Here is a 72089-nt window from a genome sequence, read left to right as displayed (position 1 = left end):
GGATTATGGAAATTTCAGAAGCCGGAATTCCTCGGTTTGCTTCCAAACATCATTCACTCTTAGCAAGGTCAAGTCTATAAAACACAGGCGTACACATAAACACGCACATGCAGACAAAAGGGTAGTCAGTGTAACGCTGGTGAACCGTGTCAGTATAAATCTGATAGTCCCAACATAATACAAAAACGGCCACAAAAATGTCAACAGTCTACTTAACCCCCTGGAACGGATGTGAGGGGGAACGGCGGAGAGAGCAAGCGAAAAGAAAATGTACCAATGGATAAACAGAGACGGAAAGAATAACTACAAGGTGGCCAGAGATAACGGAGAGCTGCAGTCAAGCAAAATGACAGAGAAAAAAAGAAAATGATGGAACAGTTTTAGGTCAATGCAATGACTAGAAAGGCCACTGCTGCACGTTCACTTCCTGTTTGCGTGTCACGGTTAACTCTAAAGCATCTTCTTACGTGGGGTCAGAGTAGACTTGAAGTTTTGTTTCCATTCAGAAAAGTTTGTCATTGGAAGCACTGACAAAGTTGGACCTGGTGATTTGGTTAGGGTTGTAGTTTAGTTACACTAATGCAAACATTTTGGTACTGTTTTGAAATGATGATGATATGATGGTATCATAACATCTGATATGGATAAGAAGAGGTGTTCCTGTCCACCAGGTTTGATTTCTCTACTCCTGTTTGTGGAAATGGTAAATGGACTGGTTCTTATATATTGCTTTTCTGCCTGAGCATGCCAAGTGCTTTACACAAACTTGCCGTATTCACCCACTGATACGAGCACTTTTTTTCAATGTTTAAGTGTTTTCTATCAAACATTCAGACACATTCAGCTCCAATGCAACTTGGTGTCACTATCTTGCCCTAAGGGTTTTTGGACTGGAGGAGCCATGGAACCTTCTGGTTAGATGACCTGCTCTAATGATGGAGTGGCTGTAGCTCAGGAGGTAGGGCTACAGCCGCTCCTTCGGCAGGAGGAGTTGGTGGCCAAAGAAACAAACATACATAAATAGACAGAAATTTCATGTATGATTGTAAAATGCTGATTGAGCACATTTGCAAGATACTACATTTAAGACATTTAAAAATCTCACACCAGTATTTTGACCTTACAGTCTTTTCGTGGAAGCTTTTACAAGATAACATCAAACTGGTTGACTATTAAACTTAAGTCCCTGTCCACATATGAGGCGTGTAACTTCCTGTGCATGGATCTTGTGCACGTACCCATCTTAATGAATTTACCAAAGGCTCATATGTAAATATATCACTTTACTCCCACACCAGTTGGTTCAATGTCTCAAATTTGAGATTCAGTTCAGTTCAGCTTTATTTAAATAGGACATTTCATAACAACAGTTGCCTTAAGGTAAAGACCCACAATATTAGAAAAAAAAAACCCCATATGAGCAAGCACCTGATGACAGTAGGAAGGAAAAACTCCCTTTTAGCAAGAAGAAATGTGTTTCACCCACATATTCTGCACTGCAAAAAGTTATTTTACATTAATCTTCACTGATGGAACATAGGGCTTAACCACGTTTTTCATAAGAAAAAAATTAAAAATAATTTTTTTCCTGAACACATCGTCCAACTTTGATGAGTCGGATAGTGTGCCGAAATCTCCCAGGAGGAGAGGAAGGAATTCATCTAGAAAAAAAGGTGCTTCAGCAGTTGGTTCGGGCTGCCACCTTGATGAAGGCCGATTACATGTTTCCTTCCTAGAAATAGAGGTCTTCAGTGTTAATCAAAATGTAGAATGTAGATGCAGACAGGCCATGTTCAGACATACCTAATGCAGCTGTTTATGTGTAATATTTAGGTAGGTTAAACTATGGAGGTTCACTTGCACAATCCAACAGTGTGCTAGAGTAGCAATTCAAGATTGCATTCTTGGTATTGTGAACAGGGAGGTTTCCACTGTTTTGCTCATCAGTCTCAAAACAGAGAATTAAAGCATTGTAAAGTTTTGTTTCATAGTATTACCTACTTTACGTTTTTTGGGGCATCAGTTAAGCTTTTAAACACACTGGTCCATTACTCAAACCATTAGTGGCATCTCCATACCAATGGACTTTCCATCAGCCAGCTAATCTTTCCTCGTTGCTTCCACGTGGACCTTTTGGCCTGAAACTTAACCCTCCCAATAACTTCTCACTCTGCCCCTCAAGCCCAACTAAACCCCCATTCTTGTCTGTCCAAGCCTGTAAACCGAGCTTTACTTTCACCCCCTCGTTTTGCCCTTCTGACATTATACTCACCTTATTCCCTCTGTCCAACCCCAAATATCTCACCCTTTCCCTCCTCCCCACTAGCAGCTGTAACCCTAAACTTACCTTTAAACATTGTTACCCTTGCTTTTTCTACACGCACACACCTCAGCTGGTCTGACCTCGCCTCCTCTCCATTTTAACTCTCTCATAACTTCACACAGAGCTGAACTTGTGCCCTGTACGTAGCCTCTCTCGCACACACTCACAGATGTGTACAAAGACATGAGCGAGGACACATAAATGCTTCCGATCTTGCCTTTTCTTTTGTGCTAAGTAAATCGATCTGCCCTCATAAAAATGTCTCATCGAAGAGCTGTTACACAACAGACAAGAACATGGGCAAAGGCAGCGTCTGAAATCAATCACTCTTTCACTGTTTGGGAAAACGTCTGCGGTGAGTGAGTCACTTGGTAAAATCACAAAGAAATATCACACTCTGATCAGGACATCCTTCAAAACTTTAAGACACGCACCAAACCTTGTATATTTAGACTTTTTAATAACTTTGCTCAACACTGCTTCCTTAATCTATGTCAGAAAAGAATAGCATACCAACAGACAATCTCTGTAATGATGGATTGGAAGAGTGTTGATGCTGACAAAACCCAAGAATCAATGGGAGGAAGTGGACAGCCATCCCTGATACTTAATCCCCAATCAAAGTTCCTCTAGAAGCACGTTTTCGGACTCTGCAGCTATCTGTGTAACAGATTTCTGAAGTAGTTTGGCCATTTCGCTCTAAGTCCTCTCAATGAATTATTCTCAGTGGTCAAAACAACAAGTATCTGAAGAAACAAACCACTGATTTTATACAGTTTTATACAGTTTTCAGTTGCATTATTTTTAAAAAGTCTGGTAACTTTCCCTCAGAATAAGTTTAAAGGTTTTAAACGCATTTTCCTCCAATATGTGAATGCTAGGATTATCCTATAGATTTCAATCTAGGAATCTTTAAGTGCAATCTCCATACTCAAAACCAGTCAGAGTGGCAGCGATTTTGTTTTAAATGTCAGGACCATATTGCTTTTCACTACTGTGTATGAGCCCAAGTGTTACAATTAATTTGTAAGGTTGTTGAATAGTTGATATCTAAAACTGATTTACTGTGTTCTGATTGAAGTACACAAGTAAGAACAAAAATAAAATGCTGATGTTAAATAATTAAATACTATTCATGTTTGGAGGGTTAAGGAATAGTTAATATTTTAAAATCTTATGGCTAACAATAGAGCTATTGCTAAGCAAATGAAAACGCATTGACACATGGAAGATGTAGGACATGGGGTTTAATTGTTCTCAATAAGCATTTATGTTGAAGGCCCCTTGTGGGCAGAAATAAATGTCATCATATTGGCAGGAAGAAGATCACCAAAAACAGACAAAACTTCAGCAAAGAGTGTGAGATCAGCCCACCCACAAAGTTGGTCATTAATGTGCTGCTTACTGGTCTGGATTACTCACTATCAAAAGTCTAAAAATACAGTAAAAAAAAAAAAACACTGAACATGCAGCCAGCATGAGTGATTCCTTTCTGAAGAATTAGTGTTTGGGAAACTTTGGGCCACTAGCCTCAGTGCACACAGTTTTTGGAATTATAGCTTCAGGCTACACATAAGCAATGCTGATGAAAGGCTGCAAGCCTAATATTGATAACTGAAATTTTTGGGGGGGATCAAAGCAATGCAACACATTAAAAAAAGACAAGCTCAGTAGATGCAGAAACACTACATCATGAAACATCTTAAAATTGCTTTATGAAGCGTGCAGGAAGACTTTGTGATAGCCAACACGAGGAGGTTGGTTTGAACTTTCTACGATATAACCATAATTTTCTTTTGACTTGATTATTTGTTCATTCACTTCTTTATTTTTGTATATATGTTACTTATCTACTGTTAAGAATATATGAAAATCTTAAAAACTTTCAAGCACAAGGGAAAGATTCCCAGCACCCCTTAAACAATCTCAATAAATTTATCCCATTTAACCCAGTCATGGACTAATAAATCTGACTCGTTACTGAATATTTGACTTAAAATGAACTACAAAGTGTGTGAGAAGAGCACCGTGGCTCAATCGTGTTTTTAATAGTTTTATGAAACACATCTTTCCTTCTGATTTACTGGGAATATTTTTAATAGAAATGATTTGACTGTTTGTCTGTGTCTCACCTCGTCTGGATGTCTTAATTTTCTAAACAATTTATGCAGGACAAGCCGCTGCATCTCTTCATATGTCATGAAAAACTGGGTCACACCTTGCTCTGCCTCTGCTCTTGTTTTCCATCTGCCTTCCTTCCAAATATTCTTCGAGACAAGAATTTTTTGGCTAGCCCGCTTACTTCAGATCACTTTCATTTCAACTTTTATCCCCCCCACCCCACCTCTTCCTCTGTGGTCACCGGGAGGTCATACACTCGCGAAACATCCGTTGGGTTTCTCTCCCAATTCACAACCGTCCGCTCTCCAATATATTCTCACATTCTCTCCAGTTATCACATTCTCAGATGTTAGTCAAGAGGGCGAAAGGTCTTATGGATTCGAAGAATACCGAAGTTTTATGTGCACAAACACACACACACAGCCGGCCTCTGGACACCGCTTGTTCTTCAGGTTGACCCTTGCCTGTCTCTTCAGGACTCTCACCATGTAACCTCATCCTTACTGTCACAGCACATGCACACATGCGAGCAAACACACAGGAGGCAAAAACACAGATTTCTTCTAAACTAAAACACTAAAATTGAGCAGTATGTCCTACACACATACATGCACATACAGAGTGTGTGCTGACCTAGGAGTAACTTGGTGAAGTCAGCCAATAAAACACAGAGGAATCGTCGGCACGTAACTTGACATTCTAGTGGTTTATTTGGATAACCTCTTGCTGGGCTGAACCAACACACACACATACACCCACACTCTCACACTGCAGCACAGTATTTTACATTTACGACTCTCTCGATCCTGCTAGACCCCACCGCCTTGCTAGGCCCCCAACGATGCCCTCTCATCCACCCCGCCACACACACACACACACACACACACACACACACACACACACACACACACACACACACGTATATTCAGTCTACAAACCCTCTGTTTTTCCAGTAATTATCTCCAAACTAAGCAGTTACCCAAACACTGTAACTACAGGCCAGAGTTATTGTGAAAGCTGTACTTTTTGCTTTGTTTTGTTTTTAGCCACGTTGCGGAGCAGTTTTTAGAGATGGCAGGTTATGAAACATCTTGAAAACTACTAGATGGGCAACCATGAAGTTCTGTACCAACAGTGGAGATTCCACGACTTTGGAGCTAAATGGAATTCCTCTGCCGTCCAAGACAAGTTCACGAGGGACATTTGAACTACCTGGCAACCAGTCAGTACAGTGATGTATAAAACAGTCTTTGGGTGTTAAAAAAATCTTTCAAAAATATCTTCAATATGAACTTAATGATTATCTATAAGAATATAAAAACAAGTTAGAATGCAGAAATGCCTTCTTTTGAGTTTGAGATCATTTACTTGACCTTTGTTGTGGTCTGACCAATCAAAATGTGAAATCCCTTGTTTGGAAATTCATTTCTCCAGCCTGGCAGCTTTATCTTTAATATTCTTTGTCCAGTATATCCTCTATGCCTCCTCTGTTTGTCCATTTATTCTAATATGGTCATTTATTGGCTCCAGAACACTTGGTGGAGTCCAGAACCAGTGACTTGTGCTGCTGTTGGTGGTTGCATCCATATATTCTGTGCTTTAAGATCTAGGATTGGAAGGTATGATGAGCGTAACAAGCAGCTCTTTCTTTGCTGCAAAGCATCACCAAAATAAAAAAGTTAGAAATTATTATTCTAACAGGCCAAGATTGACCAAAACAGTCCTTTTAACGGCTTTCTTGGTGTGAGTTGTCCCCGGCTACAAATGTGTTTTTGCAATTTTTGCATTACTGCATTGAACCAGTTCCTGTGTTTAGTTTCTACTTTAAATTTGAATGTTTATGAGTGATTTACATTTGGATTGTTCATCAACACTTCTCTGTCTTTTTCTTCTAGATAAATCACCATATGCATTTTTCCTAACTGTTACTCCTGATGATAAATACATAAGTGTTACCGCCAGCCAAGAAACTACAGAAAAAGCCCTAATTCTCTCTCTCTGTCTTTCTTTTTTAATACCATGCACGTCTGCATGTGTGTGCATGTGTGTGCGAGAGAGAACTCTTGTTCCCCCTGCTGTGTGTATCAGGTCTATATTTATGAGTCTCTGGGCTCCCACTGAAAACCAAATCTTCTTTAACTTTTAGCCCACTGTGACCCTTAGCTCAGTCTGGGTGTATGTATGGATAGGTTGTAGTGTGTGTACGTGTGAACACTGCGGCAATAGTGTCATCATTACCTCAGCCTGACCTCCGTGTGTGAGAGAGACCTGAGCAGAGGAGACTCGTTATCACCTCTTTACCTTACCGACTACTCTAAAGGGGACTACATTTCTTTACAATCGTTGTGTGCGTGTTTTTATTTAAGAACGGAGGATCTGGATTACCTTTACCTCTCACCTAATCTTGACCTTGACCCCTCGACAAAAGCTCTCTTTTGCATTATAAACCATTATAATGGCCGTGTTTTTCATTCTGTGCTTCAAACGGCCACACTGAGGTTTTGGGGAAAGTGGCACATTAGTTATTTTGCAGACACAAAAATCATCCATGTGCGCCTCATAGATCACCCGCTACACCTCAACATACAAGAGGACAACTCTAAATTGTGAGCCATATGACTGTCATTTCTAGGTAGCCAAATCTTCATGGCCCCAGCTTATATGCTAAAATCGTTTAAATCTGATACTTTGGGATAAATAAATCTGTCTTGTAGATTTGTATCTATCTTATTGATTTAAAGCAAGCATATGTAACTTCTGCAGAACTTCTGTGACCCCACCACAGGCACCAGTTATTAGAGAAGGCTTAAACACAGTAACACTGAACAATCGTAAAGTTATAAGGTAAAAAAAATTATCTGGTTAAAATATAAAAAAATTGGTTGATTTTTTTTTCCATTCTTTACACTTTATCAAGTGAGATTGCAGCATTAAAGCTAGCCCTTGTTTCTTATTTAGCAAATCCACTGCATTAGTACTGTCACTAAGTCAACACAAAAATGTAAGTAAAGTGGCTTTAGTGGATCTTAAATCAAGAGGATTTCATTTGATAATTCAACAAACTGTTCAAGATGAGTTTAGGTAACCTATCTGGTTACTTAAAATTAAGCTAAGTATGGCGACTTCCTGGCAACCTCAACCTCTAGCTGTTAGGGGGAAAACCAAATGACCAGTTGGGAAGTGGGTGTTGGAGTGTCCTGAAATTGGTCACAAGGAGGGTACTGCGCTGAAAACCTGCTGGAGTATCCTGAAATTGGTCACAAGGAGGGTACTGCGCTGAAAACCTGCTTGTGATTGCTTTGGCAGCTAACAGAGTGCCAAGTGGAAAATGTTACACTTTAAAGTAAAAGCTAGGCCTCACCATTCCAATCAACACATTTGTAAAAGGGGGTGAGCGGAGGGTTTTCCAGTTTGTGTGTTAGGTTTTTTACAATTTCACTCCCACTTGGGGATTCATTTCCTAAGGACCAAAGCAGTTGCAAGCATTGTAAACCTCTTTGCAACCAGTTTCACAGTAGCAACTACCAGAAACCACTCACCAACCATTTTTCCTTAGCAGTGGCTGACCAGTGGTTGCCAACTGGTCTCTAGGCCCATCTGACTGGGACTTTAGTTAACTGAATTAAAAGAAATACTAGCGTTTAAGAGGAAAAAACTAACTGAAACAATACAGCATACTTACAAAACTAACTAAAATAAAAATGTTCGTTTGTCGCACCAATTAAATAACACAGAAAAAAATACTAAAAGTAATAAGAAATGTAAAGAACAAATAAACTAACAACAATAAAACAGACTGAAATGAGGATAAAAGTGCTCTTGAAACTAAACTGAAACTAAAAGATTTAAAACTAAATCTAATATTGAAATCAATATATGCCGTTAACCATAAATCCATTTGGGTTATCTACCCAAAGGCTATTAGCTTTGTGGGCTTACCCGTACCACACTGGTGCATCTTAATGGCTTTCTGCACAGTGTGGCAAAGATACATTGTGAAGTACAGTTTCACGTAAGTCACATCAGCGAATGACTAAAAAGCTACTATCAACTCATAAATATGGGGAAAAAAAACATGATTATTCCTACAAATAAGCAAAATATTGACATCTGTGAGGTGAAAGTCAATTGTAACTTTAAAAACTGAGCAATGAATACCAGACGACATTTTCACAAATACAGTTTTGGGAATAAAGACCTTTACCTTAAGTCACACAGTCAAATATTCAGCCCAGCCTTGACTGGGGTTCCTCTGGTGATGTGGTTAATGTTACTGTCTCCACCCTGGTCTTATATTGGTTTCAGCTGTAGTTTAATAATGGACAGTCAGACCACAGAGATTTCACAGATATCCCAGCATGGCCAGCTTCTACCTTTAGACCTTCATGTGTGTATGCCGGTGAATTTGTGCATGTGTTTTTATGTATTTTCATCCGTTTCTATGTCATTAGCTAACTGCAGTTATTCTGCATGCTTCACAAACTAATGTGATCAGTGGCCATTTCATTGTGTGCATGTGTTTGGGTAGCATCTTTTTAAACATCTCTAATATAGGCTGACCAGGGATGCTCCACAGACAAACCCACTGTGTCATCTTCTCTTTCTCGTGGTGAAAAGCAGGCAATCCTTTGCACACGATGCATACGCTTAATGTCTTAAACTCGCTGCATTTTGGCAGAAGGTAGTTTTCTGGAATGTGGAGCACTTTGATGAAGAAGAGAATTAGTTTCTCATGTATCCCTCTGGTCTGTCTGTTGCAGGATTAATTTCATCATGAGGCCAATGGGCAAAGAAAGGGGCTTTAATGTCCTCTTCCAGGACACAGTGAGGAAGGTAATAGGCGATTTGAGAGGTTAGCTTTATTTGTGCCAGCCCATCCTGCTATTAAAGGTAAATATAAATCTAACCTTTGGACATTAGGTATTATAGTGCTGGTTAATTTTAATGGTTAATGCAATCATGGTATCTTACATGAATGAATGTACTCTTATAGAGCATGTCTTTTTTACCGTTAAGGATTGAAGGAGATTCTGAGAAAGCGGAGTAAAATGTATTAGCAACGCACTGTTTTTAATAATAATTGTGCAGGCACCAGATCCACTGTGATTATTTAGCAATTGTCATGACATTATCAAATATAATATCCATGCTACTCTGGGCAATTTCTGACTGTTTTCATATCAATGCTGTGTGGTGTCAAAGAATAGAGAAGGAATATTTGAAATACATTTTCCTGGCTGGCTTCAAAGAAGAGCACTTGCCTGTTAAGTCTGACGTCATAAGCATGTTCTAGGTTCAAATCCTCATCGAGTTGTCTATTAAAACAAGTAAGTGGTAAATGGTAAATGGCCTGTATTTGTATAGCGCTTTACTAGTCCCTAAGGACCCCAAGGCGCTTTGCACATCCAGTCATCCACCCATTCACACACATTCACACACTGGTTTTAAAACAAGTGACAAACATGTTAACAAAAACTGGACCCCAAAACAGCACTGTTCATTTGTCGTTAAACAAGCTGAAGATCAGCGGCTAGTTTAGATTCAATGAGAAAGGCAACCAGCAGTGATCAAGAATAAGGATGACTTGAATCCAGTGCTTCATTAATTGTACAACTGAGATAATCAAATGCCGTTCTAGTGAATGGCTCAATTAAGTGTGTGACCATTTCTACAACAGGAATAATGTCCAAAAAACATTTCCCTGTTTGACCGTGTTGGAGATGTAGCCTGTGGATGGCAGACTTTAAATATGTGGTGTCTTTTCAGGTTTTTCACATCCAAACCTAACTACATTTAGTAAGGTTCAGTTGGTATGTGAATGCAGGACATGCAGAGAATTAATATTTACATTCAAGGGTTTCAAACTAAACACAAAGACTCTCATAAGTTACCAACCCTGGATTTTTCAGTGGTTGTTTGAAACAATATGAGAAAAGGGAATATTAAAAAACAACTCAACTCTATTGGAAATTTAGTAATTCAAATCACACAAACTCAATGTGAATGTGATGCTAATTGAAACATCAGGAGTAAAGTTCTGCAGGAGGAAAAACTCAAACCACTCATTTTCCATCTCTCTGCTCTGCTAAATCCAGTTGGTCAATGTGGCATGCAGCTGAAATTAAAAAGCCCTGCACTGACCGTTCTCTTACCTCGCAGTAACGACTGTTATTGTTCCTCAACTGGCAAAAACTTGCAAGCTCACATTCTCAGGGAAAGCATTTGAAAAATTTCACCCACCTGTGTTTCCTTAAGGATGTCTTGGTGAGGTGAGGGCGCTTTTGAAACAGAGCCATGAAAGCTATTTACTGGTCCCGGCATGGATACACAGGCTGGCAGCTTTGTGTCTATGTGTGTATTACAGTGTGCATAATGTGTTAATGTGTAGACTGATTTTTATAAACAATGCTGTTTTATAGACACATGGACATGATCAGGTAAGCAAAAAAAGAAAAAGAAAACAAAAAGAACACCATTACAAACACCAGGAGGAACGTGTGTGTTCACATGTGTGCAACGATCCTATAAAGCCATAATGAGGTTCATCAAATCTGCGAAGGCGTCAAGAAACAAGCCTCTTCACACGCAAATAGAAGAAAGGTAAGTGAAGCATGGAAGGATACAGCATGGCTTTATTTCATCTCCACTGTTATTGCATCTTATCCACGGCATGCTGAGATGTTTTGGATGTGTGCTGCTTTTTTACCTTTTTTTGGGTTTTAGATTTAGCCCTCTTAATGACTTTAATGGTTACAAAAATGGTTACACTGGCTCATCTCGTGATGCCATCTTGGTCTTGCATGAAAGCACAGCCCAGTTCACCTTCAGTTGATATCTCTTGAAGACATTGCACACATACTTTAAACATGAAGTCAGAGCAGTTGTTTCTTCATACTCTTTTGCTTTAAGCAATTCTGGAATTTTGCGCACTATTATTAAACACAGGAATTTGCATCAAGAACATTTAAAGGGCCAAAAATAGAGAGAGGAGTGTAGCTTTTTAAGTAGAGGACAGATTTCCATTTTTAGGCAAGAGACCATAGTACCAGTAAGTGTTTGTTAGAAGGTAATAAAGGCAGCATATTTACTGTGGTAAAAAAGCACAGTCAGACATTTGCTCATACCAGACAAAAGTAAAATGAGCACAGTAAAACCTTTAAAGAATAGCAATAAAGCCTGATCTAAAACTACGGAAGAGAAAGAGTAGAAACACTAACAAATCTGGAAATAGCATGAAACAAGTTAGTAAAAGTAAAAGACAGGTTAAGGACAGAAGAAGCGTGACAAAGAGAATAAATCTACGAGTTAAATGGTATCTAAGTCGATAAAACTGAAGAAGAAACACGAGATCAAGGCGAAAGAAGACAAAGCAGAGACTTAGAGATGGGACTAAAACGAGGTTTTCTTTCCAAATTTGAAAGGTTTCTTTTCCTTGATTCCCCGTGATGATGCTAAATCTTCTATTACACATTATACTGCCAGCAGTGTATGCAGTGTACATAATTTTATTATGTACTTTCTTTTGCTTGGCTTGAGTGGAATATTTCTCTAATGAGTTTTTTTCTGATTCTGAACCAGAAGACAAAACACTCACACGCTAATAGACAAGCATATGGAAATGAAACCGAGCAGGAGACAGGGCTTGCAGAAAGTATTCACACAGTGTTCACTTGTACTTTGATCTACAGTGTGTTTTACACAGTTCTCCTCGCACCTTTGTTTATACATAAATCAAAATGCATGTGAATAAACACTCATCCACATATAAAACTGCGTTCTCAGGCTTGATGCCTCCCACTTTGCAAACAAATACAAAAAACTTGCATTCCCTGGCAGGCAAAATACTGAAAAACAAAATCTCCAACAAAACAATGGTAGAAAACATCTCCGTGTGTGACCTCTCACACCTAAGTGACTTCGAGCCTGTTGACATGGTGTACGTGTGCACGGTGTTCACAGGTAGAGGAAAACATGCATGCTTGTGCTTGTACGTCTCTGCTCCACGGGAATATCAGCACCAAAAACACCATCAATGCCACAACCAAAACATTCAGGTTTCACAATAGTTCCAGGAAGACATCAAAGGTTATGACCTCCATCGCCTCCCTCCATCTCTGGCCTCTGTGTGCGAAATCATCAGATATCATCTCTCCTCTTTTATCACTCTGGTTTTATTGTGAACGGCTGCAGATTCACCTGCGTGACACCATGTACATTCAGTCTCCACAACCTTTTGGCCTTTACTTCACCCCGACAGCCCCGGAGCGCCACAGATTTCAGTACTTCAGTTTATGAACTTTGAACACTGTGAAATGGACTTTATGCATGTGTGAAATGGTGAGAGAAGTGATGCAACCTTCACCTGTGGTTGTCTTGAGGTATAACATACAAGTAGCCAAAACTATTTACTAGACAATATTTTAAGATTTTATCTCACAATCATCTCATGTGACGTTCAATTCAAGGAATCCAAGGAATGGACAGCAAACAGGCTTCCTGTAAAGAGAATGACACAAATACAGATATAATTTGTTATGCTGCAAATTGCTTTTGAATTGCATGGTCCACTGCACATGCTCAGTAATGTTTTAGATGGTCTGTTGCCTCGTGGTGATGGAAATTAATTGTAATTAACAGCCATATACCAAATTACACTTTGTACACTGTTTGTCCACTTGTTTGGTTAGATTGGTCTCAAAAAGGTTGCACAGGCCCAATTCTCCCCACTGAAATACATTTGTTTCAAAGTTTTAAGCAGCTGGGGATTAAGCCTCCAAGGACTCTGCTTTTGACTGCCACCCAACCCACTATGCACCAGACCTTTATGGCTCGTCCATGATTGTGACGAGTCACCCAATACCAATCTGCCTGGACTCTGGACTACCAAGGGCAAATTGCTCATGACAACACAACTGCTGGGACCACTAGGGATCCTCCACAATAATAAAGAGGTAATTAATAGAGGATACAGGACACGCTCCACTGGCCTGGGAATGCTTTGGTGTCCCTCTACAGAAAATAGCTAGAGGCTGGGGAGAGAGAGGCTTGGGTATTTCTACTAATACTGCAGCCCCAACAACCTGGATCCAGTAAAGCAGCAGAAAATGGCTTGCTGGATTGTACAAAATCACAAAGGCAAAATTGTTTCAGTGTAAATAGAGTTAAGTAATATATATATGAATGGGATCCTAAAAAAAATTGCTTGACCTGGCATGAGTAAATATTTCTCCTGGGTTTTGGGGAATTTTGCATCTGCGGTCTGCATGCCATTTCGAATTATTAACGTTATTAACGTTTACCTTCTGACCCTGTTCACAAGTTTGTTACTGTAGGTCTTAAATTGTGATAAAGAAAACACATTTTCCAGGCATGTAAAGCAACTCTTTGTTATGGTGGTTTATGACAAAAGTGATTTGTGACTACACTGCTGCAACGTGCTGCTTTTAAATGGTATTGATTACACTCTGGTAATTACTGAGCTTTAAAAAGTCCTGTAGGCAGACTTTAGATCACCAGACAGAGCAAGTCTCTTTAGCTTTATATAAAATGTATCATGGAATTGATTGTCTCTATCACCCTCAACATGGTACGCAATAGGCGCTTTTTCTAAAACATGAAATAAGTCCTTTATTGACCTGAAACAGTAATTACATATGCTCTGTGCAGACTGAGGATCTGACTCAGGCTCTCACTCATAATCAAATAACACAATCCAGCAGTTCAAAGTTGATTTAATTTATCTTTCGGGCATTTTAGGGTCATAAAGGCACGAAGACCATTTTGAAGTTAGCGACCTGTTACGTCTTTTGTGGGCTCGGCAACCACTTGTTTGCACCAGAGTCACAGTCATAAATATCTGAGGAAACAAAATGACTGTCTGGATTTCAACACAGCTTTGTGTTCTTCACTGATTCCATCTGCTTGTTTGTTTCAGATATCTTTGACTGATATAAGTGGGCACAATCTGTTTTATAAGCAGTAAACATCTTTTTTATTTAGTCTACAAGCTTGATGTAGTTAAGAGACGCTTTGTTACAATGAGGCTTCAGTAAGATGTTGTCGTCAGTGCTGGAAGTTTATTTTAGGGTTGTTTGTTTTCTGATCTGGATCAGATCACCACGGCATTCGTCAAAGATAATCTGAGTTCGTAGCGCTGGTGTGTGCGCCTCTGTGCATTTAGGGGTTGTCTTCAGCAGCATACACCCTCAACAGTAAGAACAAGTTGGGTTGCTAAGTTTGAGAAAATGCTGTATGTAAATTAAACAAGATATGATTACCTCATATATGTGGTAGATTTTAAAATTTTTTAAAAGTACATCATTTTCTCATCAACTGAAAAAAAAATCCCAGGATAAAATGACCCTGATATCTGTTACACCTGTTGCCTCCAGTTGTAGACTAACTTCTTGATTTTGGGGCAACCCAGAGTACTTTTAGTTCTAGGTGCAGTCTTTTAAAACTTTTAATCATTCATTTAGCCGATTTACTAAGCAGGACAAATTAGTGCAAGGCAAAAGTTGAGAACTGATATGGTCCAATACAAGAGTGAAGTCTTCTGTCAGAAACTAACGGGGACTTTGTGGGATCATTGAATTGCAGCAGCTGTTCTCCATAATATTAACTGTTAAAATCACTGGTACGATTTTTTTAGGCAGCATGTATTTCTTAGAGTCAGTGGAATGACTGACCCAAGGGCACCTGTGGGTAATTAAGCAATTTTAGCAAAATGCTAAACAAAATGTAGTGATACCTGAACATCATATTGCAAGATTCAGGCATTATTCCAACTCACTTTTCCTGTTTTCTATCGGTTGACACAGGCACTCTACCTGTGTCGACCAGGACACACTCGGGAAAAACATTCACTTCCTACGATAATAAAAGTTTTAAAAAAATATACATATACAGGGCATTATTCCGTGTGAGGACTTTAATGCTTAAAATAATGCTTTTTTTAAAATAGCTTTAATGAATATGCAAGACAGTGTCTATTGTAAACTCAGAGGTTTGATTCATTGAAATACGCTTCCTCCTAAATACTGGAGTTGGATACAGGATGTTTGTTCTGCTTCCATCTGTCAATATGTTTAAAATCACAATGATCTGAAGGTGACAGATCTACTCACCGATGCCATTGTGTACCATAGTAATCACAGGGGAAACTTGCGCTCGCATTTGTCACATGGCTGAAAGGCTGGACCCAGAAGCAGACTCCATAGACAGACTGGTTTGCAGGTCAACAAAATCTTTAATTCAGGGAAGCATTTGATGTGTGATTGGAGCGAGAGTCTCAGGTGTTGAATCCACTGGAAACAGAGAGAAAGGGGAGTTAATTCAAAGGAATAAGTTGTATGTGGTGGGTTGTGGGACGGCAAAAGGAAGGGAACTGGAGCCCTGAGGAGGGTGGGAAGATCTGACCTGTAGGTGTTTCCAGAGGAGAGAGAATCACAGGTCATGTCTGACACTGGCGTGCCCAAATAAAGCCTGTGTCTAGACCCGTATCATTCTTCAGAATATCACGTGACCAAAGTTAAACGATGCCCCGTTTCTCTGAAACGATGTGACTGCCTCATTATGTGATTCGAGCTGTTGAAAAGACGCAAGAATTTGTTTTTTGAGTGAACTGGATACAGCGGAAAAACACGCCACACACCAGATACTCGCTCGGACCGTGACAGCATTGCCTGACAAGTGCCTTATATTGTTACATTCACATTCACTGAAGTGGCCCAAATTACTATCTATTTTTAAAAAATATACAAGCATATATGTTCTTAAAGTCTGTCTGTAGAGGTACTGTGAAAATAGTCTGCATTGAGATTCATGCGGTTTGATGTCTGTCTCCACTAACGCTGCCCTTCATCATCATTGCTCTGTAACGGCGCCTCTCCGACTGGCAAAAATGAACACCGAGAATAGAATCAAAAATGATGTGAGTCACGAAACCTATTTGATGATTTGAGCTGAGGGTCACACAAATTATGACACTTTTGCTATTCTTGTGCAACACACTCCAGTTAAACTTTAACACACATGGAAGTTTAGCACCTCAATGTGCAAACATTTGAGGTTACACTCAGAATTTATGTAAAAAAAACCTTGAAACCATCTGACATACCAGTTGACTTGGTTTCTAAAACATTATCTTAATTAAAATCAAGGGTTGCTGTTCACTAAACATTTTCAGCATAATATGGGTTATCTAGAAAGTGTTCTGCTGTTTAGTGCACACATTCTTAACCTTACCAGCACACTAATATCTATAATTATGAGAGCAATGGGAGTCTTAGGGCATCTATTCTTCTCAGTCCTCTGAAAAAGGGTCTTTAGACCTTTTTCCCCTTCCAAATAAAAGTCAGAAAAATGGGCTTACTATACTCAGGCTGTTTTATTCCTCCCTATTTTTAAAACTTGCTATATTAACCCCATATATTTTCCATCTGTCATCCATTCTGCACATATATCACTTTTTTCATCTTTATTCTTACAAAGCAACCTGCATGCGAACTCTCTGCTGGCACAGAAGTGATTCAGGTGTTTTTCCACATTATGTGCGTATGTACGTGATATGATAGTATCACACAGTATGACTGGTGCAGAAGTGCGTGGAGCCATATGTTAAAAAATGTACACCACAATACGGTGCAGCTTGTTTGCAAAAGTGTGGAAATGCATGAGTGTGTGTGTGTGTGTGTGTGTGTGTGTGTGTGTGTGTGTGTGTGTGTGTGTGAAAAAGGGAAAGAGTCAGGTGTCAAGTTTAGCCCCTGATCGACCCAACCTGGGAATGATCTAGCCTCAGTGGGGGAAGCCAAAACTGCTCCTCTATGTTTGTATGTTTGAAGGTGTGTCATGTGTTGTATTTATATGTGTGTGTGTGTGTGTGTGTGTGTGTGTGTGTGTATTTTCCAAAGGTGTGTTGCATGCATGTGTGTGTGTAACCCAGGGATGACTCACAAACCATCTGGAGGCCAGATGCAGGTTAGAAAACTACTCTCTCTCCTCTCTCCCTGCCTGCCTCCAGCTGCTGTTAGTTCCCTTAGTTAACCCATGAACTTTAACCTCTACACCGCGGAATAGGTGTGTGTGTGTGTGTATATGTGTTTCTTCCTCATAGAGTAAACGGTGAGGTCGCAACCTTTCTAAAAAGTCATGAACTCTCTCTTTGTGACCTCTGGAGTTCAAGTTCACTAATTGGCCTTGTTCCCATTTTAAGAGAATCCATTTTTTTCACACTCATTTTTTCCTGCCTAAACTTCCTGCCACCTCATACAGTGATTAAGTCGAGAGAAAATGGGTCACAGACGTTTTTTTCTGAGACTCATAAAAACTTTACCAAAATTACATTTTTTGTACTTTATTCACCTCATATATAAAACACATGTCATATAAAACTCCTAAATGTGAAAATAGTTAACTAGAGAAAGAAAGCGATTACTTTAGAAAACTAAGGACGCTTATCTTTCTCTGATGCTGTCTTCCACGCAAACACAGATTTAAGTACCATAGTGCAGGTGCTAAACTTTTAAGGAGAAGCCAAATGCAATTATGCATGAATGTCTTTTAAAATGGGAGGTGCCGCCGCAGTTAAAATAATCGCAAATTGCTGGATTTCCAAGCAATGTTCAGTTTATTACGGATGCCAGATGTGTATCAGCAATACAGAGATAGGGGTATGATAGATTTATTCCAGTAAGGAAAGTCATTCTCTGCATTTAATTCTTTAAGTGCTTTGGTAAACGGGTGACTGACAGGGGGATTAAATTAATCTGTTTTTAACAGCAGACGAAAACGGCTCTCGTGGAGGAAACCTGGGTCTTGGAATTAGAGGCAAGTTCAGTATCCAAAGGATATCTTTCAGTTATCTGTCTTAACTTAGCCTGACATCAGCAATCAGGGTCAACGATGAAACAAAGGATGCTATCAGCTTGATAAGTCAAAGGAGCTTGCAAAGAAAAGCGTCTGGACTTCTTTAGGTTGCTTGAAGACGTTTCACCTCTCATCCGAGAAGCTTCTTCAGTTCTAAGGTCAAATGGTGGAGAGTCCCAGATTTAAACCTAGTGGGAGTGACCCCCACAGAAGTCCAGACGCTTTTCTTTGCAAGCTCCTTTGACTACGATGACCTGGATGACTGAGAACCTTCACAGACATCAGCTTGATAAGTTCACCCATGATTTATTAGTCTAGATATCAGCGGTTTATGGCCACTCACATACGTGTATGAGTGCACTGGCAGCAGAGCGACTGATTTTACAAGGAAAGGTAAAACAATAAAATGAGGAAAAATATGAAGAGGTTTAACATACAATACAGGCTTAAAGTAACACAGTATATGAATATGTGCCAAGGGAACAGTGCAATACAGTATATTATTAAAAAGACCCAATGAATGGCTGTAAGCTTGCAATAATAAAGTTTAGCCTATTTGAGTACAGGAAGGAGAGCCATCAAAAAAAAGACGTCAAATAACAACTGTTTACTGAGCAGTTAACAGACATCTCAGTATCATACCTCTATCACTAAGACATGGGATAATCTGATGGATTATAATTGTTGGTCCATTAAATTAATGTTTTAATGTGTATGAATAGTTTTACTTTTTATTCTTTCAGCCTCAGTGATATTTACCATCATGAGAGCCAGGAATAAGTATAAAAAACAGCATTCAAAGACAGCTCTGCCTTTGGGTTGACTGTAGCTCAGCAGGACGAGAGATCATCTATTAATCAGAAAGTTGGTGGTTCGATACCTGGCTGTTCTAGTTTACAAGTGTCCTCGGGCAAGATGCAGGAGCAGAAGTTGGTCTTTGATGCATCCATCAGAGTGTAAATGATACATGTCAAGCATGTAGGTGTGAAAAAAGTGCTTGTCTAAATGGGTGCATGAAGCATGTTTATAAAAAGCTTTGAGGATGCGTTTTGAGACAAAAAGTAATTAATAAGAGATATTTACTTGCAAATTTAATATAGAAGTAGAAATAAGTTTCTCCGATCTTTCTTACTGATGCTTGTCAGGAAAAGAAAACACTTCAGACAGTTCCAACTATGCATGTGAAGAGGTCTGAGAGAGCTTCAAGGAATGGTGATGCTGTTTTCCAGAGAACTGATTTCAAACCTGTTGATCTCTAATCTCGAACATAACCTGGGTTGGAGCAGTTTAGTTCCACATCACAGTAAATTACCAAGGTGAATGGCTTTCATAATACTGAAAACACAGAGTTAACTCTGAAGTTACCCTGATAAGCCCACATCCTGCCTCAGTGCTGGATAAATTCAGTGCAAGATTTCACACGTTCTTCTTTTTTGTCTTTAAGCTTTTCTATTTAGGGGTCACTACAGAGAATTATCTGCCTTCATCTCACGTATCCCTATCATTTTCCTCTGTCACTCCAACCCATTTTGTCACATCGAAATACAGTATTTTAAGTTCTACTGGCAGAATTAACCCGAGGATCATTTTGTTTTAAAGTTTTCTTCAGTGTGACGTCAATTAATCATTCCAGCCATGGGCACACTAGCATATTTAGCATACCTGTAATATAACACATTTCCCATAGTCAAAAGAAATACAAGCTTAAAGTGAGTTTGAAGCCAGTTCAGTCTTCTTGCTAGTATAATGCTAAGTATCCATGCATTCCATTAACGGCTTATCTTACTTGTGTAATGAAGAGGGTCAGGAACTTTCGTGTTCAGTTTCTTCAGAAGAAAGTTCGGGAGAAATATCTGTGCTTTAAAAAGATTTAAATTGCTTTGGCAGTTGAGTTGAAAGTTAGAGAGCTGGACCTTTTTGTGAAACCAGGAGTCTGTCTTCACAAAAAGTGGATGACGCTGAATCGGGCCCGAAAGTTTTATACCCCAACAAACACATAAATATTATGACCACATCTTCTTCTGGAACCAATGTGGCAGTCTTGTTGTCTTACTTCGAGTCTCCACGTCCGTCCACGTTCTACCTTGTGTGTGCTCCTTTTCCTGGAATGACAGAGACAGAAAAACACCCCCCTGCCTAGCCTTGGTTATTTAATATTATCCTGATACTGATTCTTATTTGTTTTTGGTCTCCTTGGGCCTAGAAAATATCATCCTGACTGTTATCTGACGTGGTGTGTAAGCATGCAGCAAAAGACCCTCAGAGCTTCAACGTCAGTTCTCAATATTTCTCCGGACCTTCTAAAACATGGAGCACCAACTCAATAAAGAGCACATGCGATGTTTATATAAAAATCATAAAAAGAAGCTTTGTTTAATCATTTTAAATCCTAACAGAATGTTCTCCAACTGGCAATGGGTGAGAGGTAGTGTACACCCTGGACCGATCACCAGTCTGTCACAAGTCCAACAGAGAAGGACACTCATTCATGCTCACATTCACACCTACGGCTAATTTGGGATCACGATGACTGGTGAGAGGAAGCCACAGAACCTGGAGAACCCACCAGGAAGAACATACCCATATGGAAAAGATATATATAAATCTTATAAAGTTTGTATCTGTCTTGTGTGAAACTTGTATGAAAAGCATATATGTGTGAAAACAGATATAAGATCCCTTGAAAAATTATATAATGAAACTTGTATGTTTTGGATACTTACTAAAACAATGTATGAAAGTAATGCGAAAGTGGCCACTTTCATGAGTAATCACATATAAGTTTTTACTGTTTCTTTTCCATATGGGTACCAACAGTAAAGAAATGCAGTGTTTTGATTGCTGTTGATGACAAGCAACAGTCATTGACTGCTGTTGACTGCTGGACATTATGAACAATGCTGGGCATCCTCTGCCAGAAGAGTCTGTTCAGTGACAGGTTGCTTCTCCCCAAGACAAGAACTAACAGACTTAAAAACTCCTTTGTCCCACACGCCATCAGACTGTTTAACTCCTCTCTGGAGGGGAGAGGGAGGGGAAACAGGAGGACAAAGGAGGGGGGAACAACTAAGCTGTAGTGCCTCTTCACCTCACTGTACAATACCTTGTGCAATACTTTTTGTAAATAGTCAACAGTGCAATAGACTCAATACTTGAGATGTGCAATTCACTTGTATTTTTATTTTTTATTCCTATTTATTCTATTTATCCCCTTTGTATATTTTATTTATATTTGTCTCTGTATTTATATATGTGTGTGTGTGTGTGTGTGTATATATATATATATATATATAACATTCTGTAACTGTAACTTCTGTCGGTGCTGTGCTTTTTTGGAAATCGAATTTCCCAGAGGAACCCACCCGAGGGATTAATAAAGTTCTATCTTATCTTATCTTATCTCATGATCTGGGTTTAGATGCAATTGAGTGCACTGATCTCCAAAAGTTGATTCTGTTCATCTGGACGTAGGTTTTTGTGGGAGAAACGTTTCGTCACTCATCCAAGTGACTTCTTCAGTCTCAGCTGACTGCAGGTTTGACTGAAACCAGCCCAGTGAAGGAACAATGGGCTGGGAGGTCAGTTCCTTAATCTTAATTATGCAGATTCTCATGTCTATTGATCAACAACCACTGATCAATGGCCATGACTACCATTCACAGAGAGTTGGCTGCAATCACAGCATTGTAAGATGGTGAAAGATGTACCCATAGGCCCCCTCCTTTCCCTTTTCACGTAAATGGCCTCCTTGACTCCGCACTCAAAACAGCATTCCTTCCTGTCAGTCTTCTTGACTCCTCCCTCCCTGAGCGCAGAGCTGGTTTCAGCCATTATGCAATGTACTGTTTATAAGATTGGGGAAACCTATAGTCAGCTGAGACTGAAGAATGGTAAATGGACTGATTTTTATATAGCGCTTTTCTACTCTCCCGGAGTACTCAAAGCACTGTATACAACATGCCTCATTCACCCATTTGCACCCACTCATACAAGCACTTCTAAACACAAGTGCAAACTAAACTACATTCACACACATTCATACGCCGATGAACGCATCGGAGGGCAACTTGGGGTTAGTATCTTGCCCAAGGATATTTGGCATGCAGACTGGGGAAGCCAAGAATCGAACCACCAACCTTCCGATCAGTAGTTGCTCTACCACCTGAGCCACAGCCACCCCACCCGTCACCTGGATGGGTGACGAAACGTTTCTCCCACAAAACGCTACGTCCTGATGAACAGAATCAACTTTTGGAGATTTACTTACCTGGATGATTGAGAATGCATCAAGAAGTGCACTGATAATGTTTATTTCTAAGGCAGTTGTTTATTGCCAAGATAAAAAGGCAATAACATAACTCTGTGACACACAGAGATTCAAAACATGCTTTAAAGCAACCTAACGATCTTCTCTGAAAATTACAAAAACTGTTTAGTACATTCAGACTTCTACACTGACTGCAGTAAATGAACAGCCTTTCTTTGAGGCTTTAAACTCTAACTACCCAGCTCTGTATAAAAAAGTAAAAAGAAAACAAATAACCTTCCATCCCTGTGTAATCCACCCCAATTCATTTTGGGCAAGAGAGTAAAAGAATAAGATAATTACAAAATAATTGTATCTATCTGACAAGTTTGGGAGACACAATGTGGGAACTTAATGAGGATAATGTCTCAAAAGCAGCCACAATGTTTCCACAGCATAAGAACAAAGACGATCCATCACAGCGGTAACACACACAGAGGCCGCTGCAGGCCATTCTTTGTAGATGAAACACGTGTTTATTTGCTGTCGAATATTTCTCCAGCAGCACCGACCCAAAGTCTTACCAGTAAATCATCAAAATAATCTCATGTACATGTGTGCCTTCTCTTACCAATAAACCAGTAAAACAACGTAACGTAGCGGCAGAGCTAGGTTTTTTGTCTGTTGTTCAGCCAGATGTTCTGATTTCACCCCAAGAGCAGCTTAGTTTGTGCATGGGCTGGCAAACACATACTCACTTAGGTATGAACAACACTTTTGGATGCTTGTGTGTCTCTGTGAGGGAACCATCTTGTGTGTTTGTATGTGTGTGTGCTGATTACTAATGGCGTCTGACAGGAGACCATCAGATTTCTTCTTACTGGACCTGAAAGTTGTTTGGTACAAATGGAGTTTACAGAGAGGTTATTAGAGTTCACCTGATTGGCCAATAAGGTTTAATCATGGGTCCAGGAAAATTCATCTGTTTAGAAGAAGAAGAAAAAAAAGTAACACAACACATAAAATTCTTTTCTCCTAACAGCCCAAAAATGCACAGAATTACGGGAAAAATCAAGAAAACAAGTACAACAAAAGACTGTAATGGAGAATGTTAATTATTTCCATTTCGTTCACTCTTTCTCAGGAACTTACCATTCTGTTGTCATTACTAGGCCTAAATGAGCTACATAATGCTTTTATTTTGAAGGAAAATCAGGAGGGAAATTCAGCAGCTGGATTGTATTTATCAATATGCATGAACCTTTTTTTTTATTGTTTTTCTCACTCTGTGCACATATTCAAATAAAATCAGAGTTCAAAACAGACCACAGTACGGCCACAAAATACAATCACATTCTGCTGAAGGACCACCATTACCAACAGGAATGAATATTTTGTACACCAGCCTGAAAAATATAAATCTTCAATATTTAGAACAGAAATCTGAATCTGGTTTGTACGTGACGAGGGAGTTTAAAATGAGCAGGTCAACATGAATATGATTTGAATGCAATGTGAGCATCCTAACAATATAATGAAGAATTTAATATTTCTACTGGATCATGTTCACCGAAGTTCTAAAACAGTCACGCAAAGATTGCCGTCTGACAAAAGCCATGAGGTCTATCATTCAGCAGTATCCTGCTAAACACAAAGGATACAACAAGTATACAACACAAAGTATATAAACGAATTGCATTTAAACTTACATTGACTGTGGAAACAGCACTGTTTTTGATTTAGTGACACTGGAATACAATTAGGGAGGTCACCTACTTGCAATTAGAAAAAGAAAAAAAAATCAGTGGTTAACTAGTGATCACATCGATTTTTTTTTCTATTTTTGACCCTATAGCACATGTCACCCTCAGACCCCGGGTCACCACCTGCCTCCTAATAGGCAGCCTGTCACCAAACGATCACTTACTTAAAATGACTTCAGTTACTCTCTGTAAACAACGGTAGACTGGTGGGTAATAAGCGAATGAATAATACAGAAAACAGAGATTGGAGACGGGAAACTGTTCTTGAAGTACAGAGAGAGAGAGAGAGAGCTAGCTGTGCATGAAATGTGATTTTAATAGTCGTGGAAGCAAAACAGCAAAATTCATGACGACATTGATCAAATGTGAAGCGCAGTTTGCTGCTTCTTTTGCTGCTGGCTCGTGAATTTTGGTTGGAGAGACTAAACCTGCAGCTCAGAATCAGCGCAAAAAGACGTATTTACAGCGCGGACTGGACGCATCAGAATCGCTAAGCTCCGACAGCGTGTCCGTCTGCGGGCCGTCGGGTGAGAAAGCCGAGAAAGACAAAGCTGATTCTGATGCGTCGGTCTGTGTTTACGTCTTTGTGTGGAATCCGTGTACCTGCTCTCATCTGCTGTTTGGTTGTTGTTGAAATGGTTTTGTGAGCTTTAATCTGAGAATCTGGCGTTTCTGGCAAAACACAGTTATATTTAAAAGTCGATTCAGGATTTAATGAATTGATATCGCTTTATTCAAGCTACTCACCTCACATTTGCGACCAAATTGGTCGCACTCTAGGGCCCTGCATCTGTCGAAAACTAAATTCATGTTTTTATACCGAAATCTGAGCTGGCACACCAGATTTCTCTCAGAAGACAAAAATTATTCAAGCATAAAGGTCAACTAGATTCAATTAGCATACATTGAGTTAAAAACATATTGTGCAATTTATTTTGTTTTTTCTGGGGTATCATAGTGATAGACTCACAAGAACTCATGTATTAAATATCACTTGGCATTACAAGGTTAATTAAAAAAATAACAAATAATGGGCTTTACTGCTTTTTAAAACAAATACAACAATGCATTTGAAATTTCTTAAATAACAACAATCATAATATATTAATATCAAACATATCATTTTCATTAGAAAGCTTGCACATACTGGTGGACAGACCATTACAGACACATAAACATATATTTTGGTAATTACCTATACTGATCATTTTTTGTGTAGATGTGGCATAAACCTTTCTTTGGTTATTGGTCTAATAAATTTGTTAAGGACTGTATATTTCCACTAAATTTAAATATGAATGGATGCTGCTATTGCAATACCTCAGGGCATTTTTCCAATAATATATTTATTTTAGTGTATTTATTTATATATTTTAAACAAACATGACAAAAACAAACAACTATTCACAGTCAATGTCTTCTCAAGAGTCCACCCAAGAAAACAGTCCGACTGACTGTTTTATTAAATTGCGACCAGATCATTATATTTTCTCCTGTCTTCGTACTGTCAAAATCTGAACAAATAAAAACTGCATAGCAAAAATAACAAAAGTAATTTAGTCAACACAAATGAACTGTCATGATCCTGGGTCATTTTGACCCAGCGTTTTGTGTTTATTCTGATTTTCGTATTGGTTCTTAGGATTTGGTTCTTGTGTTTAGTGGTTGAGTGTTGCTTAAAACCTGATTTGCTTTTAAATTAGCCGAATAAAAGACATAACTTCTAAAGAATGTTATTGCAAGGAGGTCAACATGGACAATATAATTACCCGTCGCTAAAACATAAACCAACGCAATGGTAAAAACAGATTTTTAAAAAGACTTTTGTTCAGTCACTTACAGGCCTAGAGACGAGTTGATGAATGCTCACCAAATAACCAGAGAGTGGTAGTGAAATTGGAAAAAGTGCAACTCTTAAAGGAAACTGAAAAGGATCTCTGCTCCTTGGCACCCAAATCAACACATTTCTAAGGTAAAATGTTTCATTTTAAGGCAAACAGTTTTTTATTCAATGAGGGGGTCACCGACTGGTCTTTAAAGCTGGATGTCTGGGGCCTTAATCACAGCACTAGCAGTCTTTCGTGGGAATTTTGAAAATAGGAATTGTGACTAAATAATGACCGCTGTGTGTTTAAATACCCTTTAAAGAGATCATAATAAATTACAAGAGAACATTAGACGTCTTGTAGTAATTGGTTTCGTAATGCTGGGATCTCTCTCTCTGACATTTCCATGAACCAGGTCTTGATGCTCTTCAGATGAACAAAGAGGAGAGAACAAGAGAACGGATGGAAGTCAAATTCTGCAGAGAAACTATGAAAATCTGCTGGACAGATGTCTCTCTTTCTCTCCCCATTTTCCCTATTTCTCAATACTTTTATTGAAATTTAAGGGGAAATCTCTCTCAAGTGTGCGAGCAGTATTTTCCCACACAGAGACGAGGATGCGCTGAGTTAGAACGTCCTCCAGCTTGTGTACTTGTGTAATTCCGCCTTCACACATACTCATAGGTTTTCGTCATTGATGGTAAAGTTCTCTTCACAGAGTTGACTTTCCATGAGTCAGTGTCTTCATGACAGTGCCAAATATACGTATTTTTACTGGGGAAAACATCCCGTTTGTTCGACACAGTAACCAGTAGTAAGCCCTCTTCCCCTGAAATGTAACCTTTCCAAGAATTAGAGAGGTACGAAGCAGGATTTACACAGAGGAGGGGGATAAGGTTTCACAGTAACAGGAAGGAAAGTTGGGTGACAAAGATGAGGAAATAAAGGTGGCATTAAGGTATGATTAAAACAGTTTGGGTGAGATGCAAAAGAGATTAAAGCGAGAGTTTTGAGGTGAAATGAAGATGAATTACCGGTGAAGGGGAACGATATTAAGGTTAAAAATAAAGAAACCTAAGGAAAAATGGGGGTAGTGCCGAGATGGAATGACAAGAAGTTCAAAAATGAAGAAAGTGTTGAGGAAAGAAAGGGAAAAATATCAAGCAGAGGGGAACATGATAGATGAGAGAGAAGGAAATGAGGTGGTTGGAATTAGCATGGGATAATAAAGAAATCATTTAAGTGGTATGAGAGGAAAATGGAACAAAATGTGAGGCAGAGGAGAAGAAGAAAAAGTAGTAAGGAGGGGCGGTAAATGAGGACGTGCTTTTAAAGTTTGACCATGTCTTCTGCAACTAAATGTTAAATGTTTGTCTATCCTACAGTGGGGCAAAAAAGTATTTAGTCAGCCACCGATTGTGCAAGTTCCCCCACCTAAAATGATGACAGAGGTCAGTAATTTGCACCAGAGGTACACTTCAACTGTGAGAGACAGAATGTGAAAAAAAAATCCATGAATCCACATGGTAGGATTTGTAAAGAATTTATACGTAAATCAGGGTGGAAAATAAGTATTTGGTCAATAACAAAAATACAACTCAATACTTTGTAACATAACCTTTGTTGGCAATAACAGAGGTCAAACGTTTACTATAGGTCTTTACCAGGTTTGCACACACAGTAGCTGGTATTTTGGCCCATTCCTCCATGCAGATCTTCTCGAGAGCAGTGATGTTTTGGGGCTGTCGCCGAGCAACACGGACTTTCAACTCCCGCCACAGATTTTCTATGGGGTTGAGGTCTGGAGACTGGCTAGGCCACTCCAGGACTTTCAAATGCTTCTTACGGAGCCACTCCTTTGTTGCCCGGGCGGTGTGTTTTGGATCATTGTCATGTTGGAAGACCCAGCCTCATTTCATCTTCAAAGTTCTCACTGATGGAAGGAGGTTTTGGCTCAAAATCTCACGATACATGGCCCCATTCATTCTGTCCTTAACACGGATCAGTCGTCCTGTCCCCTTGGCAGAAAAACAGCCCCATGGCATGATGTTTCCACCCCCATGCTTCACAGTAGGTATGGTGTTCTTGGGATGGAACTCAGTATTCTTCTTCCTCCAAACACGACGAGTTGAGTTTATACCAAAAAGTTCTACTTTGGTTTCATCTGACCACATGACATTCTCCCAATCCTCTGCTGTATCATCCATGTGCTCTCTGGCAAACTTCAGACGGGCCTGGACATGCACTGGCTTCAGCAGCGGAACACGTCTGGCACTGCGGGATTTGATTCCCTGCCGTTGTAGTGTGTTACTGATGGTGACCTTTGTTACTTTGGTCCCAGCTCTCTGCAGGTCATTCACCAGGTCCCCCCGTGTGGTTCTGGGATCTTTGCTCACTGTTCTCATGATCATTTCGACCCCACGGGATGAGATCTTGCGTGGAGCCCCAGATCGAGGGAGATTATCAGTGGTCTTGTATGTCTTCCATTTTCTGATGATTGCTCCCACAGTTGATTTTTTCACACCAAGCTGCTTGCCTATTGTAGATTCACTCTTCCCAGTCTGGTGCAGGTCTACAATACTTTTCCTGGTGTCCTTCGAAAGCTCTTTGGTCTTGGCCATGGCGGAGTTTGGAGTCTGACTGTTTGAGGCTGTGGACAGGTGTCTTTTATACAGATGATGAGTTCAAACAGGTGCCATTCATACAGGTAACGAGTGGGGGACAGAAAAGCTTCTTACAGAAGATGTTACAGGTCTGTGAGAGCCAGAGATTTTCCTTGTTTGAGGTGACCAAATACTTATTTTCCACCCTAATTTACGAATAAATTCTTTACAAATCCTACCATGTGGATTCATGGATTTTTTTTTTCACATTCTGTCTCTCACAGTTGAAGTGTACCTGTGGTGCAAATTACTGACCTCTGTCATCATTTTAAGTGGGGGAACTTGCACAATCGGTGGCTGACTAAATACTTTTTTACCCCACTTTACATGTGGAAGCAACTTGTCTTAGTGGAGATGCTGCACATTGTGGGGGTAATCAGTTATTAACGACACCCAGTTTGGCACCAATCCAGACAAAACTTGCAACAACTTTGCTGTGAATTATTCCAGCTTTTCAAACCTTATCTTGATTTTGTTAAAAAAATCTCCCCAGATTTTCCCCCATAGATAAACACGCGCGCGCGCACACACACACACACACACACACACACACACAGAAAACACACACACACACACATATATTAGGGGTGCAACGATACTCGTATCGATATTGAACCGTTCGATACAGTGCTTTCGGTTCGGTACGCATATGTATTGAACAATACAAAATTTTTAATTTATTTTATCAACTTTTCTTCTGACGATGCTGTCTGTGTTGAGTGCTCAGTGGATCTGCGTTCGACTACTCCGCCTAGGCTGCACTGTCGAGCGCAGATCCACTGAGCGCAGCGCAAGCTAGCCAGACAGAAGCTAAGCAACATGGCAAACTGAACCTCCCCCACCCTCATTCAGATCTGGCTTTTGGAACTATTTAGGTCTTCATGTGACGTATGACCCTGAAGGTAAGCGCGTCATGGACAAAAGTAAAACAGTATGTTGGATGTGCCACGCAATGCTCAATTACATGGGTGGGAACTACTGCGTTAATGCAGTTAGCTCGTTAACGTGTTGATGCCGTCCAGCCCCATGCACGAGGCGATCCGCGGTAGCTTGTTAACGGAGATTTGCCGTGTTGTGGCGTTAACGTCATATCAGATTAACGCTGACAGCACTAGTGGGAACACAACGAATATGACTGCACATTTATGCCGACATCATCCTAGTGCAAAGACAAGTGGAAGCAGACAAAAACAACATGCACGCATGCTACAAACTTTACCCGAGTCATTTAGACAGTCGTTACCACATGATCCTCCTTATAGGGACCTGATATGTTTAATATGCTGCTGAGAATATAGCCCAGAAGAAGCGTATAGTATAGCTTTTATTTTGGAAAGAGCCCTTTCTCTGTAATACACTCTCTTTTCCAAAGATGAGTGATTTCCCGATCTGATAGATAAATTTTTTTATTACTTTGTTGTTTCAGCAACATTAAATTTAAAAACTGCACTTTTGAGTTAAAATATATATTTATAATTTTAATAAATGACAAATTAAAAAAGCATGAACATTTTTTCGTATCGAAAAAACATCAAACCGTGACACCAAAGTATCGAACCGAACCGTGAACTTTGTGTATCGTTGCACCCCTAGTAAATATATATATATATATATATATATATATATATATATATGTATATATATATATATATAGTCTTCCCTAAAATTATCAGGCAAGGTTTTCCATAAACTGTATTGGTGAACAGTACAGACACAGACGCCTGTTAATTAATTAAGTGTCCTCCAAATAAAATAGCCTATTATCACTTGAGTTTTAGGCTAATTAGCAGATATTAGCAGTGTTTTGTTTTGCCATGTTTTTGCTTTAAAATACATTTTAAATCATAATCTCAGTTACAGTTTGTGGAAAACTGTTTCTACAATGGCTGAGATCAAAAGTACATGAACATCCAAAAGTGCTGATGCTATGAGTCTGGATAATGTAAAATGTGTAACTGTCCAGACCATTATGGTTCCAGGATTGTGATTATAAATCTAGATTTTCCGCTGTATCCCAGAATGAATGAAAGATTCAAATGGCATATCTCTTCATCTGTGACTGTACACCAAACACAATATTTCTGCCGCTGCTACAGTAAAGGGTCCTTTCATCTGAACGTTTACACGTTCTTGACAGGTAGGGTGAGTTCCAGGACTCAAGACCAATTCAAGTACAAAACCAAAGCAGACATTTTTTGTTTGGTCAAACAAGCAAGACACAACAACCAGATGCTGACACCATTTTCCCTTTTGTCTCTTTGACCAAATGGGCAGGAGGACAGACAGCGGTTTATTTCACTCTGCCACATTGTTTATTTGGCTGCTTGTGGGACACTAAACAAGTGATCTGTCGTTGGAGACGTTTTGTCCAACCACGTGCCAGCATGGCGACCTGAAGCTAAACAAGTTCAGAACATGATCCTAGTGGCTCTGGCCCCTGTACATGGCTTGTGAATTTATATTATTTTGATTCCAGACAGGAAGTTTTGGGGAAAGATGTGCTGGAAGACCGAAATATACTTTGGTTTGACTCAAGAGTTGCAGCCGACGTCTGTGTCTGTTCTCCTGCTTAATGACATTTAGCCGAGTCTAAACAGTGTTCTGCAATAGCCTCAGAAGCTTCCACTATTAGTATCTGCCCTTTTATCAAAATATCTTTAGTTCAGTGCATTTCCACCAACTGCTTCCATTACAGGCCAATTTGCTTTGCCTGCTATTGAATTCTGATTTTTCCAGTAAAAGTGCTTATTTAAAAGGACATAAAAACAGTTACAGGAAACACTTGGATATGCACAAGTAATAAACCGACCAGGATCTATACAGAGGTATCTGTGGTAATCTCGTGTGATCTTCATGGTGTTAATTCAAGGTAAACACAAGAAATAGGGTTTAGTAAACTGGAGTAGAGCAGTTTTTATTAAGCAGGTGTGGACAACAGTGCTTTAGTGGTGGTCCAGTTTTAATGAAATTAAATGTTCTTTTATATGCCAATTTAACAACAAAAAAGATATTGGCTGATTTTTTTATTGCACGTTTGTTTTTGATTTCACCAGCAAGAAGAACTCTTAATAACACCAGATAGACTGCATAATGACCAGAAACAGACGTGTTTCTGAGTCATCCTTTATCATCATTAAATCTTCCATCTAATATGGTTGTGATCTTGCTTTGTGCTACACACATCTGTTAACCTTTGGGCAAAAAAAAAGAGAAAAATCCCTCATGAAAATGTAAAAGCAAATTTATAGGTCAGGAAATTACCAAACTGTTAGAGCGATGCTTTCACTTGTCTCTGCAAAGAATGATGGGTGTGATGCTACCACCAGTTTTGGGGAAATTATGCTTAATTGGTACCGAGGGACCCAAAGTATGCTAGGAAAATATCCTGCACACTATTACACCGCCCCCACAGTCAGCCTGAACTATTAATAGAAGGCAGGCTGGATTCATGTTGTTTATGCCAAACCTTCCGACCCGACCATCTGAATGTTACTGAAGAAACTGAGACTCATCAGACCAGGAAATGCTTTTTTAAATTATCCATTGTTCAGTTTTAGTGGGCCTGTGTGAGTTGTAATCTCAGTTTCCTGCTCTTAGCTCACAGGAGCAGCACCCAGTGTGCTGTTTTAAAAAATGCATTAGCTATCCAGCTGCTTATTCCATGTGATTTTTAACTATTTGTTTTAATCTTTCCGTGACAAGTAAATGACTAAATGCCCACCACACTACAATGCCACTAGTAAACATGTATATATATGGGCAGATGGGCTGTATATGACACTGTATATGACACTGTAATATTGCCTGTTGGTTTGAAACCCAGTGCACTATCACCATATTATACGTCCTCTTTTTTTGTTGCTTATTTACCCGTTGACTAAGAGGATGTAGTGGGTGTAACGTTAGTTGTATTGGACGCTGCCATGCCGGATTTATTTTAGCCTAAATTACCATTTTTAGATAAAAGGCTGGAGTTCTAAGTTATCTGCTTTCATTATTAATTCGGTGGGACATGCCTGACAGCAACTACTTTTTTTTTGTGAGATAATTTTAAAATGCACGAAAACATCAACACCAGCACAGACACAGGGGAGAGGCCCAGCTGAGTGACTGCAATTAGTGAGGTGAGGCTCAGCAGGTAGCTAGCTGCTGTCACTCAGAGCAGGGTTATTATTAAATTTAAGCCTTAACCACATCCAAATGAATGATTTATAAAAAACGAACCCCAACCACGTTACAGTTGTTAAGAAAAAAGACACTAGGTGAAAACTTTATTCTCTTCCAGGCTGCAAACATATTTTTTTGATGCTGTAAATTTGGACATATTTACATAGGAGTCTATGGGTACTAGCTTGCTTTTGAAGCCAGCTCGAAGGACTTCATTGGATTCAGGATTCATTGTTAAAATGCACCCAGACACAACATCTAAGCACTCTCAACATGACTTAGCGTGTCACTGCACAGACTCTAAAATGGCTTTTGGCTTTTTTTCCTCTCGAAATTAGGGTCAACGAAGTCTGTCTCAGAGATAATAATGAACATAAAACATGAACAGCTTGAAGAAAAAAACATGAAACAAAACAAGCCATGTGCTTTACACTCGGGGATGAAACTGATTAGGTCCCCACAGTGATAAACACACTGCAACATGAAGTTTCAATGAATACATATGCTGTGATACTGTAATCAACGAACAGCCCCGATCAGTTTGATCTCAATCGGTTTAGTCCCGGAAGCTTCAAAGAGCAAAAGAGCTTGGGATCGGAAGTGAAGCATGCTCATGTGCATCTTGTCCTGATGATCTCAAGATTCAATATGATTATCAAGAAGACCAGAATTTGAACTGGAAATATAACTTCCTCTGTTTCTCCAAAAGCACACTAAACTACATTTTCCTTTTTTTTCAAAAACTGAGTGCGCAGGAGTAACTGAATAGTGATGTGTCGGTCGTGAACGAAATGGCTCTTAGAGCTGGATCTTTGACGTGAATGACGCGAGCCGGCTTTGGAGTTTGTACGTCGTTTGAAGTTTGTATGTATTTTATCTCTAGGGGCCACTGTATATATTTATATATAAACATATATGAATGAAACCACTTTTTTTTTTACATTAGTAATTCCTTTTGTGCATAATTTCATATTATTGTTAATAATAAATTAATTAAAGCAACAAAACAACCTGAAGAGCCGGTTCGGAGCCGAAAGAGCCGGCTCATTTTAGTGAGCCGAACCGGAAGAGCCGGTTCTTTAAAAAGAGCCGGAAATCCCATCACTATTACTGAAGGTCTCTTTAACCTATGGATGACTCACAACTTTAGAATGGGGTTTTCATTTCTGTGTTGCAGTCTTCAAAAACCTGGCGGCACAATTTATGTTAAAATGAAACACGAATCCATCCAATCTGCTCTGGTACTGATTCTTGAAATCTTACTACAGCCTCTGCAGCTGAGTGGAATAGCTTGCATGCAATTTTGAGAGATTTGGTTTGGTTCCCTATTGGCTTAGGATGCCATTGCTCTCAAATGTTATCACCGTGTGGGTGCCAAAATCTCATAGAGGACCTTTTTGGACGTCCTCTATGAAATCTTGGATAGCCATCAAGCAAAAATACTTCTTAAAACTCTTAACCTTTAAACTGCAGATCTGGATGAACTTAATTTTCTCTTAAGATTCGACTTTAATAGCTTCAAGTGTAAGAACTGTGGTTAAACAAACCACCCCACACCCTTTCAAAAGAAAGAAAATGCAAATGCATTTATTGAGAGAATGGTGAATGGACATTAGGCGAGGTTTCCTCTCTTCCATTCAGAGACATATTTCACACTTGCAGGCTGTCAGTCTTAAACATACCAACACTGGAAATATTAAACACCTTGCTTAAGAGCACCTTGAGGGGAAAAGGGATTGTTTAAAGGAGGGAAAATATTTTTTATTCACTCTCTTTGCTTTATTGTTCTTAACTGGGTTTTATGTCTAGTTTCTATCTTAAGGCTGCTGCCATTTCCTTAGATTAAAGGTTTTGAAATGCAGAACATTTTTTGGATATATACATTAGGCATCAAAGTATTTTCTGTTGAGCTAAAGCTTAATATCCCCAAGTAGTAAAGTCTGAAAGAAAAGCTGGAAACACATTACCTTGCTTGTACAAAAGGATCTGTTTAATTGCTGGGGTTTTAAACTATTGAGGCCTGTTTTCTGTCAATTTTTAGAGTTCTGGCTTTAGTACAGCTTCACAACTTCTGCTTGCTTTTTTTTTAAGTAGCCAGGCTCATTTGGGATTGTCACATCCACTGAGTGTTCAAGTTTTATTTTTAATCAATTATATTTCTGGTCCTAATTGAACACTTTGCTGCTGAACGTAGAACAACAGATGTTTTCACAGGACTCTATATGTAAAAAAAAAAAACCCAAGTACTTATTGTGATTTAGTTGCTTTTAAAATGACCTTTAGCAGCAATAACTTGATGGAATTTGTTTCTGTATGACTTCAGTCTATCAGCTTCTCACATCATTGTGAGGAATGCTAGCCCACTAGTTTTTACTTGCATTGCTTCAGTTCATTGAGGTTTGCAGGCATTCGGTTTTGCACAGTTCTCTTAAGTTCCCACCACAGTATTTCAAACTGGTCTGAACGACTTTGACTGGACTTTTGCAGCACCTTGATTCATTCCTTTTTCTGTCATTTTGTTGTAGAATTGCTGCTGTATTTGAGATCATTGTAAAGTTATATGACACAGTTTGATTAGCTGTTGGACAAATGGTCTCAAATTTGACTCTAGAATTCTTTAGTAGACAGACAGGTTCATGGTCGAGTTAATTACTGCAATGTGCCCAATTCTCTAAGGCTACGTTCACACTGCAGGTCTTAATGCTCAATTCCAATCCGATTTTTTTGTCTGCGTGTTCACACTACAAATAAAATGCGACAGCAAACGCGCTCTAGTGTGAACGCTGAAAGCGGCCCGCATGCGCAAAAGAAGACTCAGGAGGTGGTGCAGGTCATCTACTAAGCAGAAGGTTGGTAGAAGGTTGATTATTCAAACCTTGTGCTTGCCAAATTATCCTCTGGCAAGATACTGAACCCCAAGTTGCTCTTTGATGTGTCCATCTGAGCGTGAATGTTAGACAGAAAGCACTAAGTTAGAAAAAGCTTTGAAGAAAACAGGCTTGTGTGATTGAGGCATAGTGCAAACACCGCTTTGAGGGCTCAAGTAAAGTAGAAAAGGCATCCTTGAGAGACGAACAGCCACATCTTTGCTCACATCTACGGCTAGTTAATCTAACAAGATTGTCTTTGGACTATAGGAAAGAACCGGGAGAACATCCACATGCTAAGAGACAGGTCTAATTACTGAACAATGTCTAGTTCAGTGACTCAAAGTAGAAGAAGCAACATAACTGTCAGTGATAAAGATCATTTGAGTGATAATTAACAATTCTACTTAGCACCAAATTAAAAAAAAAGTCACCTCAAGGCACATTATATTGTAAAACAAAGATCATACAATAATACAGTTGGCAACAGTGGGAAGGAAAAACTCCTCCAACAGGAAGCAATCTCTATTAGAACCAGGCTCAGGGAGGGGCAGCCATCTGCCATGACTAGAACAGACAAACTGTGGAAGATATTCAAAACCTTTGCATTTGTCACAAAGAGTAAAATTAGTTACTGAGACCAACATTTTTTTCCCAGGCTGTGAATATGTAAAACTTCGGAATTCCAACACGGCAGGTTTATGGACCGACTGATTTTTAGAGCCAACCTCAGGTGGGCACTTAAGCAACTGTTTTAAGAACTTCTAAAATGAGTTCATTTGAGGTTGGTGTTTAATATGAATTAAAAATTTCATCCAGTAAACTCTGGGTGTACTTTGCAGCTCAAACACAGATGAACTGTTGATGGACAAACATCAGCTCTTTAGGGAAATAAATCTCTTCCATTAATCATTGATTTCAGCGAATGGCGGCTTGAACTCTACAACCACCCGACTCTGGTTTCGGGGTTTTGCCAACACAGAGTTCAAGTGTATGAACCTCTCTCTGACCCCCACCTCCCCTTTCTCCTAAAACACACAGAAATTCTGTTCTCCCCATTATATAAAATCTTGGACGGCTCTAAATCTACATTTTTCTCGGCCTATGAACTAGCCTCAGAAATGTGTATAAAATTCACATCAGTGCGAATTACTGGCTGATGGGATTCACTGCAGCTCTCTTCAAAAACCCTCCTGTGTTCAAAGGGTTTCACCCTTTTGCTAACCTCCCTTACCTTCTTTCATTCTCCTTTTGCTTTCAGTGCTCTTTTGCCCCTCTGTACCCTTTTTCTTTCTCCCTTCTGATTTGCAGACTATTTATTCCCACAATTTTATTTGCTCTTTCATAATTCAGCCCAGTCTGTCATCCACCCTTCCATGTGACTTTCTTGATCTTCCAGTGCTTCTTTCCAGCTGGCAATTCCCCTTTAATAGTGAGCCAGTGGCCTTTCACAATCTGTTTCACAGAGACGATAGAGACCTGGAGAGATTTTAGAGTTTAAAAAGAAAAAGACTGAAAGATAGTCAAGAGATATTGGGAGAAGGAGAGGAGCTGCAGTGTGAAAAGATAGCAGTGGAAAAAACATATTTGCAATGAAAATTTTACTTTTCTGCTGCTTTATTTTAACTCACTTAATTTCAGACTGAATTATAGTATTTTATTATGCAATTAAATATTTTATACTCGCTATATTTATCTGGCAGCTTTGCCTGTATACATGCCCATATACAAGATATAATCTTGATGATTACTGCAGTGAGAATAAGAATTTTTAAAAGTCCTCTTTAAAATATTTACTGCAGCTCACACCTTCTCCAACAATCAAAAGATACCTCAAGAAAAAGAATATCTTCAGGTTTTCTTAGGCATTTTCAGTCCTTGCCACTTGAACTCAAACTCTTTCTCATACATAGCACACTGTTTATGCTTTGGTAGTTTGTCTGCATTTGCTGCTGCCTCTGCAAGCCACTTTGCCACCCACCTCCATACTGGCTCGTCCATTTCGGTCCAAGCATGGTTGCCTTCTTCAGTGCCAAAGAACAACCACTTCACCTCAATCTCTGACTTACACTGCATGTAATTGTATCGAGGTTTCCCACGTGGCATCTTGTGCACATTGTTTGAGAGTTGTCTGACATATTAGCCATTATACAGCCACTGGTTTCTGAGTGAACTTCCTGACTGCTTCCTTTTGGCTTCTGGAGGTTTCTGGCTGTTTGTGGGTAAAATTGGTTATGACTCCTCTGCTCTGCTGTGCTCCCCATTGAAACCAACCAGAACAAGAATGTAACTCATCTTTCAAGCATTACCAGATACGATGCAAAACCTGCACTATAGGTTAAAGCGTCATAGAACAGTTACAGCAGTTTGCAGCACATTGTACTCAAACAGAAGTAGTAGTTCATTATTTGGAGACTGTGTCCTCTACGCACAGGGCTGGACTGGCCATCGGGCATACCGGGCATTTGCCCGGTGGGCCGCTCCTAATTTTTCATTTTTGTGGGCCAATGGGGTTTTATTTCTTTTCTTTTTTTTTAACGGTATAAATGAATGGTAGTGGATTGGCCTGTTGGTCATGATCGACTCTGGGCTGGACCAGTTACAGCCGAGGAGGTCAAACTTTAAAGTTCAGGTGAAAAGGAACGCGATTTGTCCCGCTCCTCTTCAGCTAGAAAGTTGCTAATTCAATCATGAAACTGATCAATGATCAGCTGATCGTCTTTTCTCTTTGTGCCAGGAAGAGGAAACCGCGAGGTCGTGCTAAACGACAGCAGCACGTTTAAGCTTGATCAGCTGTTGTTAGCAATATTTAATATTACTTTCTAGTATCAGCTGATGTTTGCTGGAGCCACAGCTGTAAAAGCTGCTGGTAATGATATCAGTTTGGTTATCTGGTGAGAGGCAAACATGAAGATGAAACCAGGAGATGTCCTTACTGAATCATCAGAGCTGAACAGGTGATGGAGAAACAGGTTTACCTTTTAGGTGACATGAATGAGTTGAAGGGAAGTTATGAACAGTTTCTGAGAGACAAATAACACCAGGATCCTTTTTCTACGCAGCTGACAGCTGGTAACTGTGCAGGGGCCGGTCTAGCAAAGTTTTGCCAGGGGGGCCAGGTAGGGCATTAACAGGGAAAGGGGGGCACAAAGAAATACTTTTCTTTCTTATTCTCATTTAAAATGTCTAGCTTTTAAAAAATAATTATCTGAATCTTACAACAAAAGTTTTCATCTGATGTAAAATGTATAGAAATCCATTATTGTGTTCAGTAAATATTAAATCTAGTTTATACCCTAGTAAGTTATAGTATTCTTTCCTTTGGAAAGGTACCATCTGTGCAGTCTGCAATTCTGTTGAAGAAAGATGTTGAATCTATTTAATTGCTGGAGAAAAATAATAGATTTCTGTGCATTTGTTTTATACGTGCATTAAATAAAATCGGTTTAGTCAATTAAGCATCTTGAGGCAGAGGGTGGGGGAGTGGTTCCCTATTTTTTTTTTTCTGGGAGTTGGCAACCCTATTAGTTATAGGTATATGTAATTATAAATTAGGCTGTTTTATATTTTTGCTAAGTACTGTTTAGAATACCAGAATAGGGAGGATGGTGTAGGTTTAAGGTTATTGTAAAGGCTTTATGGCTTTTCCTATAATACCATGGTGGGCTGGTCACTAGTCAAAATGCCCGGGCAGATTTTTTGTCCCAGACCTGTCTACACACTATTTGGTTCAGCAGGATGGCCTAAAATCTGTTCACATTATCATAGGGCAGCATTGTTATGCACCACTTGCAAGCAGGATCTGTTGTCGCTAGTTATCATTTATGTGAACCATCCTGTTATTACAATTCCATGTCCACGTAAGTACAACATTGAGTTATCCTGTTGCATACCTACTTTTACAAATGTCACCATTATTATAGACCTTTACACATCTGCTGCATTTACAAACAGAAGTAACTTCAAATGCTCAAAAAGAAAGTGAATTATAGAGAGGCATATTAAAGGAAAAGAAATGAAAGACAGACATGTATTAGCACATTATTACTGCAGTGGCCAGTTAGTCTGGGAACTCATAATAACCCTTCAACAGTAATGACAAAACCACACACACGTGTACACACCCTCTGGCTTCTTCTAGGCCTCTCAGTCAGTGCTCTCTCGCCACTTTCTGTGGTCTATTCTTCTCTTTTTCCTTCTCTCTCTTCTCATAGAGGTACGCACATGCACAATGTTGCTGTGTTGATGATAAAACCAGTTCATATCAGGGTTATTCAGAAGGTAGAAAGTCATTTTTCCTAACAGCCCTATTACAAAAGAGCAATACCTCCAAACACTATAAAACTGGCTTTAGGTTTCACGCGTGACACCACACCCGACTACATTTGTACTTCTGTGTTATGTCAAGTGCAATCCGACGCACGACTGGTGTTTATCGTGTTTGGGACGCTGTTTGAGACGCCAGTAGTCTGATTCCTTGGCTTCACATTTCTCTGTTAGCAAGAATTCTATATTATACTGGTATTTTCACTCTGGCTTTTGACTAGCATATAAATCACAGATGAAGAGTGGACCACCAGCTCTGTGTTGAAAGTACAGACTTAAAAATATTGGCAGTCAGATGAGGGAAGTAAGTCAGAGGAAAAGAAAAAAAAAAGATTTCAAATATTCATTAGCTGTGTTTATCGTTTAACGAGACGGGTCTTTTAGAAAATACGAAAAAAAAGGCCTACATTCAGGTATTCAAAACCATAGAAAGCATTTTTTTTCTGGAGACAGTGGGGATTTATAGTCATTCTGGGTTTCATTTTCCTGCTTAAGGACATTTATGCAGTGCTCAGGCCGGCAATTCCTGTCCAGCTTTTTCTCTTTTCTTTTTTTATGTTTTTAATGCAGACTTCACAAAAACATCCATAATCCACTTCTCTCTCTGTGGATGTGCTGTAATATATTTCACGTACACATTCACCATCCAGTTTGTGAGGTACGCTGTGCTAGGTTTTTTTTTTTTTTTTTTTTTAATTGTGAGCTGCCATAATTCTTCCTAACATAGATTCATTAAGGTTTCCTCACACAGTTGCTGCTGATTTGTCAGCTGCCCATCTGTGATGGGAATCTCCCGTTCCACAATGTCCCAAAGGTGCACTACTGGATTGAGCTCTGGTTAATTTGATGGCCTAATTTTCATGTTCAACCAGTTGAGATTATTTTATTACATGGTGTTTTATCATGCTGGAAGCAGCCATCAGAAAATGGGTACACTGTGGTCATAAACCAACAATGCCAACAATGCTCAGTTGGTACAAAGGTGTGGCATGCCAAAGTGTGCCTTGAATATATCCCCCACACCATTACACCACCAGCAGCACAGCCTGAAGCACTGATACAGGATAAATCTACGCTTTCATGTTGCTTATTTGGTAAGCATCTGCATTTTGCAGTAGAAATCAGGAATCATCAAACTAGACATTTTTCCAATCTTATGTTGTCCAATTTTGGTGAGCTCATGTGAATTGTCTCATTTTCCTGTTTGTAGGTAACAGGAGTGGCACCTTCTGCTGCTGTAGTCCATTTACTTCAAGATCTGATGTGTTGTAAGTTCAGAGGTGCTCTTCTGCATACCTTGCCTGTAATAAGTGATTATTTGAGTTATCAATATCCTATCAATATTCTTTCTCTGAGCATGGAACAAAAAATATTTTTTTACTGTCTTTTATGGCATTTTGCCCCTTTGAAAATATGCTGCAATAGACTAACAACTGAAGAAAACCATGAATCAACACATGGATATTACCTGTGGAAACACTGATGGTGCTGAAGTGAAACAAAGCAGAGCTACAGAGGTTTGATTAGGGAGATAGTGTTTTTCTACTTTTAACACAGGAGTGAAATTAATGAGTAGCCTACAAGCAAAAAAGAATTCTTTACCTAATGATCACTGTTATTTTTTGTGTGAAGAGATTTATAAAGATATTCTGATACAGTGAATAGTCCCTTGACAAATTGATGATTTTTAAAATTTTGCTTTTATTGGAACTTCTGTGAGGGCAGATATTATACTGGTGTTCTTCTGTCGGAAGAACATATCTTAGAGTCAAAACATAAGGACTGCTACAAATTACTGTTCTAAGTTAGTGATCATATATAAAAACAACCATGTAAGAGAGCTCTACTACTAGTCGGCTGCTCAAACCTCCAGATGGTATTGCCCAAGATTTCCCCATATTCTCCTGGTCTGTGGCTTTTGATATATGTTTTTTTTTTTTTTTTTTAATCTTTCATCCACAAAAAAGAGATCATGACATCGGAAAGGTGGATTGAAATACTCCCAATAATTTTTTATTGATTATTTAACAGCGCACGACAGGGCTCAGCGATAGACCTGCAGCGCTTGATCCAAGTTTAAAGGGTTTGATTTCCGCTTTAATGCGGAAACAGCTAACATCTGTGAAATTAATAGGATTAATATCTCTAGTATCTGTAAGGGGGGGGGGAAGGCATTAAAATGATGTTACAGATATGGTGCTTAGTCTGAGAGCAAAAGACCGATATGTTTTTAAGTTGCTGGTCTTAAAAGGAGCCAGTGACATAGTCGTTAAGAGTTTTATATCTCTAGGCCATCGTTTGACGCTGCTTCCAGGGTTTTGATATAAAATACAAAGAAACCGCCGCCACCACATCTGCTCAAAACATAGAGATTCGATATATTCTTTTCCATTTCTACCTCAAGTGCTCAGTGCTTCATCCAGAGACACTTACAGTGAGTGAGACGGCCTTGTAGGGGTTTGGAAAATTGCTCATGGCCATGTGGATGATGGAGGAAGACACGTGAATCACACCTCACACCTGTCTGTGGGAAAAGCAAGACTATAGTATAGTTTAAAAACAGTGCTTTGCAACATTTTACGCTGAATATCAAAGTCTCCTAAAGCTGTCTCACTGAAGGCATTAAGTTTGGAGCCACTTCAAATATATTATTATGTAAAATCTTCACCGTTTCTACTAAAGCTGCATACCTCCAATTTGCCTCCACTTTACCTGAGCAGATTTCAAGAAATGATTACCTTTTATTTAAAAGTATCATTGACATCTAAATCACATTTCTAGGAGAGCCCTGGCTAACAGGGCAGCAAAAGTTACAATTAATAAAACACATTGCAATAGAACAAGTAAAAAACAAATACAATATTCCGTACAGACAAGTGAGTACAAAACGTTTCAATAACATGAAATAGCAAATTGGCAGACGCTCCTTTAGAATCGACTTATACGTAAAGGAGAACGATGAAGATGGCAAACGTGGCAGGCATATTTGCTGAACATTAGCACGTTAGCATCCATCTACAAATAAAAAGAAAGAAAGTAAATGACTGTGGTCTTGAAACCATTTATTACTAAAATGACAAGTTTATATCCATTTGTAATCACAAAAACGATGCAAATGATATATGCTCTTATCTTTCAAATGTAGCAGAGATATGAGGCTACAGTAAAGAAGTTTGTTTAGTAAATGAAGGGAAAACATGAGAAAAGGTTGAAAAGTAGATAACCTTGAAAACACTTTTATGCAAACATGGTGACATTAAAGTTGCTGAGAAGATGTTAAATTTGATGGCATGCACGCTAATCTAGCAGCAACTCATAATGGCAATGGATTTATATATGAAATATGCTTCACTTCAGCAAATCTAAAGTATCAGATGCTTTTAGAGATTTTAGTGAATTTGTACTTTGGTGGTTACTTTTCATTTTCCTGTGGGGTACAGTTTCTTAAAGGTAGGTAAATAAAACATCAGTTAATTAATAACACATGTGGTGCTCTTCAAGTGTACTTGTTTAACTGATCATCAACAACTGAAAGCACCTCGATGAAAGCAGAAGTTTTGGCAGTTCTGGAGCATTCAGGTGTGTGGACGATAGACATCGGCAATGTTCTTAGAGAAGCAATTGCTGCTGCCCATCAACCTGAAATGGTTATAAGGCCATTTCTGAACAATCTGAAGTCCTTCATTCTGCAATGAAAAAAGGCTGACTGACGATGGGAAAGCTGTGAGTACTCAGACTGTGTTTGTTGAACGCAATATTGAACATAATTAGAGAACTTGGAAAAAACCAAGAGCTACATGTTAGACTCTATAGGTCTCTGTTGTTAAATGTTAATGTTCATGACTACAGCAAAGTATAAATGTTTGGAAGGGTTGCCAGCAGAAAGCCTCTTCACTTTTAAAAAAAAAAACATAACCGCAGGGCTTAGGTTTGCAAAATTATATCTGACCAAACCACAAGATTTCTTTCTGGAACAATGTTCTTAATCCTAGCCATAATACACAGCACCACAACTAGGGAAAACTGGGAAAAATACAGGATAGCAGCATAAATATCTCATACTAACTGTCAAGCATGGTGGTGGAAGTGTGATGATTTGGGCTTCTTTTGCCTTGGCACCTTGCAGTTATTGAATTGACCCTGAACTCCTCTGTATACTTAAGTACTTAGAGTCAAAGGTCGGGCTATCTCGCCAACAGCTATGACTTGGTTGAAAAGATGCCATGAAAAAGGAAAATGATCACAAGCACAACAGCAAACCTATATAAGAATGGCTGAAAAGAAAAGAGTCAAGCTGTCACAATGTCCCAGTCAAAATCCAGAAGTCAACCTGACTAATATGCTTTGGTGGTATGCAAAAAGACCTGTGAATAAATTAATGCTTGCTAACCTCAACGAATTAAAGCAACGTTGTAAAGAAGAGTGGGCCAAAAGCCAATCCACAACATGAGAAACCAATAAAGTCATAGAAAACAATTACTTCAAGTCATTGTAGCTAAAGATGGTTCTGCAAGTTACACACTGCTTTTTCATTTTTGAAAAAAGTGTGTGCTTTCTTTTTCACATGACTGTGTACGCTATAGGAACTGTATATGATATCTCATTTTTGAAGAAGGAAGAAAATAGCCTGGCCATTAAAATCAAATTAGCTAGGGCCCATCAAGCATTTGTGCCTAGGGGTCTCTAAGTTGATGATCTGGGTATGATTATCACTGTAAGCATATTAGCATGCTGACATTGGTATTTAGCTCAAAGAACCACAGCGCACAAAGAAGGCTGTTTAAAAATAAGGATTTAAAAACTGTTGGATTTCCTGAGTCAGATGTTTTTGATGTTACATTCTCAAAAGTCATTTTTGGATCTATTGCCTGCTGTATTAAAAGGTTTAAACCAACCAAGAATATTGGGCCCTGTCCTTACAATACAATTTTCTGCTGGTAAGCTGGCTCAAGGGACACGACCTTAAAACACCCACCTCCCTATCAGATACAGGACGTGCCAGAACAAGCTCAATCCAGAGAAATCACAAAGCACCACAGAAGTACTAAAATACTGAATAACAAACACTGGGGTACCCACATGTATATATGGGTTGTACATGTGTTTTCAAGCATTTGTAAACTTCCTGCCACTTTCCATGGTAAACAGATTTATAAAGAAAAATTCCACACACACACACACACACACACACACACACACACACACACACACACACACACACACACGCACACACACACACACACACACACACACACACACACACACACACAATGAATGAATCATAATAGTGGCTCCATGAGCGGCATTTTGAATCATTTTATTGTTCACGAAGGGGATGTTACAACATCTTCCAAGACTGTGAAATTCCAGCATAGCGCCTTCTTTGTAATTCTGTACCACAGCATTGATCTGGGAACGTCATTCACTTTCAGTTCACCAGTGACCCCCATTTAAGAAGCACTGTCTTGCTTGAACAATCAATCAAAGAACTTAATGTCAGGGGAAAGCAGAAGTGGAACTGAGTGAATCGATTGTCATTATAGGCTCTATTCTTTGACCGACCTTTGAATGAGGACTAATCCCTGGTAAACTTGAGCACTGTAGGGTAACTCTATTCAGGTTGAGCCGCTAATGGTAAGTCCAGAAATAGGTACGTTTCATGTGTTCCTAAACTGACCGTCATGTCACAACATGAATTATGAAACCCGAGGGTTTAGTATCTTACTCAAGGATACTTTAGCATGCAGACTGGAACAGCCAGGGATAAAACCACCGCCCTTCCGATTAGTAGGTGTTCTGCGCTAACTCCTGAGACATGATCCTGTCAAATATGGTCATGTCTGGCTTCAAAATAGCAAGATGGCCAAAGCCAAAACATCAGGCTCTCTGTCCATGGCTATTTCTTTTTTTTCATATAAGGAATATGGATCCAACAAAAAATTTCCTTAGGCCTTCATCTTCTCAGATTCGCCCTTCCTCAAGGCACAATTTCAACTAAAGGATTAGTGGATGTTTGCTCTGGGAGACTTCTGCTCATCAGATAATAAATTCCCATGATAAAACAAATTAAGAATAACCACACTAACAGTGCAAAGACACCAGCTGTAATCACATTGGAAATCGGAAGTAAAACCAAAACTTTTTTTCAACTTTATTAGATAGACACAGTGTAGAGAGGACAGGAAAGCGGAGAAGGCATGCGGCAAAGGGCCGCGGGTTGGACTTGAACCCAAGCCGGCCATTCAATGCACTGAGCTAAACCAGGGCCCTGTAAAACCAACTTAAAAAAGCACACACACACAGGTGATCCTTTAACCTTGTCCCGAGCTGCTCCTGCTGCCACCAGCTACTTGTTTTTTCGAGCTCAGAGGAAGTGGTGGAGTGATTTTCCATGGCATCGCATGGTGGCGCGGCAGCCACTGGATTTGGCCCACAGGTCTGTGCTGTGACGGTAAAGCCATGGGAACAGAGCTGTAAAACGCTGGTCTGGACACACTACTGACAATACACACTGCTATTAAACCAGACCTTACAGGTGTGTGTGTGTGTCTGTGTGTGCGTGTCGGCACCAAGCGTGACAGAACAGTAGTGGAAAATAGAAAAAAATATCAAAGGTGGAAATACATAGAAAAGACAGATTAAGGAAATGTGTGTGTGTGTGTGTGTGTGTGTGTGTGTGTGTGTGTGTGTGTGTGCGTGTGTGTGAGTGAGTGAGAGAGAGAGATTGTAAAACCCTATACAAGGTGCCAACGGCTGTGACCTTTGACCTGTTTTGAATGTTCCTGTATGTTGGAATGTGTATTAGCAGGATTTGGTGTTCCGGTGCCCCCGAGGGTGTTCAGCGTGTGAGTGTGTGACCTCAGACATGTGTTCGTGTTAACTGGCACCATTAAGCCTTGAGGGGACCATTAGTGGGCTCTGGGTAGCTGCCTTTACTGTACATGGTAGGGGACCTTTTGCACACACACACACACACACACACCAAAGCTCACATGAATACGCTTAACAAAATGAACACACACACACATACACACACATGGCTCAGTCAGCTAAAATATAAAGGTAGAGGCAGACAGACAGACACATTATAACAAAGCTGAGTGTTTCACCATGTACAGTCAATTCAAGTTTGGCAAGCATCACTCTTTGACAGCTCCACATATGAGGCAGAGTCAGCTATTTTTCTAATTTATTGATTTAGTAGCATATTGCTTCTGCTCTCTAACCAAATGATCATTTTGGTTGAGTACTATCAGATCTAGTTTAGCAAGTAAACATATTATATAATGGTCCAGAGATGACCACCACTTATTTAACCCTTTGAGACCTACCATAGAACCAAGTCCGCCAGAGCTTATATTATATTTTTACATGCTGTAGTGTACCTCTTTCCTCCATCATACTCTACTGACCTCTACACATGTACGCACACACATGTGGCACATGGGATGTGAGTACACGTGGGACAGGAACTAGCATGCTTGAATCTAACAGATCTCTGCCATATATTATTGAAATGTTGTATCGTGTATTAAATTCAGGCAGCTGCAGTGGAAAACTGACTGACTGGGTCAGATAATATACAGCAGGAAGAAGGATAGCTCAGAGAGGCTGTTTGACAGAAAACACATTATGTTTTAGGCTTTATTTTAGCCATTTAATACAACAAGTACATGCATACCTAGATAAGAGAGGAAGCTTTCACAAAATGAAATGTTGTTTTTATGTGGTGAAAAAGGAGTGAAAATGAACAATTTAGTCATGAACTTTAGACAGATTAATTTATCTGCACAGATTTTAACCCTTTAACCCTTTAAGACCTACCATAGAACCAAGTCCGCCAGAGCTTATATTATATTTTTACATGCTGTGGAGCCATTTTTGGGAGCATTTCAAGTTGCTATACATCAATACAACCATTATAGCCCAGATTTTAACAATATGTATTCATTAAGTGCATAGTAATTACATAAATTGCAAAAAAGTGCAATAAACTACAAAAAAATTGAAAATCGTTTTTGCTTTTTATTTCTACTTAGAGAAATTTAAGAGGCTTATCCCTCAAAACTGTAAATACAAAAAAGTTGCAGAAAATAGTTTCCTACCACAGGAAATTTATTTTGAGTGTCTTCATAGTTTTATTTTTGAAATACACCAATTTTTATACACTGCAGGAAAAACGAAAATAAATATTATAATGCAAATTTGCAAAAAAAACAGCATATGCATCAAAATAAACTATTTCCAGCAGTGCAATTTGAGTTCTAAGCATCCCAGAAACGATACAGAAAGTCATAAAGTCAAAGATAACTTTTAAAAACACTATTTATAGGCCCTGAGGCCCTGATGGTAAAAAACTACATTTTCCGCGAAAATGACGTCACTTCTGGTTTCGGGCAGGTAATGGCGGACATGCGATAGTTCGCGCTGACGTCTATTCCAATGTAGGAAGTGTTACGAACAGCTGATCAGATCGGCAAAGTGTGTTTCTGGAATATTATGTTTTTGTTGCTGCAAGTGCTTTTTATGCAGTTTTTTGCAAAGCTTTATGTGGAAGGAAACTGTGACCTAGGACAAGCTGATGGCATAAGATGTAAGTACAACTCCTCCGGTTTCATATGCAAAAAAAAAATATTGCGCTAGCTTACATGGTTGCAGTGCTACCGGGATTTAAAAATAGAATTCAGAATTTGGTGTAACAACATGATATTGCCTTGTAACAATAGTTCGGGGTGTAGAGTGTGGTGTAAGGATGTGTGGGATATTTTCTCTGGGCATTTTGGGCTCCTTAGTACCAAGTATTGTTGCTGACAATGTCCATCACTTTATGACCACAGTGGGCCGATCTTCTGATAGCTACTAGTCAACAGAGCTCAGTTCAATAAAGCATCTTTGGTGAAACGCAACTCAATATGGACCAAAATCTGTGAGGAATGTTTCCAACAGCTTGTTGAATGAGGCTTCAAGATAAAACAGTGTTTTAGAGCCAAAATATTAGTTTGGAAAAAAAAAATTTTTTTCTCCTTTCTTTAAATGAAAATATATATTTTTTTCATTTCCAAGAAGAAGGTCCTTGAATGCAAAGAGTCGATAGTCAGTCAGAGAAGCACAAAGATGGAGAGGGGATGAGTTAGTGAGAGAAAGAAAAGCACGATGAAGTCAAAAAATAAGTGACAGGAGTAAGACTAGGTAGGTGGGTAGGTAGGAGGTAAACACGCTTCCACACGGAGCCTCCTTTTGGGCATTTTAAGTGGTCTCTTTGTCCCGCCTCATGGTTCCCTTCCCTCCTTTTCTCTCTGCCCTTTATTTCGCCCTTTTAACAGTAACCAGAGAGGCCAAGAACAATGCTGAGAGAAAGAGAGAGAGACAGAAGCAGGCATATGCGAGAGAGTGAGAGAGCAGGAGAGAGGAGGCTTAAAGAGGGGTGGTTAGGAGATAAAAACTGTCTCCTGGCTGTAAGAGAATACCTTCTTCTTTTTCTCTTTTTTCCCCCAGATAAGGGAAAGAGAGGGTTTATCTGTTGATGCTCAATTGAGGCTGGAGACCCTATCCTAGAGTGACGCCTATCATCCACTCTTCTTCTGCTCTGTTTTCCACCCGTCCATTCATTCACAGTTTCACAAGACGGGGTCAGTCAGGCTCCTTTGCTCTTTTGGCTTGGTGCACACACACACACACACACACACACACACACACACACACACACACACACACACACACACACACACACACACAGGCTTGTCCCTCAGGTAGAGCTGTGTGTGTATGGGAAACAGGCCGCTCAGGGTTCAGGGGAAGGTTGGCCCGCCTGATGCAACATGGACAAGAGTGAGAGAAGGGAGGGGGGAAGGGGGGATGACAGTGGAAGACATAAAGAAATACCAAAAAAGAAAAAAATCTCAAATTTCCCAGAGTGTACACAGGAGAATCTGAAGATGTGTGAACTTTCCTGCCCTGGTTTCCCCTCCTGATTTCCATTTTTCATTTGCTCTGTTGCTGCTCTTCATTTTCCAAACCGGTTCCTGGCTCGGACTTTGCTTCTTTCACTTCATTTAGTCTCTGAATGGCAACCCTGGTTTTCGCTTCATTTGTTGTCTTGATGTTCCATTTTTTATTCATTGGGGTTTAAGAAGGGAACTTTTGACCTCAGCTGCACACTTTCAAACATTTCATCATCATAAATCATTCAAGACATATTAAACTATAAAGTAAGTAACCCCGTGCACCAAACACTCAACCTTTGGACTGTATCAGCCTGGCTGATGTTTTTGAGCTCACTCCACGGAAGTCCATTATTCCCTCCTTGTGCTTGTGCTTCTTGAGTGGACACAGGATCTTCTCCAGTGTGTCAAAGAGACTATCCTTCATCTTGATTTTCATTTTCAGGAAGTGAATGAAGTTGCGGAGAGTCCAGACTGGACCGGGTGTTATTTTAAATGAACATCTTGTGGCATCTGGCAGGAGATGGCATGCTGGCACACACCACAATTCCAATTATTTCTTAGATGTTTTTCCTCAGGGACCTTGGGAAGTTAAAACAGGACTGCTTGATCATACTCTCACCCTGGAGGGTACCTTTGCATCATTTACAGTGAATGTTGAATAGAGTAATGAACATGCTCTTGGTCTTCTGTTCTCATCTAATGGATTGTATTCATGCCTGGAAACTGGCTGGATGCAGTGTAAAACAGTGAAAACTTCTCAGTTGTAGCTGGTGACTCAGCTTTTCTCAGTTAAGATTTTTCACATGAAATTTGGGCCATCCTGAAACACATCTTTGTTCCCTATGCAACAGCTCCGTAGTAGAATTTCCAGAGATCAGAGCTGGTCTAAAAGAAAATCTGAATCTGATTTTACACAGATTTTTTTGTTTTGTTCATCATTAAAAACGTTTGTGTTTCGGATTTATTCCAATGCTAGATAGATAAATTCTAGCATTTTACTGCTCTGACACAAGTGAGCCACCATCTCTGCCATTGTGATACGTCTATATATACCTTGCTTAACAGCACTAAGCCTTCAATATGTAGAGTCCAAAACCAGTCAGTCACCAGGACTCCAGCTTGAATTGTCTGTGGCTACAATAACCTAATATTTTCATACAGACCAGCAGAATCACATGACATTAGTCATGTTTCCTACAAAATATAATCCTGTCAAAAATAACGTTTTCACAAGACTGAAAAAGCCCTTACTGCTCGCATAGGTATCAAGATGGCAAATAGAATCAATGTGCTGATAATCAAATGGATCTGATTAACTGATTATCAGCAGGTGAGGATGCTCTATAAAAACAGAGGCTTTAGTAGTATGCTGGTCATGAGTAATCAAATGTGTGCCATGAAAAAGCTTCTACTCTCTAGAAACCTGACAGCAGAGGTTAGGTCTGCAAAGTTGCATCTGAACAAATCACAAGACTGCTGGATCACTGTCCTTTGAACAGACAAGACCAAAGTGGAGATGTTTGGCCATAATGCACAGCTCCATGTTTGCAAAAATCCAAATACAGCATATCTACACAAACACCTTATATTGACTGCTTGACCTGATTGAAATACTGTAGTAAGAGAACTGTGCATAAATGAATGCCTGTAAACCTCTATGAACTGAAGCAATGTTGTAAAGAAGAATGGGCCAAAATTCCTGTGGTTCGACGAGCTGCAGAATCATTGGATGTATTTAGGTTTTCACAGGACTGTATGTATATTTGAGATGGTCTCACTGTGAAACACTGCATACATTTTCTTCCAGCTGTCCACTCATTTAATTTCTTTAAACATCTCTTCCTCGACTGGGACCAAAACCATCCCTAAGGGGAAGACCATCCATGATAGTTTCTTGATCCATACATAAGTCAGGAAACTCATACCTGGTTTACTAGCCCTTGAGAGCTATGGTTGTCAATGGTTGTAAAAACCTTTTCTGCTGCTCCTTCAAGTGAAACTTATAAAGGACGTGATCAATTTTAAGTTGCATTGTTTGGCTTAAAATAAAATTTTTTTAAAAAAAAACATGTTAGAAGTTATATATAAGAAGACGGAAGCTTTAGTAATGCTTGTTGCATTTGATTGGTCATTGCCTAGACTCAATGCAAATCACCGTGTCCTCTTCTTCACCTTCCTCTCCTATTACTTTTACTGAGTGGGAAACTCCATGCTGACCTAAACCCAACCCCCCAGCACACTGGTCCCTGCACCCCTTGCCCCGGTCAGAGCACCTCTCCTGGGACGAACCAGGCAACAAGGTGGGCCTCTCTGGCAGTCTGGAGAGGGGATCTGGTTAGTAAGAAAGAATGTGTGGAGCGTAAATGGACACACAGAGTAAGAATACATACCTGCACACACCTATGCGAGCGCGCACACACAAGTTGAAGCACACAAACACTCCCCCTGTCGAAGCAGATGGCTGGATGAGGCGAAATGACACAGCTTCTCTTGTCCGTCACCATTCCCCCCTCTCATCCTTTCTCCCATCGGTTCATTCACTTCGGTCATCTCCAGGGAGGATGGAAGGATGGACTTTCACTGATAGGACACAAGTGAGGGGGTTTATGTTCCTCGGGGGGGAAAAAAAGAGGGGTTAAGCAAAAGAAAAGGCGTGGGGAGTGAAAGGAGGGAGGAATTTTATATTTTCTATGCGAACAATTTGGGTTAAAACTAATAATTGATGCCTGCTGCACAATAGCGTTATTCTGCATTAGTCAGTTGATTGATAAAAGTACGTGTGTGCATGTGGGGTATACGATATCAGGGTGTGTGTGTCTGTGTGTGTGCAGACAGATCGACTCTGTTCTCTCATTAGCCGGTCTACAACCTTGTGCCGTTTCCTCAAATTAACCCTACAAAAACACTCTGTGTGTGTCACACCCCGCTTGATATATTGCCAACCTTTCAGTGCAAACATTCATGTAAAACTCTCTGTTTGTGTGTGCAGACACCTGCTCCACATGGCTTTTCTTTGTGTGTCAGCCTGATTACGTACTGGACCTTGGGCTCCTCATTGAGGTTTAACAGTTTGCGGGTGTGACAAAGAAAAACAAAGAGACTGAGGAAGATAGATGGATGTTAAAAAAGAGTGAGGAGTCAGAAGGAGGGCAGAGAAGAGAGGAGAGAGAAAAAATGCCATTTTCACCTTTACTGTATGTAAATGATAGAAGAGTGCAGCGTGATACCAGCCATTGGTTTCTAGTTTCTGCTTTGCATGTCTGCCAATGTTTTTCTTTCTTTGATTTTTTGCGGGACCGTGGTTAGTAAGCTGCATCCATAAACTGTATGGCTGCTCAGACACAGATACTTTCTAAGAAGTGCTAAATAACCGACGGCTAAAATACTTGAAATTCATTAACCAAATTTAAATAGCAGACAACTGACAGCACGCGGACGGCCGCACCATTTGCCAGATAATTTGATTTAAACTGCTTCAAAGACATCAGCAGCAGGAAGGCAGTCAACAGGTTCACTTTGTTTAATTAAATACTAATATAGCGCTTAATAAAAACTGAATGGGTAAATTACAGAAAAGATTTGCCACCCTTATGGTTTGTTATGACACTAATTATTATCATATTGTCCTGTTTTTATGACTCTAGAATGCCCCCTTGCAAGTGGACACATTAACCCTTTGAAGCCGGTTGGAGCGGGCACGCTCTTTTTTGCGTAACTATTTTTAAATCCCAGTAGCACTGCAACCGCGTAAGCTAGCGCAATAATTTTTTTTGCATGTGAAACTGGAGGAGTTGTACTTACATCTTATGCCATCAGCTTGTCCTCGGCCACGGTTTCCTTCTACATAAAGCTTTGCAAAAATTGCATAAAAAGCGCTTGCAGGAACAAAAACATAATATTCCAGGAACACACTTTGCCGATCCGATCAGCTGTTCGTAACACTTCCCACATTGAAACAGACGTCAGCGTGAACGATCGCATGTCCACTATTTCCTGCCCGAAACCGGAAGTGACATCATTTTCGCGGAAAATGTAGTTTTTTACTTGTAGGCCTTAAAAGCCTATACTGGTGTTTTTATAAGTCATTTTTGACTTTTCTGAATAGTTGCTGGGATGCTTAGAACTCGAATTGCACTGCTTTAAATAGTTTATTTTGATGCACATGCTGTTTTCTTTGCAAATTTGCATCATAGGATTGTTTTTCATTTTTCCTGCAGTATATAAAAATTGGTGTATCTCAAAAATAAAACTATGAAGACACTCAAAATAAATTTCCTGTGGTGGGAAACTATTTTTTGCAACTTTTTTGTATTTAAAGTTTTGAGGGATAAGCCTCTTAAATTTCTCTAAGTAGAAATATATGTAAAAAAAACAAAAACGATTTTCAATTTTTTTGTAGTTTATTGCACGTTTTTGCAATTAATGTAGTTACTATGCACTTAATGCATACACATTATTAAAATATGTTGTAGGAAGTTGTATTGATGTATAGCAATTTGAAATGCTCCCAAAAATGGCACTACAGCATGTAAAAATATAAAGTAAGCTCTGGCAGACTTGGTTCTATGGTAGGTGTTAAAGGGTTAAAGGCAAGTATTTCCAATTTTGTAATATTAACTGTAAAAATGTAACTAGCATTAAGTATCAACTTACTAAAAAGAGACATTCAGCGAAATGTAAACATTTTCCTCTTCTGTATATCTTATGAAAACCATGTTTAAACCTCGTTTTGAAGTGACTGTAATTTACTTTTATACTTGTAGCTATTTCTCCAGACCTCTGCACAGTAGCTTAAATAATGTGAAACCTGCAAACAGCAGAGAATATGGAGTCATGTATATCTAATGCCTACTTTGCCTTCTCTAATACTGAGATGATTCTTGCCTAGGTTTAAATATACTTAGTATGCTTTTTTCCACCAAAGTCTACCATCTATTTACCCCCCCCCCCCCCCCCACCACCACCACCAAAAAAAAAAGAAAAAAAAAATGAACAAAAATGTGTTTTCATTGACTGTTACCACCATCTGACTGCGTTGCATGGTGCTCCTTAAGTAAGCAAGCTAGCCTCTTAATGTAGTATCTGCTCCAGCCAGTCAGTGATTTGACTCCAGCGGCTGGCTGGGACATTGCTGTGTGAAGTTTGCCTGTTCGCTCCATTGTTCATTTGTTGGTTCTCTGTTAGCTTAACTGAGATTCTCAGTGTGATCGTGAATAGCTGTCTTCCTGTCTGCTTTGGTCCTGTGGTGGAATGTATCCTGCCTCTTGCCCTCTGATGGCTGGGATATGTTCCAGCTCCTTGCAACCCTAAAGCAGTTAAGTAAATGGACTGATGAAGTTACTGCAGGAGACAAATGCAATGTCCAGCATCAGCTTCTCATATATCAAACATATGACGATATGCTCGCATTACATGCTGAAGAATTCTCAGATCAGACTCTGATTCGACTTATATAATCTCATTAAGCTGCATGTCTTAACAGTTTGTTACAAGACAAAACATTTTAGAGCGCTTTGTGCTCTCCAAATTCAACATGAGCTCTGTAAGATTAGAGGGGGTGTTAACTTCCCAGAATCCACGCAGGAATGAGCTCCCACTGTAACACAAACGAACTCTGCAGTAATGAAATTTTGACACTGGCCAAAAACCATATCGTAATCATCACTCAGAGACCTTCTCATTTATTTATTTGTTTCGTTTTGAGCACGCTGGCTTCTATTGTCTGTCAGTCACAAAATTTCACAACTCAGTCTCGCTTTCGTCCACCTTCCCCTTATCGTTCCCTCTCCTCCTCTGCCCTCCTCCTTTCTCCTCTCCTCTGTTAACGCTCGTCAATGCTATCAGCACCGTGTAATGCCCCGTCATTATATTGTGACTCTCTGTAGGCCTTATCAGACTGTAACCCTGTAACCCTGGCTCCGCTGCAGCGTCGAAATCTTTCTGTTTCCGTCTGTCTCTCTCCACTATGAACTTCCCCTGCAATTAGACAGATGGGGATGATTCAAGATAGGAAAGCTGGAGCTCCTTCCAGCGACACATGTTAACAGCCAAAGGAAGAGATAGAAAAACCAAATTAGTCGGTAAGATTTTAAGAACTTTAAATTAAACCGTAAAACTTAGAATCAGGGGAACCACTGGAAATGTGCTAGTCAATTAAAAAAGTTGGAGGATTGAAGCTGCATTTGAGCTAATCATAAGATAAAAAATAAATAAATGCACAGCCCTAAGCTACCGGCTCACGCTTTCTCCTCTTTTACTGAAAGAGAGATGCAAATGTCAGATGCTCAGTGGATGCTCGTGTTTGAAATGGGCACACAGCTGTGACAATTTTAAGGACATTGAATCAATCTGTGTATAATCGGAGTGAAAAAGTTGAAGGGGTGGATGTGGGTCAGGAAGCAGAGAAGGTCATCTACTAATTGGAAGGTTGATAGTTGAATCTCTGGCTGTTCCAATCTCTATCCCAAATATCCTTGGGCAAAATATTGAACACCAAGTTGCTCCCTGTGTGTTCACTATAGTCGGAATCTGTGAATGTTAACTAGAAAGCCTCCAGGCCATAAAATATAATGGTTGTATAAATGGGTGTATGAGACTTGTTGTATAAGGTGCTCAATTAGAGTATAAAAAGCGGAATTTGAGAACCAGTCCATTTAGTATCATGCCCAAGGGTACTTTGACAGATTAGCCTGGAGGAGCTCAAATGACCAACCTTCCGATTAGGAGACAATTCACTCTACATCCTAAACCATGGCAGTAGTATCCACTACAACGTGCACCAGTCAGAAGCTTAAAACATCAGAGCCAGAATCATATACTGTAGATGTCCATCGGAACATCCTAAAGAATAATGTGCCAGTTTGAAATCTGCAGATGTCAGATGCCTGGTCAAAGCTTTGGGCTCTATTTCATCTTTTTCAAGTCCTTTTGTGGTTACCTGCTGATGGAGACTTCTGCAGATGCTGTAGCCTTTAGCAATATGCTAGGTGTGCAACAGTGTTGAAAGTCAGGACCCCAGGTTTCCAAGCAGAACACTGCTTTCCAACATGAGGATTGTTTTTCAATTCATCTTTCAATCGCTAATTCTCATTAACAGTAATCAGTGACACAGAAAGTCTAATAGTTTAATGCCAGTTTTGGAAGATGAATGAGGTGATGGTGATTTATCTCTTCTTATCACCATAAGAGTAGGGCATCAGGCAACTACCATAAACGTTATATTTCAAAGATAAAGTTACAGCATGTATTTTGCACACAGTGCAGTTTTAGATTTTATGTATCTACTATAGTTAAAAGAAGCAGTTTAAATGCTGCATTTCAGCCATAGCATGCATTAAATAAAAATTTGCTTCTTATCCTAAAAATAAATTATCCCAATTTGCTGCAGAAGAAAGAAAAATAATACAATACCATGTAAAGAAATGTCATAATCTGCTATTTAAATTCTTCCTATCCAGAGTCTTTGGTGACAGTGGAGCTCTGTTATCACAGTTAAATGATTCATCTTCTTCCTGACATCACCCTCCCTGCCATGTCACCCTGCTTTAACCTTCATTTTCAAACCTGTCCTTCTTCATAAATTCTTAAGTGGAGGCTGGCCTCCAGCTCCCTCTAGTGGAGAAGCCAGGAACAAAGGTGTTCCAGGTCTCTGATTACCTTATTGGATCTGAAAGTGCACCATTTACAGGACAGCCGATTATCTAGGCTTTTAATCCATGTCTGAGCGGCTATTGTAAAGCTTTTTGGATTCTACTGCCCTTTTTCACTCCTGCACAATAAGCACTGAGTGCATGTGTGTTGTGTTTGTGTAGGGGCCTAATAGTGTGTAATTAACATAATTCTCTGTGATTAGAGCCGAGCTGTAAACATTACAGAGGCAAGGACAAGCCAGCTACTGTGTGAGAGCACATGTACGCGCGCACACACAAACACAAGCCTGTAGCCTTATAAAACAAACACACAGCCGTGTGGTATTTAAGAGAGTGATTCATTGCTATGTGTGTTTTTTATAATGTTTTATGGTCCCATCTCGAAGCAGACCAACACTGTGCTCCACGCTTGCAGGCATTTTAATGTTCACATATTAAAAGCGGCTGCAGTGAAACACACACACACCGTTCACACGTCTAATAATTACATTATACCCACATACCGCACAGATGTGGTTTAAGCCAAAAATGATGCACTTTAAAAGACTTTTTGGTGAAATCTGGGGGCCTGTAACTCAACTTGAGACTTCAGAAATATGGGCCTGTTTTAACAGGAATGCTGCAGGATCACATTAAAGCCTACATCATTAAAGTCTATGCTAAACACCAAGTCTTCCTATTAACTATACATATTAAAGAACTGCCCGAGTTACCTCTGTGACACACACAGTCAAACATGCACTGAAGGGTCGTCTTACCAGCAGCCTACAATCTGCTGACTGCTTTGTCTGTATGATGGCCACAGACTGTATATAAAAGATGAGCTCAGTGGCTCCTTATTGGATAGTGAAGTTCCATTTAGAATCTTCAGGTTGAACATTTTTATGTTAGATCTGTGTGAGAAACGTAGCAACTGGTCAATCAAAGGGTCTGCATTATCATCGATTTTATTACACTGGTAATCAAAAATCAAAAATTTGTAATTTTTTAATCTCTGGCTCTCTTCCACAGTGTGTTTTTTGTCCTGTTCCCCTCCACTAATCGCCAGTTGGTTGCGGCTGGCTGCCCCTCCCTGAACCTTGAATGTGAGGAGAAGCATTTTAAATTAGATTTTGACTTTAACAGGGAGACACGCTCTCTTCTAGTCCTTGTCAGTACTCTTGCTGTAGCATTTTGGATCAACTGAAGTCTTGTCAAGGAGGATTTTTTTTCCCCTGATAATAATGAACTACAATTGTCCAGCCTAGAAGTAATGCAAGAATGAGTTATTCAGCATCATCCTGCAGTTTAACTAATTGGTGTGTGATACCTGGCTTCATGGCTGGGTATCATCTGCATCCCACATAGCAAAATTGATATGGCCCGGATCTGGCCCACACAGTGTGCTTACACATGGACCACATACCGCAAAGAATGACGGCCCTTTGGTGGCCCAGATCTGGTTTGCCAGAGGTGGCCCACATATAGGCCAGCACGGGCCAGTTGCAGACACACTGGTGGTCCTGTGCTGGCCCAGAACAGTTTCAGCACTGGCCCCAGATGTCAGGTTAATGTGTACCGTAAGCCATGTAATAACAACATGTGCCGGAACATAATAGTACAAAAGCAACATAACAAAACTCTGTTCAGACAGTGAATGGACTGATTCTTATATAGTGCTTTTCTACTCTCCTGCATTACTCAAAGTGCTCTATACAACATGCCACCTTCACTAAACTGAGTGCTTCCTAACTACATTAATACACATTCACATGCAGACTGGAGGAGCCAGGGATCGAACCACTAAACTTCCGAGCGTAGGTGACTTGCTCTACCTCCTGAGCTACAGCCACCCAGTAATGACAATGAGTAAACCCTCAGGTTTTGGATAAAGTGTACACTCACACACCTGTCAAACCTGCATTTGAAACATTGGCTACCATAGCAGTACAGTATTGCAACATGGCATTTGGGTTTTCTAACTAAAATAGGAAAATAGGAATATAAACAGTGGCATCATTGCCAGACCTGGCCCACATCTGGTTGACATACACCCTGCCATGACACCAGTCAGTCAGAAGTGCCAGCTTCATGCCAGATCCGGGCCAGACCCATTTTCTATGAGCCTGGGCCACATAACCCAAACCATAATTGGGCTAGGTGTGGCTGCCATCACATAGACAGTGCCATCTATGACAGGTCTGGTCCTTATCTGGATGACATACATCTTATCAAGACAGAATTCAGCCAGCAGTGCCGGCTTTATACCAGATCCAGGCCAGACCTGCTTCCTATGTGGGTTAGCAGTGAAAATGCATGCTATGCCTTCCACTAATACTGGCTAAGGGAAGCATGTATAATGTAAATAGAACTTGTCCTAAGATGTGAATGTGAGGAAATGTATTTTAAAATCAACTTTGAATTTAATGCTACAGCATTCTGTATCAGCTAAAGGCTTTTCGGGGAGTTTTTAGAGAAGCCTGATAATAATGAATTGCAGTAGTCTGTACAATGATTGAGAAATCAAGTCAAGATTGTGGAGGAACAATTAAACAATTAAATACCACTGAGTGCATGCTGGTCATCGTTGAATGAAGCTTTGGCTAAATAACTTTTCATAGTAAAAGTAAGTAAGTAAAATTTATTTATATAGCACATTTCACAGATAAAAATCACAAAGTGCTTTACAGTAAGATCAGACATACAAGTTAAAATTAATTAAATTAGTTAAAAGCCCGTTTGTATAAAAATGTCTTCAGCTGCTTTTTAAAGGAGTCAGTAGAGTCTAGACAGCGTAAAGACAACGGCAGAGAGTTCCACAGCCTAGGTGCCAGTGCCTGAAAAGCCCGATCCCCACGTGTTTTAAATCTAGTACGTGGGACCACCAGTAGCCTCTGACCTGAAGACCTAAGTGCTCGGGATGAAGCATGAGGTTTCAACAGGTCAGAGATATACTGGGGAGCTTCACCATGCAGAGCTCTAAAAGTTACAACTAAAATTTTAAAATGAACCCTAAAATTTACAGGCAACCAATGAAGAGAAGCCAAAACTGGAGTAATGTGTGACCTCTTGTTTGTACCAGTTAAAAGTCTTGCCGCTGCATTCTGAACAGACTGAAGGCGATCCAGAGCTGATTTGTTAAGACACGTAAAAAGACCGTTACAATAATCCAATGACAATGTAACAACATGACAATGTTACTATTATAAGTAATACTACCACTGATTGGTTGAGTCATTTTTTCCCAAAAATGATCAGTCTCTAGTCTTAGTCCATCCCTTGGGCTTTTGTTCCACCCAGAATATTTTATTATTAATGGATTACTGTCTATAATGATAGAATGCTATTCACTTAGAAAATTAGCACTACAACCGATTACTGAAAACTTGATGTGATGTTGTGGAAGTTCAGCTTTTTGAGGTTTAGCTGGTTGCTGATAATTTGTTTGTGAACCTGCTGCGGAGTCTGCCACTTTAGCTGCTAAATACTCCACCGTGTTCTCTAACCAGTCTCCAACTGTGTCTTCTGTTTGTGGCTTCAGAGTTATGTACAGTGGGTCTGTAAGAGTTTTTGCTATGGTAACAGCTGTCTAACAGTGATAAAGCAAACAACTAAGCTGTGATTAAAATAATTAAAAGAACATAAAGGAAAAAAAGAGCAAAAATAAGACGCTATGTTCAATTAAACTTCACTGCAATGTCCTGTTCTGTGAAGCTTGCCCATAAGTCATCTCAGCAGGTTAAAACAAACCATTAAGTCCATGTGCTAGCAGGGATGGAAGGCGTGCTAATAAAAGATGGAAGAAGACATGAACAAACCCATTAAGGCTGACCCCGGTGCTCCTCACACATTGAAACCAGCTGCTATCTGCTACGTGCCATAGTTACCTGTGAGTTTAGGGGCCCGTAGCTGCAGGGCAAAGCCTGGCATGTCTGCAGACATGGTATGCGAGTACTCTGTGTGTGTGTATGTATGTGTGTGTGTCTGTGTGCATTTATAAGAAGGTGCATGTCTGAGCTCCAGCAGATTGCGGAGCAGGGGTGGGGTTGGGGGTTCTGGTGCAGAGCTGAGACCCAGACAAGAGGCCTCTCAGACAGGCACAGCAGCTCTGCAGCCTTGCCTGTCTCCACCTCACCTCCAGGCTGTCACAGTGGTCCTGCTGTGCTGTACTTTTTACAAGGACAAGGAACACAGATGCAGCTGCAACAGAAGTCACCGTCAACTGTCAGCTCGAGTGCAATCCTTGCCCAAAACACAGAATACATGGTATATTAGAAGCAGGAGTATTCACACAGTTGTGGCTTGTAGCATTTCGTGCTTTGGCTGATTTCTGAAAATGTCATGCAAGCACAGTTAGCTGTTATTTTGGCTACAATGGCTCGAAGAGGAGCTTCTGGCTTTTAGTTTGGTAGGGCACTGGTGCTTTCTGAGAAACAGTGTCTGAGGTAGCGGTGGCGAGGGAATGTGATCCTGTTCACAGTGCAAGAAACACGAATGACAAGTCAGCAGAAGTCTGCTCGTTTGTTTCAGACCTCAGTGAGTGGGGAAATTCAGCCCATATGTGGACACTGAACAAGCTTGTTAAAGCTGGCAGCATCTGAGCTGGTCAGTCAAATCTACTACAGACTGATGGATTCACCGCTGAGTCTCAGCAGCTCCAATCATGATCCATTTCTTTGGCTAGAGCTTATATTAATTAGTCATTTGTCAGTAGATCCAAACAGTAAAGTCATGGTGCATGTTTGTGACATTAGTAAAGCTTCTTTGACAGCTTTTGGCTTGGGATAGTGGCAATAAGCTTTTTATGACCCTGTTAGATGAAAATCGTCTGTATTGAACCATCCATATTTCTTTTTTGACCAATCAGTTAGTTTTTAGTGCCATAACCTGATGATTCTCAGCTATCACTGAAGTAATCAAAGTGTTCATGAAGAACACAGGACTGCTTCAATGGAAATGATTTCATCACAGTGCTTTTTATGTTATTATATTTCCTATTGTGTGTTGGTATGTAGATCTGAATGAAAATGACCTCTTTTTGAGTCCCATCAACTGCAATTGCCTTTCCCTCCCTCCAGCACATATCCTGGTGTTTATAAAGAAAAAAACTGGAATGTGGGGGCTTCACTTGTACTTTCAATCCAAAAAAAAACCTTATATAGGGACCTGAAGATAAAAATCAAGTTTAACTTATTTTTAACTTCACTTGGATTACTCATTATATATATTTATTTCTGTTAAAAAACACACTAAGTCAGGACCACTAAAGACAAGAGAAGATTACTACATTAAATTTGGTGATATGGCACAGAAGAGCACACCTCCTTGCCCTTTCACATCAATCCGTGTTCTTTCCACCTGCTGAAAACCTGAAGTGAGTAGTAGTGCAGAGCCAAGACTCCTGTACAGAAGAGCATGTTACACAACAATAACACGTATTAAGTGAGAAACATACATGGAAAGAGGAACTGGAGTGGAGTGGGGTTGCAAAGTGGTTGCAGGTGCAACTGAAGATGCAACTGAAGTGCTAAAGAGCATCAGCTGAGCTATTGTCTGATGTGGGCAGGCACTGAGACCAGCAGGGCTGCCCAAATTGCAAGTAACCTTGACCAGTCTGAAGTAATGCTGTACTCCATTATATACAAAATTCACTATAAAGAGTTTAGAATCTATACATTTTGTCGGCTAGTAGTGGTTGTTGTGGGTAGTATTAATGGGGGGGGGGGGGGGGGGGGGGATTTGGTTTTCTTCCCATGTCACCTCAGTAAACACTTTCCAGATGAGTTTATGGTCTTGATCACTATTTCCAAGTCTTACTGAACACAACATGATTTTTATTTAGCAAATAATGGCCGCTATTAGAGTCAAAAAGTCTGAGAAAGCTGGAAATGCATTAGAGTTGCCATTGGTTTTACAGTCAGATCCACCCATTGATGCTCACATCCTGTTTTCTGGAGTTGTATGCGGTTGTCTTTCTGGAATCAGGCCAATCAAAGATTGATAACCCATCGCTGTGAAAAACATTCACCCAATTTTATTCATTTTGCCAAACTTAGATAAGCATTACTGGGTATGTCAGAGTGAGGAAGCTACTCAAAAAAGTTTCATTGACTCTTTTACTCTTTATTTAGAAAAAAGACTGTTTGTAATATGGGATCTTCTCACATTACGATCTATTTGATATTTCAGAAAAGTGAGAAAATATTCATGACATCTGATCTTGATAATCCTTTAAAGCTCTCTAAAGTTAATTTGAGAGCTACAAAATAAATATTTCTGTTCATTTGTGATTAATGGGGATGGATTTTAAACTAAACTCTACCATCTGTGCCTGGGGATAAAAACAATGCAATGAATCCAGTGTGAGTAAGATTCTGATTTACAGCATATCATCATCAGCATGAGTTATGGAATCAGAGAGCTTTTTTGTTTCTAAACCCCGCTCCACCCTCAATGATACCTGAGCTTGATGAATTCTTAAAAAGATCTCTTTCAGAGCTGCCATCAGTCTTTGTTCTTGGCGTATTGTCCTTTGAAATTCTGCATGTTTGGGATTACGTTTGTCATAAGTAAAGTGGAATCGAATGCAGGGATGCGTTCCATAAAGTGTTGCATCCGTAGGGTGCAACGGCAAAGTCAAGTCAAACGGCTCGGGATGGTTGTGTGGCAATTCTTCAGCTCTTATGTGGCTCATCGCATGTGGAACACTGCAACGGGTAAACAGACAAGACATGTTAACAATAATGTGAGAGATGCAACTTTGAAATGTCTCACTGTCTACTTCCATGTAATCACACAAACTTTAACATATGTATATGACTACACACACCAGGAACAAAATAAACGTGTCTGCATATTAGTGTGTTTACAGTGTGTGTGTGTGTGTGTGTGTGTGTGTGTGTGTGTGTGTGATGCACAGCAGATTGTGATTTTCTCCAGCAGCGAATTGGCAAGTTCATTAAGACGTTTTTCTATCCTTCATCCAAGACCACAGTGACCTGCCAAATGCATTTGTTCGTTTGACCTCAACACACACACACACACACACACACACACACACACACACACACACACACACACACAAGCACGCACAAAAGACGCAACAGGGACTTGTGTAATAGAGTTAACAGGAGTGCATCTCTGTTTCCAGATGGAGCGATGGAAAAGATGAGGACTGAACTCAAATGGAATGAAGAGGACAGGCGGGCTTCTCATGTTGGCTTCACGATTCAACTTGTTGTGAGATTTCTCGGTCGAAGGTGGTGGTGTCGTGTTCCGTCCGTTGACCTCCTCGCTGTATCCTGTTGCATCTCCCCTGCTCATTCACCCTTGTTCGAAATGCTTCCACATTCATCCAGATGTGTTAAAGTGAAACCTGTGGTGGGAAACTGTCAGTATATTTTCATTTCTACTCTTGTGTGTGGGAATGAACGTGTGCTTTCTGTTTTCATCTTCTCGGAATGCAATGATACGAGGACTGAAACCCAGGAAGCGATCCATGTACAGTCACAGGGTCTTAAGGTTTAGATGACTGGTTACTGTTTCTGTGTATTTTGTCCCCAGTGTCTCCTCTATGCCTCTGTTGTTTTTGTTCATGTCTATGTGTAAATCTTTTTAAAGGTTGTGCTCAAATAGTAATATTTTTTTAACAAGGTTCCTAACTGGGTGAACTGACCTGGATGCACCAGGATAGGAGCCCTAACCAGAGCTGGTTGAGTTCTCGAAATATACTGATAAAAGGTGCTGCAGTCCTTCCTTTAGCCAAGGATACACCAGGCCATCCTTTATCAAAGGAGAGGCAACAATGTCACCTGATGATTCATCTGACATTATCTAACTGCTCAAAAAATCCCCCAAACTTTAGAATTAATTAGAATAAATTCAACTCAGTTATAATGTATATAGCACCAAATCACAACAGCAGTTACCCTCAAGGCACTTGGTACTGTAAAGTAGAGACCCTTCGATAATAGGAACAAAAACCCAACAATCAGACAACTCCCTGTGAAACAAGCCCTTGGTCACAGTGGGAAAAAATCCCTTTTAACATGACAAAACCTCCAGCAGAGCCAGATTCAGGGGGGACAGCCATCTGGCATTTGGAGGTGAGGGGAGGAAGACAGTGGGCAGCACGGTGGCGCGGTGGTTAGCACTGTTGCCGCACAGCAAGAAGGTCCTGAGTTCAATTCCACCATCAGGCCGGGGTCTTTCTGTGTGGAGTTTGCATGTTCTCCCCGTGTTTGCGTGGGTTCCCTCCGGGTACTCCGGCTTCCTCCCACCGTCCAAAGACATGCAGCTTGTGGGGATAGGTTAATTGGATAATCCAAATTGCCACTAGGAGTGAATGTGAGTGCGAATGGTTGTCTGTCCCTGTGTGTTGGCCCTGCGACAGACTGGCGACCTGTCCAGGGTGTACCCCGCCTCTTGCCCTATGACAGCTGGGATAGGCTCCAGCGCCCCCCGCGACCCTGAAAAGGATAAGCAAATGGATGGATGGATGGATGGGAGGAAGACATAATAAAGATACGCTGTGGAGCCAGACATTAATAATAACTAATGGTGCTGGACCACGCCATCCAGCCGGCCGAGTTCTTCTCGGTTCACCACATGGACAGGACACGGGGCTCGGGGAAGTCAAGGGGAGGCGGCGTGTGTTTAATGGTGAACAACAACTGGTGCAACAGTGCGAACGTTGTTCCTCTCACACGCTCCTGCACACCAAATCTGGAACTACTGTCCATCATGTGTCGTCCTTTTTATCTACCTCGGGAATTTACATCGGTCATTGTAAGTGCCGTTTATATTCCACCACAAGCGGACACGGTCACCGCCTTATGCGAGCTGCATGAGGCACTCACAGAGCACCAGACACAACACCGGGACGCTGCGCTTATTGTGACGGGGGACTTTAATAGCGCCAACCTCAAACGCGCAGCGCCGAACTTTTATCAACACATCACCTGCCCCACCAGAGGTGAAAGGACACTGGACCACTGCTACACTACAGTCAAGGACGGCTACAAGGCACAATCCCGCCCTCCGTTTGGCAAATCTGATCACGCCGCATCTTCCTCATGCCAAAATACAAACAAAGGCTGAAACAGGAAGTTCCGGTTCAGAGGAAGGTCGCAGGCTGGACGGATCAATCGGTGGCCGCGTTACAGGACGCACTCGATGACGCAGACTGGGGCATGTTCAGAAACAGCTCCGATGATGATGTCAACGTGTTTAGGGAAGCGGTTGTGGGATTCATCGGGAAACTAGCGGATGATACCGTGGAGACAAAGACTATCACAACGTTTCCCAACCAGAAGCCGTGGGTGGATAAAACCATCCGCAACGCTCTGAGATCCCGCACCGCTGCCTACAACACGGGACTCACAACGGGGGACATGGACCCGTACAAAGCCGCGTCATATAACGTGCGGAGGGCGGTGAAAGAGGCGAAGCAGCGCTACGGGAGGAAACTAGAGTCACAACTCCAACAGAGTGACTCTAGGAGCCTGTGGCGGGGACTAAGGACAATAACGGACAATAAAGCACCAACAACCGGTATGACAAACGCGGCCGTGACTCTGGCAGACGAGCTGAACACTTTCTATGCTCGCTTCGAGGCTGCAGCTAAGGACTCCAACAATGCTAGTGCTAGCGGCGCTAACGGCTGCAGACAGGAAGATACTGCCAGCACTGGAAACGTGCTCGTCATCTCCGAGCATGAAGTAAGGAGAGCCTTCAAAAGAGTGAACACCAGGAAAGCAGCAGGACCAGACGGCATCCCAGGTTGTATCCTAAGAGACTGCGCATACCAGCTAGCTCCTGTGTTCACTGAGATATTCAACATCTCTTTATCTCAGTCGGTGATCCCCACATGCTTCAAAGAGTCCATCATTGTTCCTGTCCCGCAGAAACCCCACCCTGCTTCTCTCACTGACTATCGCCCTGTAGCCCTCACCTCAGTAGTGATGAAGTGCTTTGAACGCCTGGTCAGAGACTTCATCATTTCTTCACTACCAGAAACACTGGACCCACTATAGTTCGCTTACCGTCCAAATCGTTCCACAGACGATGCCATCTCTCATCTCCTTCACACATCACTCACTCACTTGGACACTAGAAGGGGGAATTATGTTAAAATGCTCTTCATAGACTACAGCTCTGCATTTAATACCATAATTCCCTCCACACTCACCACCAAGCTGGAGCATCTGGGACTCAGCTCATCTATGTGTCAGTGGATCTCCAACTTCCTAACTGGCAGACCACAGGCAGTAAGGATGGGCGGACATGTCTCAGCCTCCACCACTCTCAGCACTGGAGCCCCCCAGGGGTGTGTTCTGAGCCCCCTGCTGTACTCTTTGTACACATATGACTGTGTGGCCACTACCAGCTCCACCACCATCAACAAGTTTGCTGACGACACCGTCGTGGTGGGCCTGATCTCTGATAACAACGAGACGGCCTACCTGAAGGAGATTAGGAATCTGGAGAACTGGTGCCAGAGGAACAACCTCCTTCTAAATGTCAGTAAGACAAAGGAGCTGATAGTGGACTTCAGCACTAAGCAGGAGAGGAACTACCAGACCCCTGTCATCAACGAGTGCCCAGTGGAGAGAGTGGACAGCTTCAAATACCTCGGAGTTCACATCACGCAGGACCTGTCATGGTCCTGTCACATCAACACCGTGGTGAAAAAGGCCCGTCAGCATCTCTACCACCTCAGACGCTTGAGAGACTTCCAACTGCCCTCCAAGGTGCTCAGGAACTTTTACTCGTGCACCATAGAGAGCATCCTGACGGGAAACATCTTAACCTGGTTCGGGAACAGCACCATGCAGGACAGACGAGCTCTACAGAGGGTTGTGCGGTCAGCTGAGCGCACCATCCGCTCCGAGCTCCCTGACCTGCACTCAATCTACAGCAGGCGGTGCCGGACCAAGGCCAGGAAGATCGTGAAGGACCTCAGCCATCCCAACAACAGACTGTTCTCTCTGTTGAGGTCAGGAAAGCGATTCCGCTCCCTGAAGACCAACACAGAGAGACTGAGGAGGAGCTTCTTCCCGCAGGCAATACGGTCTCTCAATCACACCACCACACAGTACTGACCCACACATATAGTTCTTACACACACACTGGACATTCTGGACATTGTTTTCACTTCATCAATTAAATCACTTTAAGCATATTTGCACTGTCCAAGACATAATGTGGATTGCACAACACTGGTCACTACATTCTTCATTTCCAGTTAATACTTGTACAGCTGCTGTTATTGTGTATATATATATATATTTATTTATATTTCTTCATACATTCTTATATCGTTCTATATTGTGTATTGTGTATTTTGTTGTACAGTTATTTTATTTTCAACTTTAATTTATATATTTTATCTTATTCCTTCCTAGTTAAATTTACCCTTTTTAATTTTTCATATTTATTTCCTATCTTATTCATATCCTTTTCCTTTTTTGTTTTCTTTAGGTCACGAGCAGTTGTCCAAGCATTTCACTACATATCGTACTGTGTATGACTGTGTATGTGACAAATAAAATTTGAATTTGAATTTGAATTTGATTAAATGCAGAGTGGTGTATAAACACATAGAGAGTGAAAAGAGAAAGTAAAGAAGAAAAAGTCAGTGTGTAATGGGAATCCCCATTACACACTAGGCAGCCTTGGCCTAATGCAACGCAAATAAGAGAGGATTCAGGGTCACCTGATCCAGCCCCAATTGTACGTTTTATTAAAAAGGAAAATTGTACGTAAGTCTAATATTGAAATATTGAAAGTAGTGCTCAGTTAGAGTAATGTCGTACGATGAGGTCTTAATAAGATAAAATCAGACATGATTATACAAGACCTTGTAATTAACAAGTTAATAAAAACTGATTCTTGCATGATGAGCACAAATTTATAAAAGAAACTTTGATTTTGACTGTTGCTGTATTGCCAGTCCTGGTAGGACTGGCAATACAGTGCTGGTAGGACATTTCATTTACCGAAAGCCTTGATAACATGAAGAGTTACACAGGATACTCTCCTCAGCGGGAACAGGAAATATGAACAGGATGGGCAACTAATTTGTGACAACAAATGCAACATTAGGTTTTTTTTGAAGGTTATTCAGTTTCACCTGCAATTAACAGCACAGAGGAAGTCATGGGCCCAAATATGCAGAATTTTTTAATTGTAATCCAACAGCCATCCACTTCTTTCCTCCAATCTATTCAGCCCATCTGGGTGGCAGATTTAAACCCAGGACCTTGTTCCTGTGAAGCAATAGTACTAACCACTGCAACACCATGCAGCCCAATGTTAACAACACCAACCTTCAGTGGTTTCGCTTGTCACTAGGCAAGGTAGGCATCTGGTAGGTGCCACAGGCCAGTGGAGGCCCAGAGGGCTGATAAACTTTAAACTACTGCAGTGACGATGTGCAGTGTTTGTATTGACAGTCAGAGACTTGGCCTTCTTAGGAAGCCCCACCTGACTCTTTCTCTAGAGTTTTGCGTAGTTTACTGTTGTTTTATAAGACACCACTGATGCAGTAATATAGAGGGTGAAATCCGCTACCTTGGACAATACAGCAACAAAAGTAAATGCTCTTGCCCGTCCATTAATCACTCTCAGAATTTCCTTTACATTTTGTTTTTCCATTCCCTTTTTTCTCCGACTTTATCATTGCCACATCCATTTACTTCTAACATCCTAACCACCTTTTTAGATAAAGTTTCCTGGAATTTTTCACCATTTCTATCATTTGTTTTTATCTGTTTGCAATTTTTTTTTCAAACAACATTTTACTTACTCTCCATTGTCTTCTTGCACGCATCCTTTGCTTTTATTGTTTCCTCTCTGTATTCAGGCTTTATTCCTTCCTTTAATTACTGCATTGTAGTGTCCCTCCCTCTTCCTCTCTAACTTTTTAACAAAAGACTCACCTTGTAGGATGAAAAAGAGTGAAAATAAAATAAATGAAAGTAAGAGGCAGGAAGGAAAAGGGAGTCTGATGTCAGTTTGCTTCAATTCTCACATCCAGTCGTCCTGGCCAGACATCGACGGGTGGCTTTCATACCTACCAATGAATTTGTTTCCATTGCACGCACGCGCACACACACACACACACACACACACACACACACACACACACACACACAAGAACATAATGTTAGCTTGTTTCACGTTGGGGCCATAAAACTCAAACACTTGAAGGCGACTGCAGTGAAGCTCTGCCAATCCTGTTCTTTGGCAAAAGTGGAGCAGCACTTCGTGTGTGTGTGTGTGATTGATACTTGTACAAGCTTTGCGATATAGCCCCAAGATCAGCTGCTATGCCAACCACGGTCAACAAACAGGCGACAGGCATTATCTGCGTCTCCTGAGTCTTGTGTCTTTTCGTCTGCGCTATTCAATAAGGTTTTCTAGATAGGTTAAAGTATAATAGACATTCAAACATCAATAATCTCCCTCTATTTCTGTGTGTGTATGTCCAAAGTTGTAAAAATAAACTCAATGCTACGTTAATCATTTTTATTCACGCGAAGACATGAAGAGAACACGATCCAAAGTAAGAAATTTCCAACTCTGGAGAAATTTCACACCTACTCTTCCAAAAAGACTGCTGGCATGAAAACGTGGCACAACGGTGGATATTATGAAAGTTGTGAGTCATCTGGGGGCCTTGGCTTCTGAAATCCTGTTGATTTTTGGATGGAATATTCTCCACCCTTGAAATATTGGTGGGCAAATCTGAGATACCGGCACCCAGGAGTGAAGGAGCCTACAGTCTACTCTGTATGGAAGATCTTCTATGCCAAATTCCACAAGCAAAATAGTAGGAAAAAAATGCATGTGGAAAAAAGTAAGGACATACCATCATCCAACAGAAATAAGCTTCACCTCTGGGAAAAAGTGTATCTTAATTTCATATACAGTGGGGCAAAAAAGTATTTAGTCAGCCACCGATTGTGCAAGTTCCCCCACTTAAAATGATGACAGAGGTCAGTAATTTGCACCAGAGGTACACTTCAACTGTGAGAGACAGAATGTGAAAAAAAAATCCATGAATTCACATGGTAGGATTTGTAAAGAATTTATCCGTAAATTGGGGTGGAAAATAAGTATTTGGTCACCTCAAACAAGGAAAATCTCTGGCTCTCACAGACCTGTAACGTCTTCTGTAAGAAGCTTTTCTGTCCCCCACTCGTTACCTGTATGAATGGCACCTGTTTGAACTCATCATCTGTATAAAAGACACCTGTCCACAGCCTCAAACAGTCAGACTCCAAACTCCGCCATGGCCAAGACCAAAGAGCTTTCGAAGGACACCAGGAAAAGTATTGTAGACCT

This window comes from Aulonocara stuartgranti (genome assembly GCF_965226115.1).
Source record: "Aulonocara stuartgranti genome assembly, chromosome: 3".
Lineage (NCBI taxonomy): Eukaryota > Metazoa > Chordata > Actinopteri > Cichliformes > Cichlidae > Aulonocara > Aulonocara stuartgranti.
The sequence above is the reverse complement of the archived record's forward strand: the minus strand, read 5'-3'. Positions refer to the sequence as shown.